Below are 72089 nucleotides of genomic sequence, written 5' to 3'. Positions count from 1 at the left end.
TTGGCTTGAATCTTTGCTTGAAGAATTGGGTGTGAAGCAACACCGTATTTCATGCCTATGGTGTGATAATTTGGGTGCCACTTATTTAAGTGCTAATCATGTCTTTCATGCCAGAACCAAGAATATTGAGATAGACTTTTACTTTGTACGAGAAAGGGTTGCAGAAAAGAAGCTGGAGATCCGCTTCATTCCTTCCAGAGATCAAGTGGCCGACGGATTCACTAAAGCTCTACCGTACAAGCCATTTGAAGCATTCAAGAACAATCTTAATTTAGGATAGGTAGTTCAGATTAAAGGAGGGTGTTAGACTTAAGAGATATTCACGTCATGTAATCTCAACTACCATCTCTATCTTTCCTCTCCCGTTTAACCTCCTATCTTTATCCCGTTGGATCCTTGCGATCGGTGGGCTTCTTGTATGCCAAGGCAGAGGTTGTTTCTGCCCATAATCAATATATACCCGCGGCTCCTCTACGGAGGAGTAGGAACGCTTACATCGATCCAATCTAACATACACATGCATGTGCATATTCTAGAAAAAATGGTATTGTTTAGAGATGAACTGAACGCACCTGTTCACTAGTATGTTGTTGCCTAAATCTCTAGTTCGAAAGAAAATATAATGTACTTTTGAACCTATGAAAATGCTTCTCTCTACTCTAGCAGGTTTGTGATATTTGTACACAGCTTACCTCCACCCTCCGCGTGCTCTGGTCCATACACCATCTTTATCACCAGTAATGTTCATTAACTTCCACTTTGGCTATGTGTAAGTTTCCTAATTTTTAAATTTGAAAATGTTAACTTTCTGACTGTTAATTCTTTTGTCAAAATTAATGTATTTTTCCTTGTGTCGTTTCATGACTTCTTAGACTGTTTATTTAACTGGACACTAGAGGATCATGATTTCTTAAAAAAGAAGAATAGAGTTGCTTGATTAATTTGCGGAAAACCGGGTGAAAACCGTCACAACACGCCCAAAAAGAAGGGCATGCCGGCCGACCCGACACCTACAAGATCCACACACACACACACCGTCGAGGAGAGGACATCGTCGAAGTTGCGTGCAATGTCATCGTCGTCACCTCTCCTCGAGCAAGCGACTCCGACTTCACCACTAACGACCCATCAAGAACCCTCCGAACGAATGAGACATGGGAGACCCTATTGGTAGAAGACAAACAATCGTCCACCGGCGTCGAAGACCGGGTAGCTCCGACTTTGATGACGAGCCTCACACGAGAAAAGGAACATGCCTAGCGCTAACAGTGCCCAAACTATCTGTCGACTGGCATCGTTGCCGCCCCGCAACACCGCAGCTCCGACTTCACGCTCAGGAACAAGCCCAACTGTTGAGGAGAAAGGCAAGCGACAACCATGTACACCTTGCCACCGTCATCGTTGCCACACAAGCTGCAACGCGACCACCACACCGCCAGTTGGGCACTTGCCAACCGCGGTGATGAACACGTCCAACACCCTAGGAAGCACAAAGGAAACCATGACCTTCTTAGACTGATTTTTGGCATGCCTCTCCTTAGGGTAAGTCGATTTTCTCTTAGGATGAATTGTTGACTTGCCCCTTTGGGGTAATTCTATTTTTCTATTGGGCTTGGAGCCCACACATTACCTATTTTTCTTGTATACCTTTCTTTTGCTTTTATTTTTCCGTTTCTTTAGGGTTTTTTCTATGGGTACTTTTGGCATGTTGGATGGGTGGAAACGTATACACACAGCCCCGCAAAAAGGAGGAAATGTATACACGAAAGTACTATACACTATGTGTGTAAATTACTGTAGAGTGTGAAAATTACAATTATATGCTTATTTTATGCATATTAAAATAGTGCAATTTCAATGCAAAGTTGTGTGCAAGTATTTGTAATTTCTTTCTTCTTAAAGGGGTAATACCAATGTAAGTAATTCATTCATTCTTAGAAATTTTTTTATTATTTGATAATACTAATGCCACTAATTCATTCCTTCTTAGGAAACTTTTTTTTTGCAAAATTCCAGTATTATATGTTTATTATCGCGTATTGTAAAAATCGTAATTTATGCGCAATTTTTTCATTTTTCCATATTAATTCTTCCTATGGGCAATACCCATGCTATTAATTCATTCTTCCTTAGAAAATTTATTATTTATTATTTTGTTTTTTACTTTTTATTCCATTTTCATTCTTCTTTAAGGGTAACACCAATGCCACTAATTAATTCCTTCCTACAAAACTTCTTTTTGCGAAAATTCTACTATTAAATGTTTGTTCTTGTACATGATAAAACACAATTTTCTGTGTAATCCATGTGCAAATTTTATCATATTATTATTATTATTATTATTATTATTATTATTATTATTATTATTATTATTATTATTATTATTTTCTTCCTTATTAAAGGGTAATATCGATGGGAAGAGGATTTGGAGCTCTTGGGTGCCCGGGAACCCTATTGGATAGTAAAATAAAAAATAGGGAAATAAAAAACTGAATTTTTGGGTGTTAAACCTGGGTGCCTAGTCTACCCGTGTGAAGTTTTGTGAAAAATTGACATCTGTGGTATTCTCAGTAAAAATGTGCAAAAAAATCTATGTAAGAAAAAACGGTTGGAACAAATCATAGGTTAGACTGTAATTTATTTGCCATGGATACCACATATGCCATTTCTTAACGAAACTAAACACGGGAGCAGAATGGGCACCCAGATTTGATAACCAAAATTTCACTTTTTTAAAATGGCACTTTTTTATTTTAGTATTATAATAGGGTTCCCAGGCACCTGAGAGCTCCTATGTATTCACCTATACCGATGCCAATAATTCATTTCTTTCTTAGAAAACTTTATTCTTTTATTTTTATTTCATTTTCTTGGTCTACATACTAGTGGAGGAGCTACGGCTGGGCCAAAGCAGACCATGGCCCGCCCAACCCAACAAAAATTTAGTGAAGACTGATGTCGAATTTGGGCCCTAAGAGCAAAACTTCAGATGTATTTTTTAAGCTGGCCCGTTTTGACCCGCCCCAAGAAGTGGATGTAGCTCCGCCACTGCTGCCTATGCCTTTGATCTCCATCCTCATGTGAAGATTAGTTGAACTCTAAATTCGTATATATACACAGACCACATACCGTAATTAAGTTCCATTAGATCGATCGATCGGAATTTACACATAGATATATCTATGAACTCGAACGCTCCTGTGCATTTTCCATGATTTACTCAACAAAATATAATACTGTATCTCGCTAGATTGTGTTGTGAGGCCAGAAAGACGTAGGTCTCAAGCATGCACCACTCAGGCTGGTCGCCGCCGGCTAGAACGTATGTGTGCTCTCTTGCCAAAGAAAAAAGTGACTAGCAGCAATTTTAAATTCAATATTTATTAGAAAGTTTCTTTTTTTTTGGTTCATTTTCTTTTGTCTTGTGTTTCAAACCAAACACAAGTTCTGGTGGTTTGTGGTTGTAAAGAGTGCTCCTCTAAAAAAATCGGGTTACCCAAATTGGTGAAAGTCAATTTTTGGTTTTGCAATTTTCTTTAGTGACCTGTCCCAAGCTCGTTCCCATAATTTTATTTTATTTTTTTAAAATACAGTATCGACGCAGATGCTCATATAAATGCATATATACTCCCATGTATGAATGTACACTCATACCCCTATGAACACTAAAAAAGACCGTATCTTTTTTTTTGCGGAAAAAAAGATTGTATCCTATGAGCGCCTTAGAAAGACTGAGCTAACATCACATCTTAAAATTAACGAAGTAATCACAGATGTCTCGTAGTCGGGGAACAAAGTTGATCAAAGATGTCATGTGGAAACTCAGTCTTTACAGTGGTTAAGAAAAGATTTGGCACTGTTCAAAAGAAAAACAAAAGATTTTGCAATTCACTTGCCAACTTTATCATCCAACCCCATGCTGTCTTGTGGTATACTCCATCGTTTTGTGTAGTTGAAATTCTTCTAGCCCGTGGACTTTTGCTCATACCCCATCGTTTTGTGTAGATGCAGGGGTAGGGGTACTGCTGCCTAGTAGCAGTAGAGCGTAGCGTTGAAACGCGCATTATTTTACTCGGTAATCAGCCCGCAATGATGCGGAAATAACACGGGCGCGCGACAAGATGGCTGCATGTCAGCTGGAACCCCGGTACGACGTGCAGCAGCCCCATACCTAGGAGTAATACCCCTCCCCGGTCAAACCAGGACCACGCCGGCCGGCCGGCCGGCCACCCCCTCTCTCTCTCTGCGTCCCTGCAGCTGCAGCGTCCTCCAAGCCTACCGCGGCCAGCCCCTAGCCTTCTACAGTGAGCCACTGCCGCTCTGAAAAGAGGCCTTCCATGCTGCCCCGCCACGCCCCCTCTCTCCCTCTCTCTCTCTCTCCCTCTCGACATTGCCGGCCCCAGAGCTCGGCCTCTTCAATGCTTTCCGGCCGCTACTGCCGCGCGAGCTGCCCCCTCCCGTTCCCGCTATAAAACACGCGCGTCCAGGCCATTGGAGGCTCCACCCCATTCTGTTTAGCCGCTAGCTGGTGGCTAGTACCGCTCGCCCCACTGACCCCAGCTCGCTTCTCCTTCTTCCCCACCCCATTCTGTCTGCCCCTGTGTCGTGTGCTGCCGGCGTGAACCGGATGGAGGTAAGCGTTCATGCGCCCATGCAAGGATCGGCACTTCCCCGTGGTCTGTACTTTGTAGCTCACCTGGTTTTGCCTTTGCTTTGCTTCTGCAGAAGGCGAGGCGGCGGCAGGTGCCGGCGTTCGGGGAGTGGAACTACTGCTACTACTACGACGAGCCGCCGGCCGCGGCGGCGGTGGCCGTGGCGGCCGAGTGCTACGCGCCGGAGCCGGAGGCCTGCAGCGACGTGTGGTTCAGGTACTCGCCGCCTCCGCGCAAGCCCACGCCCAAGAAGACGCGGAGGCCGGACAAGGGCGACGTGGCCCGTCGGGAGAAGGGGGAGAGACGCGGTGCCAGGGCGCTGGACGCTGCCGGCGGCGTGCCGCGCGCCACGGCCAAGGCCGGCTCCAGGGTGGTGCGCCCGGTCGACGAGGACCTGTACCAGGTGCCTCCGCCGGAGTTCACCTCCCGCCGGCCGAGGCGGAAGAGGAGCCTGCTGATGGGATGCCTGGGCCTCAACTCATGCGTCGCCTGAACCTGTGTGCCAATGGGATGCTAGCTGCGCGTTCTATTCTACTAGAGTGGTAGTGGTAGTGTTCACTAGATTGAGTGAGTGCTGGTTCTTTCTTGTTGTGTGTTATGTAGTTTTGATCTCTTGGGCAGTTGGCTAGTGAGTGATCACTTGTAATGCTCTCGAGCTGTTTATTCCACCTTGAGTTTGTGTACGCAGGTCTCATGTGTTAGGTTGGGTCAGTCAGTGAGTTGATGGTGTAGATCTAGGCATGTTTGGATCGTGTCCAAAATGTACCCCACTTCAATATTTTGGCCAGGATCCAAAAATAGGTACCAGTGTTGCCTTACTCATGTCGTCATGTGCAACCAGCACCTCAGCCAAAAAATTAGCTAGCTGATATTTTGGCGGGGCAATCTAGGGCATAAACCAAACACGCATCGAATCCAATGCTTCTCCCTTCCTTCTCTTCCCTCGTCACAATCTCGGTGGACGTACATGCTTTTCGGGCTGTTCTGTTCATCACAAGCAACCTGGAACTAAAGAAAGGGGCAGCAATCCATTATTGAGAGGAAATAACCCACCAATTTCAATTTGAACGTCATACTACCTGCAAACAACTACAGCTACAATGCCTTACTGACGGCCTAGCACAGCTCTATGAGATTCTCATCTTATAAACATAGCCAAGTTCGTCTGCACAGTTTTGTTTCTCTTCTTGTATGTTGGACATTGTAATTCATGCCCCGGCCCGTTGATTGTTCTGTCAATCCAAACTCGAGTCCGTATTCGGCCTTCTTCAGCCTGGTTGTAAAAAAGTTCTTATGTGCTCTTGGCGCCACTTTGCTCCGAAAGATAAAGATGAGATGCACGCACAATCTTCACTTGAACTGGCCAAACTGATCTTAGGGGAATTTAACCAAGGTACGATGGCAGAGCTGAAACAACATGGCTCCACTCCAAAGCGGAAGCATCTCTTAATTCTGGGCTCCGCAGCATTGCAGCTCGCTATAAGTACAGTAGTAGTACCACACCGGTGTACTGATCCATCTATCGCACAGCATGCAACGGACGCAGAGGAGAGATGGAAGCCTAGTAAGTAGTGCAATAACCAAAGCCAGAATGCACGGGCATTGGCAGCACGGTACGCTGGCGCATGGCGGGCAGGGAGGCGCGAGAAGCCACGACCAATAGTCCCTATTAAAAAGGGCCGCAGCCTTAACTGGGCCCCCTCAACTGCGGTGCTGCTGCGGCATTTACACAGCCCGCGTCAGGAGGCTCGGTCTTTACTGTTGGCTGGCCATCAGTCCGCGTCCCGTCCGGCGGCCCAGCCTAATATCTCTGAGGTAAAGAGGGCCGTCGATCGGATTCAGCCATCGGTTTCTGGATGGGTTCGGCAGCGCGATGCTCTGAGCAGCGGACGTTGGTGTGGCGCGGTCACGGAGGGAGCAGAAGCGGCCGTTGGTGGAGCGGATGAAGGTGGAACAGCGGCGGCTCGGGTGGTCAGCGGGGCGGCGTGGCGCGCGTAGGGCGTAGCCGATCGGGCGTCGTGGGAGGGGGCAGGGCCATGTCAATTCTCGCACAGCGCCGATCACGATGGAGCTGAGCCTTGAACAGTGCCGCTACGGTGCTACCTGCCGATACGTCGAGTCTGCGCCTGCTCGGGCTGGCGTCAGCTCATTCGGTGCACCGAGATGTCCGGCGGGGGATGCGCACTGGGACGACGAGTGGACGGCAGTCGGAGGGAGCGTGCCCGCACGGTGACCGTAGAGCCCGTCTTTCGATCCGTGGGTGTTTTTTTCTTTTTTTTTTTTTGCAGTGAAGAAGGAGGGAGAAGCCACGCGATGGAAAGGCGCGTTGATGGTGCGTTTGATGATCCTTGGAGATAGCCAGCGGGCCATACATGATCTTCTCTGTCTGTCGCTGGCTGCTCCCCTCCGTGATCCACTTCCGCTGAGCACTCTGCTTGTGTGGATTGACGGGACCAGTTGGAGATCCTGGCCACTAGAAAGGGTGTGTGGGTTGATCTCAGGATATACTGTAGTATTGACTGAGACTTAGCAAGACTTCACTAGAAACCGTCCATGAGGTTACCAAATGGAGGTGGCCAGCCATCATAGATAGCCAGGTTTGGTGGCTTGAAAGGAACAACGGCAAGTTTCGTTGGGGTCTGGTCCAGTACAAATCCTTGATCTCTTCCCACGAGATTGTATGTCGACATCGAGTTCGATTAGAATTTCAAGATGATTTTACAAAATGAATTTGAAGAAGGGTTACAATTACGATTTGAACAGCCTTAATACTACTCCTACTAAGATTCTCTACTAACTGGACTACAAGCTCTTCCTCTTCTTCAGAGTGACCTCACAGGCGGGGGGGAGCCTTCGACTGCGGGTAGGCGGGAGTGGCCACTAGCTGATTCAACCTTACGACGTGTGTCGTCGTCAACCCACTCCGAGTAGTCCCGCGCCCTCTCCCAAAACTCTTTCTCCCTCTCTTGGCATGACACTCTTCGGTCTTGCTTGCAAAAGGTCCGCGAAGACGGCACGACCACACCGACATGGTAATTGGGGAAGAAAGGGTGCGGGGTGGCACCGGATGAACAAGGCCGATGAAGGCAAGTGTGCTGGCGACAGGAATGGGTGAATAGAAGGCAAGTGTGGTGGCACCGTGGAAGGGAAGCGATGAGGATTATATACCTGCAAACACACTCCGACGAAAAACATGGGCAGATTTACCGTGTGCAGTTGACGGCAACAAATAATCAACGCTCTTCCCAGTGGATAAGCTGCTGCACCGTTGTCATGGGGAGAAGAACGACAACACCATTGAGCAGGCTGCGTGCAGGAGGAAGAGGCCATGCTGAAACTTCCTTCCCACGCAAAGGCAGAGTTGTGCATGACGGCTGTGGCCTTTTCGGCCAAAACCATCATATTGGCGGTTAAAACACCGATCAGGCTGATATGGCAACTACTGACAAAAAAGGAATAGTATATCCATGTTCAATGCCGCAACTGAAAGAAAGACAAGAGTCAAAATAGCCGTAGCAATACAAAGACACGTTACATCAACAAAAGAAGATGGTTCATATAAAGACCAAAGCCGGCTTGCTCTGTCCAATTATTAGCCATTCAAATTCCGTCAACAGAAGAAACACACGACGAGTGCTCAAGTATGTATTCCTCGTAGCAAATTTCGGGGTATCCAGGTCTGAAAGCCTTATTCATGCCATCAAGGCACGACGCCATCCTCGATGGGCTGAAGCAAGACCTTGGACCTTACCAAACCTCTGGACGCAGCTCACCGGTTGCAGGAGGCATCCATTTCCCAGAATTGTACACGCTCTCACCGACTTTCCATCCAGGAACATTTTTCATGATCCTCGCTTCCTCCTCAAGATACTTCTTCCATTCTTTGACAAATCTGCACGAGAATCAAAGACCTCATGTCTTCGGTAGATGATAGGGATGAATGAAAATGGCATACATTGTCGATCAAGTACCTTTCATCCTCTTCAGCTTGGAGCATCGGCAGTATAGCACTACGGGCAGCGATTTTCTCCTCCTTCAGTGCACTGCGCACACAAAATTCCACACCATGAAGGCTAACATACAAATAACACATGGATGGGAAAACAACCCGTACTAACAAGCATTCAAGACTCTGAAGCTAACAGAAAGTCAGAAACATAAAGTTGGACGTGACGGTAACTAATGACTACCAAGAATTGCAGAAGCAATAACAGAAACATATAAAATGGAGTGACAGTAACTAATAACTACCAATAATTGCAGAGCAATAACAGAAACAAATAAAATGGATCTAACAGTAACTAATAACTACCAATAATTGCAAAGCAATAACAGAAACAAATAAAAGGATCTGACGTAACCAATAACTACCATGAATTGAAGAGCAATGAAGCATGACCAGAAGATAAGGATCCCAGGTGATTTCAGCATAAATAAAATAGAGAAAATCAGCACAATTTCGTAACAAAATAAAATGAAGCACGGATATAGACTTCACATGTTTAACGGCAAATACAGAGCAAGGACACATAACAGGAATGCACATCCGGTTGTTACGCTTGTGTTTCTTAAAAGTTTATCCATCAGGAAAAACTGATGTTTACTTGTTTAGATAGACTGGATGATTGTCATAAATTGCTGCAATGACTACATAATCTATTTTCTTAACTGAACCTAGCAGCCCATTAGTAACCATGTGAATAATCAACCAGTTTAAATTCCAGAGATGCTGAATGAAGGAAACAATACCCTGGACCTTGAATTTTTGCCTGAGCATGAGCTCATTAATCAATCTCGAAGCCCAAAACTGTCAAAAACGCACCTCAAACTCTCCAAACTAGCAGTTGAAAGCCTCACCCAACAGGCGCGAACTAGAGCAACAAATAGGTAGGAAGAGGCTTACGTTGAACTTGGTTTGCACAGATATGCACTGTGACGCGCTCACCATCATGCAGCTGTAAGGTATGGCAGCGGTGGATGACGGCAACACGTCTTCACTAAAGAAACTTCGGGGAGAGGAATCGTAAGGGTTCACTGAGTAGCGTTGATGTGCAGTAGGGAGAGGACAATTTGAGGTTTTTGTCTAAGGCTGCTTGCCCAATAGCGAAGATGAAGGGATTGCAAGCTGATGTACAGCATTACATGTGACTATGTGAGACCCATCCGACCCACTGCAATGTCATGTAAAAACCACGATTGGAATGAGGCAAAGGTGGCAAAAGGATTAGTTTAGGATTTTTAAGGTTTCCTTTTAGGCGGTTTTGGAGTTCCATTGCTGGAAGAGGGTCCAACTACATTGCACTGGCAATAAACTTATTGATATGATCATGACTTCGCAATTGTACTGTGATTCTTGCCTATCTCGATGTAATCTCAGTCTGGTTGATGTTTAAGGCTGCTCTAATGAGACCTTTAGGCATGTCTCTCCTGGATGATGGCATCTGAACCACATTCCCAGACTATTATTCTTGTACTACCTCTGCTGGCACGGTTGATTCTATTAATGAATATCCAAGGGCAATCTCCTCTTTCTGGAAAATCGACTCACATGGTACTATGGTAGTAGTTCAAGGTTGAGGCATGGAATTTTTATTTTTTATAAAATGAACGAGACAAACCTACAAAATTAATAAGCTATAGTTTCCACAAAACCACATCAGTTTAATCTAAATATTGAGCGGCATTGCTACAGCATAGGCAAGCTGATTTGTCAACTGTGGGATTCCCTGAGACCCATGTTCCGGTGGTGGAGTGCTACGCAGGCTGGAGTAGCCGTGGAGCAAAGCTGAAGGCAGAGCCAGCATCAGTGACTTAACTGACTTCATCGGACCAGTGGTGGAGACGATGCGTGAGGGCACCGCAGATCGCAATGAGGGCTATTGAGATGGTGCTAAAGGGTGGATATATGATGTCAAGGCGAGTGGATGCCATGGAGGCCAGGAGGGAGGAGTGGTGGCGAATGATGCAAGTCGGCTGTTAAAAAAATGCAGTCGCTTTTGTATTAGGCACAACCATGTTACTACATTAGTGAAAACTGTCAGCTCAAATTAATGTTCACATTAGGTTTCTGACACTCTAATTCATTATCTGAGTTATGCTACAAGTCTAGAACCCATCGTTCATAGTTCTTTATAAAGGAATCAACAGGCAGACTGGGCCTGGCTCCTCATCAATAAAATCTTCTAAATTCATGTTCTCCATAAATTAGCTAATTAGATGTTAAAGTATGTTGAATAGCATCAACTTAGAGCAGCTGCAAAGGGATGAAGTGGCATATCAATCGGAATGTGACGCATCCATTTGCATATGAACATAAAGTTATTTCTTAGAAACATGCCATCTTCTAATAATGCAGGTCCTTGCTAGTTGCTACTAGTACAAGTACTAATACCATATATCAGTGCATCATTGTCCAGATATGATCTACAATTATCTAAATACATTTCAAACGAAACCAGCCGCAGCAATTCAATTGAACTAACGCGAGAATGTATCCGACGGAGGCAAGGGAAGCAGCCATGCGAGACCGATCTGCGACCGGCGCCCGCTTCGATTGAAATGGTGACTGGCACACGCACGGAAGAGACAGATCGACGTGCAGGGCAGGCAGGCGGGCACTTACCGGCGGACCTTGTTCCCCTGCCCGACCTGGTACATGCCCCAGGAGAAGGCGCCGAAGGTGGTGAGGAAGAGGGCGATGGCGCTGGGGCCCTTGTTGGGGATGCGGCGCGCGTAGCGCACGGGCGCGAACCCGCCGGGCGGCGGCCCGTCCTGCAGCACCGGCATGTCCTTGACGCTCGCCATCCCCGGCTTGTTCCGCACCATCGACTCCGTCATCTTGGCTCCGATCCGGGAAGGTCGCCACCGGCGCGGGAGGAAGCGGCCGCGGATCTGGGGCTCCGGCGGGAGGCCGAGCGATTGGGAGCGCGGATGTCGCTAGGGTTAGTGGCGGGTGCGAGCGATTTGGGGGAGCCTGGTGGTGGTGGGAGGAATCGCCTCGTCCCAGTGACTCTGTCAGCGAGTGTGGGTAGTGGGTAAATTCGTCACTCTCCAGGGTCTCTTCCGGAAGAGTTTGCATGGGCCTGTGGAGACGCGCTGGTGGGCTTTGGGTAACAAGCTTATTACTGGGGCCTGACGAGCACTTCGATTTTGCGACTGAGTTGCTCTCAAAAAAGAAATGCAGACGGCGGTTTCTCAAAAAAAAAGTTGCAGACGGCTAACATCTAAAAAAACAAAAACAAAAAAAGGCGGCTGCAGCCGGTTGATCTTGCCGTCAGATCTACTGCACGTAGCCGTTCATTCTCATGCTCGCAGCAACGCAACACCCGTGTCTTCCTTCTGTCGCGGTACCCCCATGACCCGATGGCGCTGCATTGAAACACCCCCGTGACAAGGCGATGCACCATTCAAACATCGGCGGCTCGGTGATGCTTCATTGTAACTCCGGTGCCCCCCCCCCCCCCCCCCCCCGCCCGGCTGATGCTCCATTGAAGCACCGGTGGCTCCTGATGATGCTTCATCGCAACACCGGTGCCCCGGTGATGCTCCATTGAGGCACCGGCGTCGCGCAAGCAGCTCGTGAATGTTGCGTTGAGCACCATCACCAATCCCCCCCCCCCCCAATCTCAGCCATGGATGTTGTGTTGCGATGCAGCGTCTCGGCAACGTCGATGGCTGAGTCGACCTCTGGCGGGGCATTCTGGTGTGCGACGTGCTCAACGAGGTGGATCCGGTGTTGCGTCTCATCAAGCTGCCGGAGCCGATGCCCCGCAACGAGCGGTGGTTTGGGGGAACCGTCGGTCGGTCATGCCGGGACGTCATCTGCGTTGGAGACCTCATCAGTTTCGTCGAGGTAGAGTATCACCAGGAAGACAACGACGAAGACTGCTGCTACATTGGCGGTGAGGTCGATAAGGGTTGGAAGGCCACGGGGTGGAACATGCTCGTTTCTTCCAACGATTGCTCCGGGTGGCAACAGGGCTTCGTCGTGGACACCGACGACGTTGTGGTGGCCGACGAAGCATGCCATGATATCTTGCCTAAGATGTGGGATGTCAAGGCCGAGAAGATGTCCTTGAACAAGCTCGTTTGCACTGCTCCCACCCTGAGCATGGATGATGGTGTGTTTTTCATGAAGCCGCCGTATAACCCTAACCCTGTGAAATGGCACGCTGCTATCAACGCGATGGGGGATTCAGTGTAGTTTGTGTTTTACATTGCTGATGGGAAACATTGTGAGCATAGTCCCTGTGCCGTCTCCAAATACCTCAAAAACATTCAGTAGCTGTAAAGATTGGAAGAGGTGGCGGATCGTTTTGTGAGAAGATTCAGCAGCCGGATGGCAACCATTTGCTTATGGTGGGTGGCGAGTTGTGTACCAGCATTGTGTTGTGAGAAAAGTATGTTTTTGTCCCTCAAATTCCTCAAAAATATACACTTGGTCCCTTAAGAATTTTTAGGAGACATTTGGTCCTTCAAGTCCTCAAAACCAGGTAAGTTTCGTCATACTCCTGGTTTATGTGGAAAGTGTTGGGGAACGTAGCAGAATTTAAAATTTTCTACGCATCACCAAGATCAATCTATGGAGTTATCTAGCAATGAGGGAAAGGGGAGTGCATCTACATACCCTTGTAGATCGCGAGCGGAAGCGTTCAAGAGAACGGGATTGATGGAGTCGTACTCGTCGTGATCCAAATCACCGATGACCTAGCGCCGAACGGACGACACCTCCGCGTTCAACACACGTACGGTTGGGAAGACGTCTCCTCCTTCTTGATCCAGCAAGGGTGAAGGAGAGATTGATGGAGATCCAGCAGCACGACGGCGTGGTGGTGGAAACAGCGGTGATCTCGGCAGGGCTTCGCCAAGCTTAGCGAGAGGGAGAGGTGTCACGGGAGGGAGAGGGAGGCGCCAGGGGCTAGGGTGTTGCTGCCCTCCCTCCCCCACTATATATAGGGCCCCTAAGGGGGGGCGCCGGCCCTAGAGATTGGATCTCAAGGGGGGGCGGCGGCCAAGGGGGTGGCTTGCCCCCCAAGCCAAGTGGGGCGCCCCCCACCCGTAGGGTTTCCAACCCTAGGCGCAGGGGGAGGCCCAAGGGGGGCGCACCAGCCCACCAGGGGCTGGTTACCTTCCCCACTTCAGCCCATGGGGCCCTCCGGGATAGGTGGCCCCACCCCGTGGACCCCCGGGACCCTTCCGGTGGTCCCGGTACAATACCGGTGACCCCTGAAACTTTCTCGGTGGACGAAACTGGACTTCCTATATACAATTCTTCACCTCGGGACCATTCCGGAACTCCTCGTGACGTCCGGGATCTCATCCGGGACTCCGAACAACTTTCGGGTTACCGCATACTAATATCTCAACAACCCTAGCGTCACCGAACCTTAAGTGTGTAGACCCTACGGGTTCGGGAGACACGCAGACATGACCGAGACGACTCTCCGATCAATAACCAACAGCGGGATCTGAATACCCATGTTGGCTCCCACATGCTCCTCGATGATCTCTTCGGATGAACCACGATGTCGAGGATTCAATCAATCCCGTATACAATTCCCTTTGTCAATCGGTACGTTACTCGCCCGAGACTCGATCGTCGGTATCCCAATACCTCGTTCAATCTCGTTACCGGCAAGTCACTTTACTCGTACCATAATGCATGATCCCGTAATCAACCACTTGGTCATATTGAGCTCATTATGATGATGCATTACCGAGTGGTCCCAAGAGATACCTCTCCGTCATACGGAGTGACAAATCCCAATCTCGATTCGTGCCAACCCAACAGACACTTTCGGAGATACCCATAGTGCACCTTTATAGTCACCCAGTTACGTTGTGACGTTTGGCACACCCAAAGCACTCCTACGGTATCCGGGAGTTGCACGATCTCATGGTCTAAGGAAATGATACTTGACATTCGGAAAAGCTCTAGCAAACGAACTACACGATCTTTGAGCTATGCTTAGGATTGGGTCTTGTCCATCACATCATTCTCCTAATGAGGTGATCCCGTTATCAATGACATCTAATGTCCATAGTCAAGAAATCATGACTATCTTTTGATCAACGAGCTAGTCAACTAGAGGCTCACCAGGGACGTGTTGTGGTCTATGTATTCACACATGTATTACGATTTCCGGATAACACAATTATAGCATGAACAATAGACAATTATCATGAACAAGGAAATATAATAATAACCATTTTATTATTGCCTCTAGGGCATATTTCCAATAGTCTCCCACTTGCACTAGAGTCAATAATCTAGTTACATTGTGATGAATCGAACACCCATAGAGTTCTGGTGTTAATCATGTTTTGCTCTAGGAAGAGGTTTAGTCAACGGATCTGCCACATTCAGGTCCGTATGTACTTTACAAATATCTATGTCTCCATTTTGAACACTTTCACGAATGGAGTTGAAGCGACGCTTGATATGCCTGGTCTTCCTGTGAAACCTGGGCTCCTTGGCAAGGGCAATAGCTCCAGTGTTGTCACAGAAGAGAGTCATCGGGCCCGACGCATTGGGAATGACTCCTAGGTCGGTAATGAACTCCTTCATCCAGATTGCTTCTTGTGTTGCCTCCGAGGCTGCCATGTACTCTGCTTCACATGTAGATCCCGCCACAACGCTTTGCTTGTAACTGCACCAGCTTACTGCCCCACCATTCAAAATATACACGTATCCGGTTTGTGAATTAGAGTCATCCAGATCTGTGTCGAAGCTAGCTTCGACGTAACCCTTTACGACGAGCTCTTCGTCACGTCCATAAACGATAAACATATCTTTAGTCCTCTTCAGGTACCTCAGGATATTCTTGATCGTTGTCCAGTGTTCCATGCCGGGATTACTTTGGTACCTTCCTACCAAACTTACGGCAAGGTTTATATCAGGTCTGGTACACAGCATAGCATATATGATAGACCCTATGGCCGACGCATAGGGGACGGCACTCATCTTTTCTTTATCTTCTACCGTGGTCAGGCATTGAACCGTGCTCAATCTCGTACCTTGCAACACAGGCAAGAACCCCTTCTTTGACTGATCCATATTGAACTTCTTCAATATCTTGTCAAGGTATGTACTCTGTGAAAGACCAATGAGGCGTCTCGATCTATCTCTATAGATCTTGATACCTAATATGTAAGCAGCTTCTCCAAGATCCTTCATTGAAAAACACTTGTTCAAGTAGGCCTTTATGCTTTCCAAGAATTCTATATCATTTCCCATCAACAGTATGTCATCCACATACAATATGAGAAATGCTACAGAGCTCCCACTCACTTTCTTGTAAATGCAGACTTCTCCATAAGTCTGCGTAAACCCAAACGCTTTGATCATCTCATCAAAACGAATGTTCCAACTCCGAGATGCTTGCACCAGCCCATAGATCGAGCGTTGGAGCTTGCACACCTTGTCAGCATTCTTAGGATCGACAAAACCTTCCGGCTGCATCATATACAATTCTTCCTTAAGGAAACCATTAAGGAATGCCGTTTTGACGTCCATTTGCCATATCTCATAATCATAGAATGCGGCAATTGCTAACATGATTCGGACGGACTTTAGCTTCGCTACGGGTGAGGAAGTCTCATCGTAGTCAACCCCTTGAACTTGTCGATAACCCTTAGCGACAAGCCGAGCTTTATAGATAGTTACATTACCATCCGCGTCTGTCTTCTTCTTAAAGATCCATTTATTTTCTATGGCTCGCCGATCATCGGGCAAGTCAGTCAAAGTCCATACTTCGTTTTCATACATGGATCCTATCTCGGATTTCATGGCTTCCAGCCATTTGTCGGAATCTGGGCCCGCCATCGCTTCCTCATAGTTCGAAGGTTCACCGTTGTCTAACAACATGATTTCCAAGACAGGGTTGCCATACCACTTTGGTGCGGAACGTGTCCTTGTGGACCTACGAAGTTCAGTAGCAACTTGATCTGAAGTTTCATGATCATCATCATTAACTTCCTCTCTAGTCGGTGCAGGCACCTCAGGAACATTTTCTTGAGTTGCGCCACTTTCTGATTCAAGAGGTAATACTTCATCAAGTTCTACTTTCCTCCCACTTACTTCTTTCGAGAGAAACTCTTTCTCTAGAAAGGATCCATTCTTGGAAACAAAGATCTTGCCTTCGAATCTGAGGTAGAAGGTATACCCAATAGTTTCTTTAGGGTATCCTATGAAGACGCATTTTTCCAACTTGGGTTCGAGCTTTTCAGGTTGAAGTTTCTTGACATAAGCATCGCATCCCAAAACTTTTAGAAACGACAGCTTAGGTTTCTTCCCAAACCATAATTCATACGGTGTCTTCTCAACGGATTTCGACGGAGCCCTATTTAAAATGAATGCGACAGTCTCTAAAGTATAGCCCCAAAATGACAGCGGTAGATCGGTAAGAGACATCATAGATCACACCATATCCAATAGAGTGCGATTACGACGTTCGGACACACCATTACGCTGAGGTGTTCCAGGCGGCGTGAGTTATGAAACTATTCCACATTTCCTTAAGTGCGTGCCAAATTCGTGACTCAAGTATTCTCCCCCACGATCTGATCGCAAGAACTTTATTTTCCTGTCACGTTGATTCTCAACCTCACTCTGAAATTCCTTGAACTTTTCAAAGGTCTCAGGCTTGTGTTTCATTAAGTAGACATACCCATATCTACTCAAGTCATCAGTGAGGGTGAGAACATAATGATAGCCATCGCGAGCCTCAACACTCATTGGACCGCACACATCAGTATGTATGATTTCCAATAAGTTGGTTGCTCGCTCCATTGTTTCTGAGAACGGAGTCTTGGTCATTTTACCCATGAGGCATGGTTCGCACGTGTCAAATGATTCGTAATCAAGAGACTCCAAAAGTCCATCTGCATGGAGCTTCTTCATGCGTTTGACACCTATGTGACCAAGGCGGCAGTGCCACAAGTATGTGGGACTATCATTATCAACCTTACATCTTTTGGTATTCACACTATGAATTTGTGTAACATTACGCCCGAGATTCATTAAGAATAAACCATTGACCAGCGGGGCATGACCATAAAACATATCTCTCATATAAATAGAACAACCATTATTCTCGGATTTAAATGAGTAGCCATCTTAAATTAAGCGAGATCCTGATACAATGTTCATGTTCAAAGCTGGCACTAAATAACAATTATTGAGGTTTAAAACTAATCCCGTAGGTAAATGTAGAGGTAGCGTGCCGACGGCGATCACATCGACCTTGGAACCATTCCCGACGCGCATCGTCACCTCGTCCTTCGCCAGTCTCCGCTTATTCCGCAGCTCCTGCTTTGAGTCACAAATGTGAGCAACCGCACCAGTATCAAATACCCAGGAGCTACTACGAGTACTGGTAAGGTACACAACAATTACATGTATATCACATATACCTTTAGTGTTGCCGGCCTTCTTGTCCGCTAAGTATTTGGGGCAGTTCCGCTTCCAGTGACCACTTCCCTTGCAATAAAAACACTCAGTCTTGGGCTTGGGTCCATTCTTTGGCTTCTTCCCGGCAGCTTGCTTACCGGGCGCGGCAACCCCCTTGCCGTCCTTCTTGAAGTTCTTCTTACCCTTGCCTTTCTTAAACTTAGTGGTTTTATTAACCATCAACACTTGATGTTCCTTTTTGATCTCCACCTCCGCTGATTTCAGCATTGAATATACCTCAGGAATGGTCTTTTCCATCCCCTGCATATTGAAGTTCATCACAAAGCTCTTGTAGCTCGGTGGAAGCGACTGAAGGATTCTGTCAATGACCGCGTCATCCGGGAGATTAACTCCCAGCTGAGTCAAGCGGTTATGCAACCCAGACATTTTGAGTATGTGCTCACTGACAGAACTATTTTCCTCCATCTTACAACTGAAGAACTTGTCGGAGACTTCATATCTCTCGACCCGGGCATGAGCTTGGAAAACCATTTTCAGCTCTTCGAACATCTCATATACTCCGTGTTGCTCAAAACGCTTTTGGAGCCCCGGTTCTAAGCTGTAAAGCATGCCGCACTGAACGAGGGAGTAATCATCAGCACGTGACTGCCAGGCGTTCATAACATCTTGGTTATCTGGGATGGGTGCGTCACCTAGCGGTGCTTCTAGGACATAATCTTTCTTCGCAGCTATGAGGATGATCCTCAGGTTCCGGACCCAGTCCGTATAGTTGCTGCCATCATCTTTCAGCTTGGTTTTCTCTAGGAACGCATTGAAGTTGAGGGAAACATTAGCGTGGGCCATTTGATCTACAAGACATAATGTAAAGATTTTAGACTAAGTTCATGATAATTAAGTTCATCTAATCAAATTATTCAATGAACTCCCACTCAGATAGACATCCCTCTAGTCATCTAAGTGAAACATGATCCGAGTCAACTAGGCCGTGTCCGATCATCACGTGAGACAGACTAGTCAACATCGGTGAACATCTTCATGTTGATCATATCTTCTATACGACTCATGCTCGACCTTTCAGTCTTCCGTGTTCCGAGGCCATGTGTGTACATGCTAGGCTCGTCAAGTCAACCTAAGTGTATTGCGTGTGTAAATCTGGCTTACACCCGTTGTATTCGTGTTGGAAATATGCCCTAGAGGCAATAATAAAAGCATTATTACTATATTTCCTTGTTCATGATAATTGTCTTTGTTCATGCTATAATTGTGTTATCCGGAAATCATAATACATGTGTGAATAACAGACACCAACATGTCCCTAGTAAGCCTCTAGTTGACTAGCTCGTTGATCAACAGATAGCCATGGTTTCCTGACTATGGACATTGGATGTCATTGATAACGAGATCACATCATTAGGAGAATGATGTGATGGACAAGACCCAATCCTAAACATAGCACAAAGATCGTATAGTTCGTTTGCTAGAGTTTTCCAATGTCAAAGTATCTTTTCCTTAGACCATGAGATCGTGTAACTCCCGGATACCGTAGGAGTGCTTTGGGCATACCAAACGTCACAACGTAACTAGGTGACTATAAAGGTAGACTACGGGTATCTCCGAAAGTGTCTGTTGGGTTGACATGGATCAAGACTGGGAATTGTCACTCCGTATGACGGAGAGGTATCACTGGGCCCACTCGGTAATGCATCATCATAATGAGCTCAAAGTGACCAAGTGTCTGGTCACGGGATCATGCATTACGGTACGAGTAAAGTGACTTTCCGGTAACGAGATTGAACGAGGTATTGGGATACCGACGATCGAATCTCGGGCAAGTAACATATCGATTGACAAAGGGAATTGCATACGGGGTTGATTGAATCCTCGACATCGTGGTTCATCCGATGATATCATCGTGGAGCATGTGGGAGCCAACATGGGTATCCAGATCCCGCTGTTGGTTATTGACCGGAGAGTCGTCTCGGTCATGTCTGCTTGTCTCCCGAACCCGTAGGGTCTACACACTTAAGGTTCGGTGACGCTAGGGTTGTGAAGATATGTATGTGCAGTAACCCGAATGTTGTTCGGAGTCCCGGATGAGATCTCGGACGTCACGAGGAGTTCCGGAATGGTCCGGAGGTAAAGAATTACATATAGGAAGTGCTGTTTTGGCCATCGGGACAAGTTTCGGGGTCACCGGTATTGTACCGGGACCACCGGAAGGGTCCCGGGGGTCCACCGGGTGGGGCCACCTATCCCGGGGGGCCCCATGGGCTGAAGTGGGAGGGAACCCAGCCCATAGTGGGCTGGGGCGCCACCCCCCAAGGGCCCATGCGGCTAGGGTTGGAGGGGAAACCCTAGAGGGGGCGCCCCCTTGCTTGGGGGGCAAGCCCCCCACCCTAGGCCGCCGCCCCCCTAGTAGATCCATCTACTAGGGCCGGCGCCCCCCCCTTGGCACCCCTATATATAGTGGGGGAGAGGAGGGACTTCATACCCCAGCCCCTGGCGCCTCCCTCTCTCCCCGTTACGTCTCTCTCTCGCAGTATAGGCGAAGCCCTGCTACTGTGACGCCCTGCATCCACCACCACGCCGTCGTGCTGCTGGATCTTCATCAACCTCTCCTCTTCCCTTGCTGGATCAAGAAGGAGGAGACGTCTCCCATCCCGTACGTGTGTTGAACGCGGAGGTGCCGTCCATTCGGCGCTTGGTCATCGGTGATTTGGATCACGTCGTGTACGACTACATCATCACCGTTCTTTTGAACGCTTCCGCACGCGATCTACAAAGGTATGTAGATGCATCCGATGGCTCGTTGCTAGATGAACTCCTAGATGATCTTGGTGAAACGAGTAGGAAAATTTTTGTTTTCTGCAACGTTCCCCAACAATTCGAACGTTAGAATCTATCACACCCGATCATCACGTGGTGCTTCGAAACAACGAACCTTCACAACGGTGCACAGTTAGGGGGAACACTTTCTTGAAATTATTACGAGGGATTATCTTATTTAAGCTACCATCGTTCTAAGCAAATAAGATGTAAAATATGATAAACATCACATGCAATCAAATAGTGACATGATATGGCCAATATCATTTGCTCCTTTTGATCTCCATCTTCGGGGCGCCATGATCATCGTCGTCACCGGCATGACACCATGATCTCCATCATCGTGTCTTCATGAAGTTGTCTCGTCATCTATTACTTCTACTACTATGGCTAACGGTTTAGCAATAAAGTAAAGTAATTACATGACGTTTATGTTGACACGCAGGTCATAAATAAATTAAGACAACTCCTATGGCTCCTGCCGGTTGTCATACTCATCGACATACAAGTCGTGATTCCTATTACAAGAACATGATCAATCTCATACATCACATATATCATTCATCACATCCTTTTGGCCATATCACATCACATGGCACATGCTACAAAAACAAGTTAGACGTCCTCTAATTGTTGTTGCAAGTTTTTACGTGGCTGCTATAGGTTTCTAGCAAGAACGTTTCTTACCTACGCCAAAACCACAACGTGATATGCCAATTTCTATTTACCCTTCATAAGGACCCTTTTCATCGAATCCGATCCTACTAAAGTGGGAGAGACAGACACCCGCTAGCCACCTTATGCAACTAGTGCATGTCAGTCGGTGGAACTAGTCTCACGTAAGCGTACGTGTAAGGTCGGTCCGGGCCGCTTCATCCCACGATGCCGCCGAATCAAGATAAGACTAGTAACGGCAAGTAAATTGACAATATCGACACCCACAACTGCTTTGTGTTCTACTCGTGCATAGAAACTACGCATAGACCTAGCTCATGATGCCACCGTTGGGGAACGTAGCGGAATTTAAAATTTTCTACGCATCACCAAGATCAATCTATGGAGTTATCTAGCAACGAGGGAAAGGGGAGTGCATCTACATACTCTTGTAGATCGTGAGCGGAAGCGTTCAAGAGAACGGGGTTGATGGAGTCGTGCTCGTCGTGATCCAAATCACCGATGACCTAGCGCCGAACGGACGGCACCACCGCATTCAACACACGTATGGTTGGGAAGACGTCTCCTCCTTCTTGATCCAGCAAGGGGGAAGGAGGGGTTGATGGAGATCCAGCAGCACGATGGCGTGGTGGTGGAAACAGCGGTGATCTCGGCAGGGCTTCGCCAAGCTCAGCGAGAGGGAGAGGTGTCACGGGAGGGAGAGGGAGGCGCCAGGGGCTAGGGTGTTGCTGCCCTCCCTCCCCCCCACTATATATAGGGCCCCTAAGGGTGGGGGGCGCCGACCCTAGAGATTGGATCTCAAGGGGGGCGGCGGCCAAGGGGGGTGGCTTGCCCCCCAAGCCAAGTGGGGCGCCCCCCACCCCTAGGGTTTCCAACCCTAGGCGCAGGGGGAGGCCCAAGGGGGGCGCACCAGCCCACCAGGGGCTGGTTACCTTCCCCACTTCAGCCCATGGGGCCCTCCAGGATAGGTGGCCCCACCCGATGGACCCCCGGGACCCTTCCGGTAGTCCCAGTACAATACCGGTGACCCCCGAAACTTTCCCGGTGGCCGAAACTGGACTTCCTATATACAATTCTTCACCTCCGGACCATTCCGGAACTCCTCGTGACATCCGGGATCTCATCCGGGACTCCGAACAACTTTCGTGTTACCGCATACTAATATCTCAACAACCCTAGCGTCACCGAACCAAGTGTGTAGACCCTACGGGTTCGGGAGACACGCAGACATGACCGAGACGACTCTCCGGTCAATAACCAACAACGGGATTTGGATACCCATGTTGGCTCCCACATGCTCGTCGATGATCTCATCGGATGAACCACGATGTCGAGGATTCAATCAATCCCGTATACAATTCCCTTTGTCAATCGGTACGTTACTCGCCCGAGACTCGATCGTCGGTATCCCAATACCTCGTTCAATCTCGTTACCGGCAAGTCACTTTACTCGTACCGTAATGCATGATCCCGTGATCAACCACTTGGTCACATTGAGCTCATTATGATGATACATTACCGAGTGGTCCCAAGAGATACCTCTCCGTCATACGGAGTGACAAATCCCAATCTCGATTCGTGCCAACCCAACAGACACTTTCGGAGATACCCGTAGTGCACCTTTATAGTCACCCAGTTACGTTGTGACGTTTGGCACACCCAAAGCACTCCTACGGTATCCGGGAGTTGCACAATCTCATGGTCTAAGGAAATGATACTTGACATTCGGAAAAGCTCTAGCAAACAAACTACACGATCTTTGAGCTATGCTTAGGATTGGGTCCTGTCCATCACATCATTCTCCTAATGAGGTGATCCCGTTATCAATGACATCTAATGTCCATGTCAGGAAATCATGACTATCTTTTGATCAACGAGCTAGTCAACTAGAGGCTCACTAGGGACGTGTTGTGGTCTATGTATTCACACATGTATTATGATTTCCGGATAACACAATTATAGCATGAACAATAGACAATTATCATGATAAGGAAATATAATAATAACCATTTTATTATTGCCTCTAGGGCATATTTCCAACAGAAAGTTGTCCACGTGTCACCGTTTTTCTCTCTCATCATTTTCCAGGTCAGATGGGTCTTTCTTTTTGCCTGTTATCTCTTGCCTCCCTCCCTCCCCCCCCCCGCGTCAATCCACCACCACCACATGACGGCCCTCGCCCCTCGACGCCATGCCGCGCGCCTCCCTTCCTTCCCAAGCTAGGCGTGCCGCGCACCTTGGCCGACAGAATTTGACGGAGGAGGGGATGGCAAGACCCACTCCATCCATTGTGATCCACGGGCCACTTACCGCAGCTAGCTATGCCCATGGATCCACGTCTTGTTGTTTCACTCGTCGTCACGCCCCCATGTAGCCCAATACAACTTTGTTTATAGTTTAGGATGAAATGTGACCAGTTTTGAAACATGAAGGATGAAATGTCGCCTGAAAAATGTTGAGGGATTGTATGTATACTTTCGGCGAATTTGAGGGACCAAAAACATACTTTTCTTTTACGTTGTTTAAGTTATCATTTTTATACATGTACTAGAAAAAGTTGATACATGTGGCCTTGGATTTTTATCACACCAGATTTTATTTAAATTGGTGATTAATCACAAAAGGAAGCATGGATTCACTAATTGGGGCTTAATACGTTAGACCCTGGGTCAAGGTGGTGAATTTTGCCACATCGATTAAAGTATGATCAATATGTTCATGCATTATCTATTTTTAAGCCAACTCTAATATGTGCAACCTTGTCACCTAGAAAAAAATGTAATCTGTCTAGAAACAAAAATTGTCTCTAGTTGGTAAAGATCACTTTTTATTGACTGATAATATCGCATCAAGTGGATACAAATACAATGAGTGCACACTTGTCTCTGCACGACTAGAATGTGAAGGAAATATGCCCTAGAGGCAATAATTAAGTTATTATTTATTTCCTTATTTCATGATAAATGTTTATTATTCATGCTAGAATTGTATTAATCGGAAACATAATACATGTGTGAATACATAAACAAACAGAGTGTCACTAGTATGCCTCTACTTGACTAGCTCGTTAATCAAAGATGGTTATGTTTCCTAACCATAGACAAAGAGTTGTTATTTGATTAACGAGGTCACATCATTAGTTGAATGATCTGATTGACATGACCCATTCCATTAGCTTAGCACCCGATCGTTTAGTATGTTGCTATTGCTTCCTTCATGACTTATACATGTTCCTATGACTATGAGATTATGCAACTCCCGTTTGCCGGAGGAACACTTTGGGTGCTACCAAACGTCACAACGTAACTGGGTGATTATAAAGGAGCATTACAGGTGTCTCCAAAGGTAGATGTTGGGTTAGCGTATTTCGAGATTAGGATTTGTCACTGATTGTCGGAGAGGTATCTCTGGGCCCTCTCGGTAATGCACATCACATAAGCCTTGCAAGCATTGCAACTAATGAGTTAGTTGCGAGATGATGTATTACGGAACGAGTAAAGAGACTTGCCGGTAACGAGATTGAACTAGGTATTGGATACCGACGATCGAATCTCGGGCAAGTAACATACCGATGACAAAGGGAACAACGTATGTTGTTATGCGGTCTGACCGATAAAGATCTTCGTAGAATATGTAGGAGCCAATATGGGCATCCAGGTCCCGCTATTGGTTATTGACCGGAGACGTGTGTCGGTCATGTCTACATTGTTCTCGAACCCGTAGGGTCCGCACGCTTAAGGTTTCGATGACAGTTATATTATGAGTTTATGAGTTTTGATGTACCGAAGGAGTTCGGAGTCCCAGATGAGACCGGGGACATGACGAGGAGTCTCGAAATGGTCGAGACGTAAAGATTGATATATTGGAAGCCTATGTTTGGATATCGGAAGTGTTCCGGGTGAAATCGGGATTTTACCGGAGTACCGGGAGGTTACCGGAACCCCCCGGGAGCTATATGGGCCTTAGTGGGCTTTAGTGGAAAGGAGAAAGGGGCAGCCCAAGGTGGCTGTGCGCCTCCCCCCTTTCCCCTAGTCCTATTAGGACTAGGAGAGGTGGCCAGCCCCCTCTCTCTCTTTCCCCCCTCAAGGAGTCTTATTCCAACTAGGATTGGGGGGGGGGGGATCCTACTCCCAGAGGAAGTAGGACTCTCCTGGCGCGCCACACCTTGGCCGGCCAGCCTCTCCCCTCTAATCCTTTATATACTGAGGCAGAGGCACCCTAGAACACACAAGTTGATCCACGTGATCTATTCCTTAGCCGTGTGCGGTGCCCCCAGCCACCATATTCCTCGATAATACTGTAGCGGAGTTTAGGCGAAGCCCTGCTGCTGTAGTGCATCAAGATCGTCACCACGCCGTCGTGCTGACGGAACTCTTCCCCGACACTTTGCTGGATCGGAGTCCGGGGATCGTCATCGAGCTGAACGTGTGCTCGAACTCGGAGGTGCCGTAGTTTCGGTGCTTGATCGGTTGGATCGTGAAGACGTACGACTACTTCCTCTACGTTGTGTCAACGCTTTCGCAGTCGGTCTACGAGGGTACGTAGACAACACTCTCCCCTCTCATTGCTATGCATCACCATGATCTTGTGTGTGCGTAGGAAATTTTTGAAATTACTACGAAACCCAACAGTGGCATCCGAGCCTAGGTTTTATGGTTTGATGTTATTTGCACGAGTAGAACACAAGTGATTTGTGGGCGATATAAGTCATACTGCCTACCAGCATGTCATACTTGGTTCGGCGGTATTGTTGGACGAGACGACCCGTACCAACATTACGCGTACGCTTACGCGAGACCGGTTCCCCCGACGTGCTTTGCACACAGGTGACTTGCGGGCGACTGTCTCTCCAACTTTAGTTGAACCAAGTGTGGCTACGCCCGGTCCTTGCGAAGGTTAAAACGGAGTCTATTTGACAAACTATCGTTGTGGTTTTGATGCGTAGGTGAGATTGGTTCTTGCTTAAGCCCGTAGCAGCCACGTAAAACTTGCAACAACAAAGTAGAGGACGTCTAACTTGTTTTTGCAGGGCATGTTGTGATGTGATATGGTCAAGGCATGATGCTGAATTTTATTGTATGAGATGATCATGTTTTGTAACCGAGTTATCGGCAACTGGCAGGAGCCATATGGTTGTCGCTTTATTGTATGCAATGCAATCGTGATGTAATGCTTTACTTTATTACTAAACGGTAGTGATAGTCGTGGAAGCATAAGATTGACGAGACGACAACGATGCTACGATGGAAATCAAGGTGTCGCACCGGTGACGATGGTGATCATAACGGTGCTTCGGAGATGGAGATCACAAGCACAAGATGATGATGGCCATATCATATCACTTATATTGATTGCATGAGATGTTTATCCTTTTATGCATCTTATCTTGCTTTGATTGACGGTAGCATTATAAGATGATCTCTCACTAAATTATCAAGAAGTGTTCTCCCTGAGTATGCACCGTTGCCAAAGTTCGTCGTGCCCAAACACCACGTGATGATCGGGTGTGATAAGCTCTACGTCCATCTACAACGGGTGCAAGCCAGTTTTGCACACGCAGAATACTCAGGTTAAACTTGACGAGCCTAGCATATGCAGATATGGCCTCGGAACACGGAGACCGAAAGGTCGAGCGTGAATCATATAGTAGATATGATCAACATAAACGATGTTCACCATTGAAAACTACTCCATCTCACGTGATGATCGGTCATGGATTAGTTGATTTGGATCACGTGATCACTTAGAGGATTAGAGGGATGTCTATCTAAGTGGGAGTTCTTAAGTAATATGATTAAATTGAACTTAAATTTATCATGAACTTAGTCCTGGTAGTATTTTGCAAATCATGTTGTAGATCAATAGCTCGCTTTGTTGCTTCCCTGTGTTTATTTTGATACGTTCCTAGAGAAAATTGTGTTGAAAGATGTTAGTAGCAAAGATGCGGATTGGATCCATGATCTGAGGTTTATCCTCATTGCTGCACAGAAGAATTATGTCCTTGATGCACCGCTAGGTGACGGACCTATTGCAGGAGCAGATGCAGACGTTATGAACGTTTGGCTAGCTCAATATGATGACTACTTGATAGTTTAGTGCACCATGCTTAATGGCTTAGAATCGGGCCTTCAAAGACGTTTTGAACGTCATGGAGCATATGAGATGTTCCAGGAGTTGAAGTTAATATTTCAAGCAAATACCCGAGTTGAGAGATATGAAGTCTCCAACAAGTTCTATAGCTAAAAGATGGAGGAGAATCGCTCAACTAGTGAGCATGTGCCCAGATTGTCTGAGTACTACAATCGCTTGAATCAAGTGGGAGTTAATCTTCCAGATAAGATAGTGATTGACAGAATTCTCTAGTCACAATCACCAAGTTAGTAGAACTTCGTGATGAACTATGATATGCAAGGGATAACGGAAACGATTCCCAAGCTCTTCGTAATGCGGAAATTGACGAAGGTAGAAATCGAGAAAAACGTGTTGATGGTAGACAAGACCACTAGTTTCAAGAAAAGGGCAGAGGGAAGAAGGGGAACTTCAAGAAGAACAGCAAGCAAGTTGCTGCTCAAGTGAAGAAGCCCAAGTCTGGTCCTAAGCCTGAGACTAAGTGTTTCTACTGCAAAGGGACTGGTCACTGGAAGCGGAACTACCCCAAGTAATTGGCAGATAAGAAGAATGGCAAAGTGAACATAAGTATATTTGATATACATGTTATTGATGTGTACTTTACTAGTGTTTATAGCAACCCCTCAGTATTTGATACTAGTTCAGTTGCTAAGATTAGTAACTCGAAACGGGAGTTGCAGAATAAACAGAGACTAGTTAAGGGCGAAGTGACGATGTGTGTTGGAAGTGGTTCCAAGATTGATATGATCATCATCGCACACTCCCTATACTTTTGGGATTAGTGTTGAACCTGAATAAGTGTTATTTGGTGTTTGCGTTAAGCATGAATATGATTTGATCATGTTTATTGTAATACGGTTATTCATTTAAGTAAAAGAATAAATTGTTGTTCTGTTTACATGAATAAAACCTTATATGGTTACACACCCAATGAAAATAGTTCATTGGATCTCGATCGTAGTGATACACATAATCATAATATTGAAACCAAAAGATGCAAAGTTAATAATGATAAGTGCAACTTATTTGTAGCACTGCCGTTTAGGTCATATTGGTGTAAAGCGCATGAAGAAACTCCATACTGATGGGATTTTGGAATCACTTGATTATGAATCACTTGATGCTTGCGAACCATGCCTTTTGGGCAAGATGACTAAAACGCCGTTCTCCGGAACAATGAAGCAAGCAACAGATTTGTTGGAGATCATACATACTGATGTATGTGGTCCGATGAATATTAAGGCTTGCAGCAGGTATCATTATTTTCTGACCTTCACAGATGATTTGAGCAGATATGGGGATATCTACTTGATGAAACATAAGTCTGAAACATTTTGAACAGTTCAAAGAATTTCAGAGTGAAGTGGAAAATCATCGTGACAAGAAAATAAAAGTTTCTACGATATGATCGCAGAGGTAAAATATTTGAGTTACGAGTTTGGTCTTCAATTAAAACAATGTGGAATAATTTCACAAACTCATGCCACATGGAACACCACAGCATAATGGTGTGTCCGAACGTCATAACCGTACTTTATTGGATATAGTGCGATCTATGATGTCTCTTACCGATCTACCACTATCGTTTTGGAGTTATGCATTAGAGACAGCTGCATTCACGTTAAATAGGGCACCATCTAAATCCGTTGAGACGACATCATATGAACTATGGTTTGGCAAGAAACCTAAGCTGTCGTTTCTTAAAGTTTGGGACTGCGATGCTTATGTGAAAAAGTTTCAACATGATAAGCTCGAACCCAAATCGGAGAAATATGTCTTCATAGGATACCCAAAGGAGACTGTTGGGTACACCTTCTATCACAAATCCGAAGGCAAGACTTTTGTTGCTAAATTCGGAGTTTTTCTAGAGAAGGAGTTTCTCTCGAAAGAAGTGAGTGGGAGGAAAGTAGAACTTGATAAGGTAATTGTACCTTATCCCTTATTGGAAAGTAGTTCATCACAGAAATCTGTTCCTGTGGCTACTACACCAATTAGTGAGGAAGCTAATGATGATGATCATGTAACTCCAGATCAAGTTACTACCAAATCTCGTAGGTAAACCAGAGTGAGATCCGCACCAGAGTGGTACGGTAATCCTGTTCTGGAAGTCATGTTACTAGACCATGACGAACTTGCGAACTATGAGGAAGCGATGATGAGCCCAGATTCCGCGAAATGGTTTGAGGCCATGAAATCTGAGATATGATCCATGTATGAGAATAAAGTATGGACTTTGATGGATTTGCCCAATGATCGGCAAGCCATAGAAAATAAATGGATCTTCAAGAGGAAGACGGGCGCTGATAGTAGTGTTACTATCTACAAAGCTAGAATTGTCGCAAAAGGTTTTCGACAAGTTCAAGGTGTTGACTACGATGAGATTTTCTCACTCGTATATATGCTTAAGTCCGTCTGAATCATGTTAGCAATTGCCGCATTTTATGAAATATGGCAAATGGATAAACAAAACTGCATTCCTTAATGGATTTCTTAAAGAAGAGTTGTATATGATGCAACCAGAAGGTTTTGTCAATCCTAAAGGTGCTAACAAAATATGCAAGCTCCAGCGATCCATCTATGGACTGGTGCAAACATCTCGGAGTTGGAATATACGCTTTGATAAGTTGATCAAAGCATATAGTTTTATACAGACTCGCGATGAAGCCTGTATTTACAAGAAAGTGAGTGGGAGCACTACAACATTTCTGATAAGTATATGTGAATGACATATTGTTGATCGGAAATAATGTAGAATTATTCTGCAAAGCATAAAGGAGTGCTTGAAAGGAATTTTTCAAAGAAAGACCTCGGTAAAGCTGCTTACATATTGAGTATCAAGATCTATAGAGATAGATCAAGACGCTTGATAAGTTTTTCAATGAGTACATACCTTGACAAGATTTTGAAGTAGTTCAAAATGGAACAGTCAAAGAAAAAGTTTCTTGCCTGTGTTACAAGGTGTGAAATTGAGTAAGACTCGAAGCCCGACCACGGCAGAAGATAGAAATAGAATGAAAGTCATTCCCTATGCCTCAGCCATAGATTCTATAAAGTATGCCATGCTGTGTACCAGATCTATTGTATACCCTACACTGTGTTAAGCAAGGGAGTACAATAGTGATCTAAGAGTAGATCACTGGACAGTGGTCAAAATTATCCTTAGTGGAATAAGGAAATATTTCTCAATTATGGAGGTGACAAAAAGGTTCGTCGTAAAAAGTTACGTCGATGCAAGTTTTGACACAGATCTGGATGACTCTAAGTCTCGATCTAGATACATATTGAAAGTGGGAGCAATTAGCTAGAGTAGCTCCGTGCAGAGCATTGTAGACATAGAATTTTGCAAAATACATACGGATCTGAATTTGGCAGGCCCGTTGACTAAATTTCTCTCACAAGCAAAACATGATCACTCTTTGGGTGTTAATCACATAGCGATGTGAACTAGATTATTGAATCTAGTAAACCCTTTGGGTGTTAGTCACATGAAGATGTGAACCAATCACATAAAGATGTGAACTATTGGTGTTAATTACATAGCGATGTGAACTAGATTATTGACTCTAGTGCAAGTGGGAGACTGAAGGAAATATGCCCTAGAGGCAATAATGAAGTTATTATTTATTTCCTTATTTCATGATAAATGTTTATTATTCATGCTAGAATTGTATTAACCGGAAACATAATATATGTGTGAATACATAAACAAACAGAGTGTCACTAGTATGCCTCTACTTGACTAGCTCGTTAATCAAAGATGGTTATGTTTCCTAACCATAGACAAAGAGTTGTTATTTGATTAACGAGGTCACATCATTAGTTGAATGATCTGATTGACATGACCCATTCCATTAGCTTAGCACCCGATCGTTTAGTATGTTGCTATTGCTTCCTTCATGACTTATACATGTTCCTATGACTATGAGATTATGCAACTCCCGTTTACCGGAGGGACACTTTGTGTGCTACCAAACGTCACAACGTAACTGGGTGATTATAAAGGAGTTCTACAGGTGTCTCCAAAGGTACATGTTGGGTTGGCGTATTTTGAAATTAGGATTTGTCACTCCGATTGTCGGAGAGGTATCTCTGGGCCCTCTCGGTAATGCACATCACATAAGCCTTGCAAGCATTGCAACTAATGAGTTAGTTGCGAGATGATGTGTTATGGAACGAGTAAAGAGACTTGCCGGTAACGAGATTGAACTAGGTATTGGATACCGACGATCGAATCTCGGGCAAGTAACATACCGATGACAAAGGGAACAACGTATGTTGTTATGCGGTCTGACCGATAAAGATCTTCGTAGAATATGTAGGAGCCAATATGGGCATCCAGGTCCCGCTATTGGTTATTGACCGGAGACGTGTGTCGGTCATGTCTACATTGTTCTCGAACCCGTAGGGTCCGCACGCTTAAGGTTTCGATGACAGTTATATTATGAGTTTATGAGTTTTGATGTACCGAAGGAGTTCGGAGTCCCGGATGAGATCGGGGACATGACGAGGAGTCTCGAAATGGTCGAGACGTAAAGATTGATATATTGGAAGCCTATGTTTGGATATCGGAAGTGTTCCGGGTGAAATCGGGATTTTACCGGAGTACTGGGAGGTTACCGGAACCCCCGGGAGCTATATGGGCCTTAGTGGGCTTTAGTGGAAAGGAGAAAGGGGCAGCCCAAGGTGGCTGTGCGCCTCCCCCCTTTCCCCTAGTCCTATTAGGACTAGGAGAGGTGGCCGGCCCCCTCTCTCTCTTTCCCCCCTCAAGGAGTCTTATTCCAACTAGGATTGGGGGGGGGGAATCCTACTTCCAGAGGAAGTAGGACTCTCCTGGCGCGCCACACCTTGGCCGGCCAGCCTCCCCCCTCTAGTCCTTTATATACTGAGGCAGAGGCACCCTAGAACACACAAGTTGATCCACGTGATCTATTCCTTAGCCGTGTGCGGTGCCCCCAGCCACCATATTCCTTGATAATACTGTTGCGGAGTTTAGCGAAGCCCTGCTGCTGTAGTGCATCAAGATCGTCACCACGCCGTCGTGCTGACGGAACTCTTCCCCGACACTTTGCTGGATCGGAGTCCGGGGATCGTCATCGAGCTGAACGTGTGCTCGAACTCGGAGGTGTCGTAGTTTCGGTGCTTGATCGGTTGGATCATGAAGACGTACGACTACTTCCTCTACGTTGTGTCAACGCTTTCGCAGTCGGTCTACGAGGGTACGTAGACAACACTCTCCCCTCTCGTTACTATGCATCACCATGATCTTGCGCGTGCGTAGGAAATTTTTGAAATTACTACGAAACCCAACAGAATGTGCATCGTCAACAAGAAAAAGAAAACAAAGCAAGGAGAAAAAGACCCATGGATTCAAGCGGTCAAGGCAAGGAGAACAGTCCATTGCAGGAATGTGTTCCGCAACAATGACACCTTCAATAAATAAATGATGCATGAACGTCTGCATCGTCGGATCGAACCATATAGATCATATCGTGGGTTTGCACCCAAAAAAGAAGGGCTGGGTAAGCTCCACATCGCCAAGTACAAGCAATGAAGACCGGACATAGAATTTTCACCCTCGTGTCTCTAGTTATTTAACTATATATATAACATATATATATTCATGTTTCTTCAACCAAACATAAAAAATGGACTCGTCTCACCCATCTGGCCAAACATGCAACTTTGATTATTTAAATAGCCAATCATATGGTGGCGCCAATCCCCTACCCACCTATTCTCATCCCTCTGGCCAAACATACCCTAGCAGTGGCATTAGTACTCGATGTTGTCAAAATGTTAACTATGAGTGTGTTTGGTTCAAGAACCAAGTAGAATGGAATGTCATGGTTTCATCGTCGATAAAGGAAATTCCATTCAATAATCACATCGATGTCAAGTACTACACGTCAACCAGGGCTAACAAATCATACTCTATTTTCCCTTTTTATAATATAAATTAATTATTTAAAGTTATTTTAAACGGAGGAAGTTAAGCTATTATATCTTTAACTAAGTTTATATCAATACTGAATAACAATGCGAAAATGCATTTTCTGATGTATCTAATAATTGGTATTGTAAATCTTGAATTTTTTTCATAAACTTAGTCGAAGGTGCAAAAATTTAACTTTTGACTAAAAAAACAGTACACCTTATAAAAGAAACAGAGTATGTAACAATCTGATAATCAATTGGTTGGGTGGTTAGGACTTAGGAGAATGGTTGTACATCTAGCCCAGCAGAGATAAGAACCCATGTCTGCCTCATTTGTGTGTCTCGTTATGATAGAATATTCCGATAAAGCCTGAGTATATGCCTGTGGTGGTGTTTGTGTGTGCATGAGTGCTTTTATGTTGCACTCTAAAAAGCCGTTTACTCCTTTTCCGGAGAACTCGAGTACAATTCATGGTAAGTTTAATTACAAAAAATTTAGATTTCCCTACTAAAATAACACTAATTATATGTGTTATTGTTTTGTTGTTGTTTGTTTCTACAAATCAGGCCGGCATGGAGGAAGACGATGTACAGTTCTACAATCTATTTTGAATCATTGAATCAAGATCTAACGGTTTTATGTGAAAGCGACCGATGGATGAAAAAATTTCAGGCACTGAGGTATAGTCGTCAGTCCCCAAATCTTATGTTGGTCGTGGATGTGTTTTCCCGTCCGTGTTCGCGCCGATTTCACCATAGAATATACTATAACCCGTATGTGCTCGATTGTGTTATGGTATATTCCGTGATGCGCGACCTCGCATCTGTGGAGCGGCGCCAGACCAAGAAGGCGTCCATGGCGAGCGGGGCCGACCGCATCAGCGCCCTCTACGACAAGCTTCTCCACCATGTGCTCTCCTTCCTCCCCTCTAGTGCGGACCACCGTCCTCGCGCGACGCTGGCGCCACCTCTGGAAATCCGCCCCGGCGCTGTGCGTCACCGGCGTCAAGCGGTGCGCCAACCCGGCGTGGTTCGTCAACTTCGTCCACAAGCTGCTCCTCGGCCGCGACCCCATCGCGCGCCTCGACTCGTTCGAGCTCGACCTCGACGACCGTGACTTCGGCTTCGAGGCGTTCCTGCCGGCCCACGAGGCGCACGTGAACATGTGGTTCCGGCACGCCGCCATGCGCGGGCCTCGTGCGCTGCTGGCGATGCGCACCACCCGTGGCATCTACAGGCACCGGACGACCCCCAGCGGCTCCCCAACGTCCCTCTCGCATCCCTGCACCTCACAAGGCTGGAGCTTGAGACGGTGTATGTGTAAGCCATTAAGCCAACACGGTCGATTTCTCGGGCTATCCAACCCTAATTCATCTCAGGATGGAGGACTGCGAGATCGAGGGGAACATCTCTTCTCCCTTCTTGAAACATCTCAGCATTACAAAGTGTTACTTCCACACAGACCCCTTCTGTGCTCGGATCTGCTTGCCGGGCCTTGTTACCTTCCGGTACTGGTCGAGAGCATGCCACTGTTAGTTTCAGCGGTTGTTAGAACTGGCTGGTGCCATGATTCTTACCGTAAGAATGATTATGGGCATTGCGATGAGAGTTCCGCTTCGGTACAACCCCCCTCAAGAAGTGCTGCCAGGGATTCAATCTTGCGACCAAAGCGTTGCGTAATAGTGCTGCTAGCCACTCGACCAGCAACCAACCTGATACGTGAACAAGCGCACACATTTTATAAACATCAAGAAGCGGCACATTTAATTCTTGAACGCTTCACTGAAAATTGTGAATTTTTTAATAACGAATACTTTTTAGATTCTGTGATTTTTCTAAAACATAAACATTTTCGAAATTCCAAAATAAAATTGAAAACACGAACATTTTTTGAAATCGATGAACTTTTTTTAATGCACAATTTTTTCTCTAAATCAGTGAAAAATATTTTAAAATGAGAACATTCTTTTGAAAATTTGGAGCACATTTTGAATACGAATACATTAAAAAATGAGAACAAAATTCTGAATTTTTTTAAATGTTCACATAAGCACATTCCAATGGAAACATAAAATCAGAAAAGAAACAAAAATGAAAAAAATAGAGACAAAACTATAGCTGAAAAATACGACAAATCAGTTTAGGAACCTTTTAGATAGTTCCCAAAACAAGCCAGGAACCTTCCAGAAGATTCACAATACTTATTATGATACAGCATAGCATTTATTATGATACAGCATTCACAAATCACAAAGCATCTAATCTTTTCCCCCCTCCATTTTAAGTGAGAAATGAAGGATGCTTTGTGATTTGTGAATGCCACGTGTCATCCATCAGGATGAGTCTCGCGTGAGACCTGGTCTTATAAAATTCTTTTCCCATAATATAATACTCTACGACAGAAAATTTTATAAGACCCGGTCATACGAAAGCAAACCGGAGACCCGGTTCCTTGCCTGACACGTGGCATACAAATCTTAAAGCCGTTCAGCCCGTTTCTAGTAGAGTACGTACGTACTCGTTCCGTTTTAAAATAAATGACTTAACTTTGTGCTAAAATTAGTATAAAGTTTGGTCATTTATTTTGTAACAGAGGGAGTATTAATTAATCTTATCCCGTCCGCCTGGTTAAAGCCCAACTCTCCAGTCTCGTCTCCACCGCCCCCAAATTCCTGCCGCCGCCGCCGGTATGACCTCGGCTGCTCGCCCCATCCGGTCAAGGGCATTCTACTCATTGCTGGGCGCAATTCCCATACTCGTGGCTACATGTCCGTTGCCGGCGACGAGGTCTTGCATCGGCCCAGCTGCTTGTTCTCACCGGCCACGGCGGATCTCGTCAGCCCCATCACTCGCGGCCATGCCGATGCATCTCGTCGATGACGGGCGCTACTCCGTTGCTCGTGACCCACGTCCCCGCCGGCAACAGTGATGCTTCTCGACGCCACCACTCGCGGCACCGCCGACGCACTGCGCATGCTGCATGGTTAAGCATCTCGCCGCCGTTGTGTTACTCCGATGCGTCTCCGCGCTGGGGTTCAGCTGGACGACTCAATCAGTTGCTCTGTGAATTATTGGTGTGTGGCTTGAGTTGTAAAACCGTGAACAAAGGCCACTTCATCTAGTTCTTCTGAATTTTATTCAGGAAGAAAATGTGTCCTGTTGTGTAGACAAATTTGATTTGCAAGTGAATGAATCTTGTGAAATTTTTAGTGTATACACTTGAGTTGTGCTGCCGCATCATCTTGCTGTGCTGCCGCCGGCGAGATGCAAAAGACTTAGATGATTTAGGAAGATGATTCAGATTAGAAGCTGAAAAGGCAGGGAGTGGAACGTGGGAAAAGGGTGGGCTGCTTTAAGATTTGTATTGCCAGGTGTCAGGCAAGGAACGGGGTCTCCAATTTCGTTTCGTACGACCGGGTCTTATAAGATTTTTTTTCGTACTCTACCATTTCTTTCTCCATTTAATGCTATGATACCTCATCAAAATTGCCTAATTGACATGTATGATACTAACTATAATACTACCATTACGACCAGCCGAAGACTAGCCATAATGGGATAACTTAGATATTAACTTAACACATCCCAAGACAATTTTACTTATGTGACAAGTATTTAACGAGGAAAGAGGTGCTTGTGATAACATAATAGTATGTTACTGTAACATAGTGCTTTCCGAGTCAAAATGAGTCTATGAGCTAATAAGTAAAGCAATTACTACTATATTACTCTGCATTATAAAAGTAGTAACTTAGACTAGTGCCATATGCATGACATTATTATAAGTTAGAGCAACTCCAAAGGGCCGACCCATTTGGTCCGCCTGCGTCCGTTTGGGTCGATGCAAACAAAAGTGGCGGTCCAACGCGCCGACCCAAACCTAAATCACGTCCGCGTCGCGTCCGCGTCGACGCATTTGCGGCCCAAATTTGCGCCCCAAATGCGTCGGCGCGGACGCCGAACGGACGCTTCACGCGCCTTCTCGCTATCCGCCGCGTTCCCACATGGCAGCCGTCCAACTACCCGTTGCCCACACGGTCAGCTTAATTTATGACGACGGGCCCACGCGTCGGCGACGACGCTCGTCCATTTTTAAGCCGACCGTGCGGCGGGGCCGTCCTCATCCATACTCACCGTCCACATCTGCCCACCTTTACTCTCTCGTCGCCAGCAAACCCTAGTCACCACAACCACAGCGAGATGGGCCTCTTCTCCGGCGCCAGCGGCAGCAAGGCCAAGGGCAAATCCCCCGCCACCCCTTTCCCCTCCGAATTCCTCCCACCTCCGCCGGCAGAGGCAGCGCGTCAGCGTGCCAGTGCACCAGGCGGAGTGGCACTAGCAGAACCGCCAGCCTCTGTCGTATCCGGACGTGACGCTGCCGCACGACTGGCATCTGGATCTAGATAGGATTCCCGTGCCGGCGGCGCCGCGGACGGCTCGTGCTCACGCGGAGGAGGTGCGGCGCCGGCGGGCGCTGCTGATGCCGGAGCAACGCCTCAACAAGGCCTACGCAAAACGACTCGCCCAACTGGGCGAGGTGGTTCGCCTTCAAGCACGAGGAGGCGAGGTGACGAGGTGTGCGCGAGGTCGACCGGAGGCCAACACCGCTCGTCGTCCGCGAGGAGGACCAGGCGGCGGAGGACGCCTACCAGGCGGCCCTTGCGGCCGTCTACCAGGAGAGCGAGGAGGACGAGCGGCGCAGAGCGGAGGCGGCGGAGGCGGAAGAGGAGGCCCGCTACGAGGCGGCAATGGCGCATGCCCTTGCCCTCTCCGCGGCGGGCGACAACGTGGTGCCGCCGGTGGCCCCGCCATCCCCCATCAAGCCGGAGCCGTAGCCGCAGCCGAAGCCGGAGCCCGAGCCCATCGCGCGCTACTCCTGGAATGGAGTGGTGCGCGGGTGGGTGTCCGCGCCACCGATTTGGCTGGGGGCGACGCGACGCAGGAGCAGGCGTAACTCGAGATGTGGCGCCAGCGCCGGCTGGCAGAGGAGCGCCGTCGCGGTGAGTACGAGGAGATGCTCGAGCACGACCTCGACGAGGAGCAGCGCGAGGCCGAGGAGGAGGCGCGCCAGGCCGCGGCTGCATAGGCGGCCGCACACCCCCCGCCCCGGCACTGTCTGCGCCGACACAACTCGACATGGCGGCGCTCTGAAACACGGCGTTCGCCTGGGCCGGGCCGGCGCCGATGCTCATCGACCTCATGAATCCCGAGGACGACGCCGCCGCCGCCTAGGGCAGTGCGCTGCCTCGTAGTTTAGGCTGTTTTTTTTAAAATGCAAATATGTGGACGCGTGGACTCTCACCGGCCTTCGTGGCCGGCTTTAATGTTTAATTAAAGCTGTTTCTTTTTTTTAATATGCATGCGTTCATTTTTTTAACGCCTGGGTATCGGCCAGCGTTGGGCGCAGGCGCCGACCCAAATGCCGAAGCGGACACCCGTGTCCCTCTGATCGACCCAAACGGACAAAAAGCGGACGAAATCGCCGTCCGTTTGGATCAGCCCGTTGGAGCTGCTCTTACTCCCCACTATGATCGGCCTAAGAGCAAACTCGCATACCAAGACGTGGGTTGCTGGTTGTTTTCTGGACGAGATTGCCCCTGTGGCCCTACGCGCATGAATGAGATCAGCTGGTACTAATAAATGTGCATGCAACCTTGATTGGCTCTCCTCCCTACTCGCTTCGTTCCCAGCGCTGCATGCGGACGCTCTATCTCTTTCTCCAGCGCAAAATTTCAGTTCCCTCCTAAACCAAGCAGGGCGCCATGGAGTAGCTTCAAAAATTAGCTGCAAAAATCAGCTTGCCGCCACGGATTTGGAATTCCCTCCGAAACTAAGGGAACCACTCTATAAATCAAGTCCTATGAAGAGACCAAACGGCACACTTCTCCTCGGTCTCGCGGCACTTCTCTTGCTCACCACGAGCATGCATGGATCACCGTCCTCCGTGAGCGCATCAGTCCTACACGAGCGTCGTCCTCCGTGAGTGCATGCCCTTACAACGCAAGCGTCAGAGGACGCTGTCCCTGTCCACTTCCTCTGCATGTTGTCCTTCGCGTCCAACTAGACGACGCCGTCTTTCTCCTCTTGGCCGCCCACCATGAGCACGCCGTCCTTCACAAGCTTGCCGTTCTCGGTGGGCACGCCGACTGCCGCGAGGACGCCACCGGCCGTGAGGACACCTTGGTCAGCAAGCTCACTGTCCTTTGCGTGCACGCCGCCACCGTGAGGATGCCACCGGCCACGAGGACGCCGTGGTCTGCAAGCTCGCCGTCCTCTGCGTGCACGCCGCCACCGTGAGGATGCCACCGGCCGTGAGGACTCTGTGGATCGCAAGCTCGTCGACCTCTGCGTGCACGCCGCCGCCGTGAGGATGCCACCGGCCGCGAGCACGCGGTGGTCCGCAAGCTCGTCGTCCTCTGCGTGCACGCCGCCGTCGTGAGGATGCCACCGACCGAGAGCACGCCGTGGTCCGCAAGCTCGTCGTCCTCTGCGTGCACGCCGCCGCCGTCAGGATGCCATCGGCCGAGAGCACGCTGTGGTCCGCAAGCTCGCCATCCTCTGTGTGCACAACGCCCAAAGAAGTGGATCCATTCCGATCTCGATCCATACAGAGATGAGAAGGTGAAGTGATAGGACGACGAAGCACAGCGCCTAACGAAGTTTTTTTTTGAGAAATGCGCCCAACGAAGTGGAGGGGCAAAGTTGGAAAGAAGCGGTGAAAAAGCCTCACGCGCAAAGCATTGCGGGAAAAACGGAAAAAAGTTAAACGCAAACTAAATAGGACCGGAGGGAGTACATGTTACTCCTCACTATGAAGTACTAACATAGACTTGTAACATATGCATGTTACTAGTCTAATTTACTCCCCACTATGACTAGCCTAATATAGGACATCATTTATACGGAAATTTGTTGATGCTCCCGGGAGTGCGTGCTTCTGCACGCAAATTTTTTTTTTTAAAGTGTGAAAAAATTTCAAACAAAAACTTGATACATACATTTTGACATTATATGTGTGCACGTCAAGTTTCTGAGAAAACCGACATTTTTGTTGCTTGGGTAAAAATTCAAAATGATGTCTTGTGAAAATTATTTTTTAACACCGGATTTTGTCTTTTTCACACACGACACACAAGCTGTCAGTTTTTCGCGAAACGACTTTGTGAGCATGTACAATATCGAGTTGTACGTCTCAGGTTTTTGTTTGGAATTTTTTTGATATTTCAAAATATGTTTAAATCACATTTTAAAACCAAGAGCGCGCTCCCATATGTCAAAAAGCCACTCTCGTCGCTTATATTACTTAATTAATTATAATCCAGCCATCGCTCCTGCATGCCGGCTCGTTGCAACGCCTCAGAGAGAAAGTCTCGTGTTTCAGGAGCAGTCTTCAAATAACGTACGCGCACTCATGCCTGACTGCCCTTGAAATCCTGGACGGTGGTAATAGTTCTTTAAGCGGCGCTGCAAATTAGCCAACAGAGAGCTTGCTTGATCAAGTGGTTAGGCTGTTTCTGTGAGAGTAGAAGGTTTGTGTTCAAATTCCACTACGTGCTGATTGTTTTTGGATTTTCCACTATTACTGTTTCACTACTACAGGGAGAGAATGTTCGCTGCTGGGCCGGCCCAGTTGACCTCTCAGGGTTATATAGAATTGTACTCCCTCTGTCCTAAAATATAAGAACGTTTTTCATACTAGTTATGGAGATCATGAGCTGGTATTGCCGCGGTTTGCAACAAGCTGCGGCGGTGCGTGCGCTTTTGAGCATTCAGAAGCGTAGGTGTCCTGATGTTATGTTTTTGATGGAGACTCACCTTGATGAATATCCTGCCGAGTGTCTTCGTCGTCGTGTGAAGATGGATCACAAGCTTGTTGTTCGGAGCGATGGCCGGAGCGGTGGCTTAATTTTGTTCTGGAAGAAGGAATTTGCTGTTTCTTTGCGTGATAAAACCGACAATTACATTGATGTGTTCGTTGGAAGTGGGTAGATAATTTTTGGAGGCTTACAGGGCTGTATGGAGAACCGAGATGGAATAATAAACACCTGACCTGGAGCCGGCTGAGGGACCTGAGAAAAATTGGTGACATGCCATGGATGGTAATCGGTGATTTAAATGAGATAATGTATTCTTTTGAAAAGGAAGGGGGCAATGAACGCCCAGATCAATTTATGAAGGCTTTTAGGGATGCAGTGGAAGAGTGTAACTTGTCTGACCATGGTTTCGTTGGTGATAAATTCACCTGGCATAGAGCTTTGATCAGGGAGAGGCTAGATCGTGCTCTCGCAAATGATGGCTGGAATCAAATGTTCCTATCGCGGTTCTGGAACATTTGGAATATAACAAGTCGGATCACAGACCAATAATTATGAGTTTGCATGAGGAAGTGGTCCAAGAACCCGTGGAAAGATCAGTCCTCCGGTTCGAGGCACGTTGGCTGAGAGAAGAAAAGTTCAGAGAGGTGGTAGAAGAACCTTGGCAGTCTTCAGGGCCGGAGCAGCAGAACATTGGGCTTGCAGGCCGTTTGGCGTATGTTCATGAACAACTTCATCGGTGGGACAAGACAGTGTTGCGTAAATCTTCAAAGAAAATTAAGAAGGTACAGAGAGAATTAGAGCAAGTTTCCAGGGATGTGCTTTCTCAGGAAAATGTTACAAAACAAAAGGAACTTGCGGAAGAGCTGGAACAGTTATTGCAAATGGAGGAGATTCACTGGGCTCAAAGGAGTCGTATAAACTGGCTCATGTTCGGTGACCGAAATACGTCATATTTCCAAAAGTTTGCGTCTGCTCGGAAACTAAGGAACCGGATAGGCAAGCTGAAGGATGATCAAGGCGTTTGGCGGGAGGGTACCGCATACTTAAACCCGCTAATTTCCCAATATTTTGCGGGCCTGTTCTCCACCGAGATTGATGAACCGGATCCTAGTTTGCTTGAAAAGGTGAATCGGAGGGTAACGACGCAGACGAATGAAGCTCTGCTAAAACCATATACTCTTGAAGAGGTACAAAAGCTCTTTTTTCCATTGGCGATTTGAAAGCTCCCGGTACGGACGGATTGCATGCTATCTTTTTTAAAAAATGTTGGCACATCCTTGGTGATGCTTTAACTACTGAAGTTCTTGATGCTATTAATTACAAGGCTATTCATGAAGGATGGAATGACACAGTCATTGTTCTTATCCCAAAAGTGGATAACCCAGACATGATCACCCAATATAGACCGATAAGTCTTTGCAATGTTCTTTATAAGGTGATCTCTAAAATGATAGCCTTCCGGTTTAAGCTCTGTCTTGATGATATTATTGCCCCAGTGCAAAGTGCTTTCGTTCCAGGCCGACTGATTACGGTTAATATTTTGCTAGCTTATGAATGCATTCATTCTATAAAAAATAAAAAGAAAGGAAAGGAGGGGTATTGTGCTGTAAAGCTTGATATGCACAAAGCCTATGATCGTGTGGAGTGGATATTCTTGGAGAGGATGATGGAAAGACTAGGATTTGATAAGGAGTTTGTGAAGCTTTTAATGGCTTGTGTTTCCTCGGTTAAATACAAAGTGAGGTATAATGATCAAGAAACAGAGGAATTTACCCCTACAAGGGGGCTCCGACAAGGGGACCCCTTATCACCTTATTTATTTCTTATGTGTGCAGAGGGTTTATCTAGTGCTTTGTCTCATAAAGAGGAGGTTCGTGGCATTGAAGGTGTTCGGGTGTGCAGAAATGCACCATCAGTCTCTCATTTACTATTTGCTGATGATTCCCTAATCCTTATGAAAGCGGATATGAATAATGCAACCTCATTGAGACAGGTATTGGATGAATACTGTGCAAGTTCTGGACAATTGGTGAGTGAAGGGAAGTGTAGTATCTTCTTTAGCCCAAATGTGAATGTGGTTATCAAAGCTCAGGTCTGTGCAGAACTGAACATAATGACGGAAGCAATCTCTGACACATATCTTGGTCTTCCATCTATGGTGGGTTTGGACCGGAGTGATAGTTTCTCTCATCTCGTTGAAAGAGTTGTGAATCGACTTAAAGGTTGGAAGGAAAAGTTGTTGTCCTTAGGAGGAAAGGAAATTATTTTGAAAGCAATTATCCAATCTATCCCAGTTTATGCCATGACTGTTTTTAAAATTCCAAAGAAAATATGTAAAGAAATCACGGATGCAATGGCGGCCTTTTGGTGGGGGGATACAGAGGAAGAGAAGAAAATGCACTGGCTAGCTTGGTGGAGGATGTGTCTTCCAAAAGATAAAGGAGGTATGGGGTTTCGGGACCTCCATGCTTTTAATTTAGCCATGCTAGCGAAACAAAGTTGGCGAATGATAACGCATCCGTACACTCTTTGTGCTACTGTCTTAAGAGAAAAATACTTTCCCGATGGAAATATTTTAAAGGCAGGGCCAAAAAAGGGATCATCTTTTACATGGCAGAGTATCGTCGCTGGTCTACAAACGTTCAAGAGAGGCCACATTTGGAGAGTTGGTTCCGGTGAGAAAATAAATATCTGATAGGACCATTGGGTACCTTCGAGTCCAACAAGGATGATCCACACAAGAAAAGGGAACGTGTTACTAAGAACGGTGAATGAGTTGATTGATCCTAATACAGGAGCCTGGGATGTGGAACTTATCAGGATTATTTTCCTTTCAATTGATGCAGAAATAATTTTGAGAATTCCTTTATCAGTGCATCTAAATGAGGATTTTGTAGCATGGCATAGGACCAAATCACACTCATTTTCTGTTCGGTCAGCCTACTACTCAGAATGGGAACACCAGTTTGGTTCAAAAATTATTAGTAGTGAAGGGACCTCAAATGTTAATCCTGTTTGGTCGGCTGTGTGGTGTTAAGAATGGTTTAAGCGTCCCAATCACCGTAACATGGTGACCCGCATGTATTTGTATTGATATGACTTGGAGTACAAGGGATCTGGTGGTTACAATCTAACCATACGGAAGAGATATACAAGGGAAGGAGATAGAGATAGAGTACAGAGGTAAGTTATCTGACTAACTACCTCCTAACAATACCCTTGATGCGCTGACAACAATATTGGTTAACACCCTCCCTTAATCTGAACGCCTCAAGTTCAGATTACGCTTGAACTCCTCAAACTGTTTTGTAGCCAAGGCCTTTGTAAAGCCATCAACAATTTGGTCTCTAGAAGGAACAAACCTAATTTCCAGTTCCTTGCTAGCAACCCTTTCTCTGACAAAGTGATAATCAATTTCAATGTGCTTGGTTCTTGCATGGAAAACAGGGTTAGCAGAAAGATATGTTGCTCCAATATTGTCACACCAAAGACATGGAGTTTGTGTATGGCGTATCCCAAGCTCCTTGAGCATAGCCTTAACCCATATAATTTCTGCTGTAGCATTTGCCAATGCCTTATATTCTGCCTCAGTGCTGGAACGTGACACAGTTGCATGTTTCTTTGCACACCAAGAAATCAAGTTAGGACCAAAGAAAATAGCAAAGCCTCCTGTGGACCTCCTGTCATCCAAGCAACCTGCCCAGTCAGAGTCAGAGAACGCACTGACAAGAGTAGATGATGACTTGGTAAATGTTAGTCCAACATTCAAAGTATGTTTCACATATCTCAGTATACGTTTGGCAGCAGTCCAGTGAGCTCAGGTAGGTGCATGGATAAATTGACATACTTTATTAACTGCAAATGAAATATCAGGCCTGGTGAGTGTGAGATACTCACCCACCAAACTCCTATACTTAGTGCCATCTTCCTGACTCAAGGGCACACCTTCTGTAAGAGAAAGTTTTTCTGAACTGGACAAAGGTGTCAGTGATGGTTTACAACTCTGCATCCCTGCCTTTCTCAAAAGATCAGTGGTATACTTTTCCCGAGAAAGATGAAGACCACCCTCTTTGTTCGGCCTGACCTCAATTCCAAGAAAATAATGCAAATCACCAAGATCTTTAAGAGCAAATTCAGAATTTAAATCTTTCAAAAGAGCCATGACTGCGGCATGAGAGGAGCTTGTGACAATGATGTCATCAACATAGACAAGAACAAAGATAACTGTGGCATGCTGATTGTAAATGAACAAGGAAGTGACAGACTTTGATGGAACAAAGCCAAGAGCCTGAAGCTTAAAACTCAAGCTAGAATACCATGCTCGTGGAGCCTGTTTGAGTCCATACAGAGATTTGTCCAGTCGACAAATATGAGATGGCTTGTGGGGATCTACAAACCCAGGAGGTTGTTTCATATAGACTTCCTCTTCCAGAACGCCATGAAGAAACGCATTCTTTACGTCTAGTTGACGAAGGGTCCAGCCTATGGATACATCAATGGAGAGAACAAGGCGAATAGTGGCAGCTTTAACAACCGGACTAAAAGTGTCCTCATAATCAAGCTCATACCTCTGTTTGAAACCTTTTGCAACCAAGCGTGCTTTATAGCGGTCAATAGTGTCATCTGACTTTTTCTTGATGCGAAACACCCATTTGCAGTCAATCACATTAAGACCTGGACGAGAAGGAACAAGATGCCAGGTATGGTTTGTCTGGAGAGCAAAAAATTCATCATCCATGGCTTGTTTCCACTTGGGATCTGCAAGAGCCTCATGAACAGTGCGGGGTTCACCTGTAGGAACAGCAGCAACCAGCCCATATTTTGTTTTATAATTACCAGGTTGTAGTGTACCACTTTGTAGACGTGTATGCGGAAGAACGGAGTGAGCTGGAACGGGCACAGAAGATCCCATAGGGGGAGCCTCCATCGAAGCAGCAGATCTCGGCAATCCCGAGGGGGAGACAACGATGTCATGGGGATCATCTGTGGTGCGCGACTCATCAGGAGGAGAAGAGCCGGGCGCAGACAATCCAGGGGAGCCGGGCGCAGTCGACTAGAGAGGCGCAGCATGCACGGGATCGGTGTCGTGGATCTAAGACTGACAGTAGAATGGGGGTAAGTATGAGGAGGCAAGATCCTAGCTATGGAGTAGTTGTACACACGAGTTTTACGAGTTCAGGCCCTTCTCGGAGGAAGTAACAGCCCTACGTCTCGGTGCCCTGAGGCAGTCGACTGGATTATATATATGTGTGTGTGTGTGTGTTTACCAAAAAGTGCGAACCCCTGTCCCAGAGGAGGGGGGTGGCTTATATAGAGTGCGCCAGGACCCGAGCTCCCCTCCGTTACACAGGATTCAATGTTCATAAAGGAAAGGTGTTACTGCTAACGTCTATAGTAAAATGTCATAAATGCTCATAATGCTATGGTTTAAGTCCTAACCGTTGCAGAGTGGAGGATTCCTCATCTTCTGGTGGTCGAGTGTCTTCAAGGTGGTCGAGTGAGCGCATCTCCGCGGTCGAGTGGATGATGATTTCTCTTCGACTGCTTCTAATTCTTTGTAAAGATGTCCTTGGGGAGGGTATGCTGGACAGGTCCATGACCCTACCCTAGGTACATAGCTTCATCATTAGCCCCCGAATGGATCAGGGTTTGAGTGAGGAAGGGGTTGAGAATACTTCCGACCCACTCTTTGTGCTATGAATATGCCTTGTCCCGAAACAATGAGTTGAGGAGATGACGTTGACTCCTTTCTCAATCGCCTTGGTCCATTCTTGGTTGTTGTCGAGTGAACTTTCATGGTGGAATTCCGAATGATGATGTAGAGGGTGTTTGTCTTCAGTCTGACAGGTTGTTCTGCTCTCCGCAGATCTCGCGGGATTCAAATTTTGGGAAGTGCGCCAGACGGGAGGAACCGAGGTTATCGGGACGGATTAGGCAAGTCTCCTCGATCCTCGCGCCACCTTTTTCGCCACGTACTGCGCGCGCGACTGTTGCGGGATTTGTTTAGATCGCTTGGGTCCACCAGTCAGCCACTCGGTGGAAGGCCTTATAAAAGGTCTCGGGCCAGGCCTCTGCTCCGCACGCTCCCATTCTCTCTTCTCTTTCTCCCGATCTCTCCGCCACTCTCGCTCCCGCCTCGTCGCCGGACCTCCGCTCGAGCTCGATCCGCCACCATGGGGAAGGATAAGACGGCGGCGCTGGAACGCGCGAAGAAGGCGACCGCGAAGGCGAAGGGCAAGCAGACCAGCCGGGGCGGATCCTCGTCGAGGTCCGGCCTGCCGGCGGGCTGGATCCAGGGCGACTGGATCCGCTCGGCAATCACACAGGACGACCTCGACGACCTGGTGGAGGGGGGATTGATCCCCCACAAGTCGGCCCGGCTCCTGGGGGACGAAACCGAGCCGCAACCCAGAGAGGGTGAGTGTGTCCTCCTAGCAACCCATGTAGATCGCGGATTCTCACTGCCTCCCCACCCTTTCTTCCGAGGTTTTTTGAACTTCTTTGGGGCTTAGCTCCACCATTTCACTCCGAACACCATAGTCTATCTGGCCGCTTTTGTGTCCATGTGCGAAAACTTCTTGGGCTGCCGACCGCACTGGGGGCTTTTCAAACACATCTTCACTTGCCATTCCGAGTCGGTCAAAAAGGCCAAGTCGAGTGACGAGAGGACGCGGGTGATCCAGATGTGCGATGGTCTGGGGATCCAGATGAGGAGCAAAAGTACTTTCCCAGCGATGATCCTTCCTTACTCGGTCCGGGGCTGGCAGTCGACTTGGTTTTACTGCAAGGATCAGCCAACCCCTGGCCAGTCGACTGGACTTCCTCCTTTTTTCTTGGCTCGAGTGGAGAAGCCTGCTCCCTTTAAGGTAGTTCCAGAAGAGAAGGCGCGGGTCAAGGAGCTGGTTGAACGGGTCGTCCAGCTTGTCCGCGATGGAGTGACCGGGATCGATCTGCTGGAGGTCTTTCTCGGTCGACGCATCCAACCTCTTCAGGCGCGCGATCATCCGATGTGGATGTACTCTGGGCTCGAGGATACCACTCGGATCCACCCGGAGGAGGTTAGCGAGGATATCTTGAAGAACTGGTTGAGGGGAATCACTGGCAACAAAGACAACCCTCGGGGATCCAGGAGGGTGATTCCATTCGACAACTCGCGCCAGCCGGAGCAGGTATATTTCTGTTTTATCAAGTATCTTTCCGATTCACCACGTGATGTCCCGTTTGTGGTCGACTGAATGTCTTTTGATTGTTATCCTTTCAGGACCTCATTGAAATGTACTCGATGCCCAACGGTGTGCAGGACCCCGGCACTGAAGAAGAAGGGAGCGGGGCGAGAGCGGCGAGGAGCATTCGGAAGCCGAGGAGGACGAGGAGAGCGATGAGTCGACCGATGAGGAAGAAGTCGACTCGCCTCCTCGCAGGGAGAGGAGGTCCAAGCACACTCATGACTCGGCACGCGCTCCGGACTTGGTGGCTGCGCCGATCGGGCAATCCTCGAAGCGCCCCAGGACGTCTTCCCCGACGCCGACTGAGAAGCCTCCAAAGCACTCCAAGGTCGCGCTGCTTCCAGCGTCGAAAGTGCCGAAAGCCGTCTCTTCCAAACCGCCCAAAGCTTTGCCTCGGATCAAAGTGACCGTTCCTACTATCTCCGGGTAACCATCTGACTTGTCCTTTATGTGGATTCGATTAACTGGGTGTAACCGATTGAATGCGGGCCTTTGCAGTGCTGCTACGTCAGGGACCTCTTCATACCAGTACCGGGACGAGGAAATGGAGGATGCGGTAACCTCTAACCCATGTATGAACTCTTGCGATTTCGATTCTTGATCCTTTTAGGGTCGAGTGGTTCACTTGGGGTCAAATGTTCTGCCTTGCAGCTCCACCCAACATCATTGACCTTCCGGACGACGACGAAGATGTGGCTCCTAAGCCTAGGAAGAGCAAGAAGGTAACAGCTGGTAGGGTGGCTTGGCAAGAACCAACTACAACGCCTCCCGTCTGTCAAGCTGAAGATACGGGCAGGGCCACTATGACGTTCGCTGCACCCTTGCCGAGTGGGCATCCCACGCGGTCGACCACGCCTGTGGTTCCTTCAACTATCCAACTCCACACCACGGAGCCTCAAGCAGCCGCACCCGGATCGTCTGCACATTTTTTCACCAGCTACCCCGTGCCAGACAACCAGTCGGAAGCGGCTGCGGAAGCCATCCGACAGGCTGATATGATGATGGAGCGGGTGAAGATAGTACACGAGAGCAGTCAGGCTACCTACGACGCTAGTGCCGCCCTTCGGGCCAACGTCCAGGTGAGTAGACTTTCCGACTGTTTTTGTTCTTGAAAAATCTTCTTCTGCATAATCTCTTGTTGTTCGCGTTGAATTAGAGCACCCACTGGGTGTTGCTGTCGTTTTTGGTAGTTTCGCTCTTCCACTTGGTCTGGGCGAGTGGGATCAGAACCGGTGGGGGCATGCCAAGTGAACCCACTAGGTGTAGTCCCCGAGACCGCGGTCAACTGCTGGCAGTCAACTGTGGTATGAGTTCTTCTTTCTTGACGGCGCAATTGTTCTTTCTCTCTCTTTTTTTACTCCTTGCACTCGACTCCGGCGGCCCGGTCGAGTGGGATCAGAACCGGTGGGGGCACGCCAAGTGCACCCACTGGGTGTAGTCCCCGAGACTGTGGTCGACTGCTGGCAGTCGACTGGGGTTTGAACAACTTGTTGTCCACTTCTTTAGGTTTTATTCACTCGAAAATGAACTGCCTTCGAACCTATCGATTGATCTGTCTCTTGCCTCCTGCAGAAGTCTTGTACTCTTATCTCCAAGTTTGCCGAACTCGAAGAGAAGCAGAGACAACTCAACTTAGACTTGGAATTGGCTCAGCAAAATCTGAAAAAAGCTCAAGACGAGGCCGCTGGTATGGAAGGTAACTGATTACCGACTGAACTTCAATATATCTCTTTGATCTCTTTTTTGATTCGATTATTTATTTTGCAGAGAAAATGAAGTTGGCTCTGGACAAGAAGGACTCGGACCTCGCCGCTGCGCAAAAAGCAGCCCAAGACAAAACCGTTCTCGCAGACAAGAAGCTTGCTTCAGTCGGAACGCTTGAAGGAGAGGTGACTAGACTGACATCTTGTCTTAATGAAGCTAACCGCGAAGTGACCAGCCTGAAGAAGGATAAGGTCGCCCTGAACCAAAAATTGGAGTCTGCGATCCGCAAGAGGAACGACATAGAAGCTTATCTGAGGACCCTCGCCAAGAAGCCTTATCTCGTGCTGGGAGGTATTTCTTTTAATCCGACTGTGTTGATGCTTGCCATCGGATTTTGCTCGGTTGATTGAACTGACTTTTGGCTGCAGAACTTTGTCAAGACTTTGACGAAGAAACTGGAAGGGTCGAGACGGGTCTGGACCCTATCGCTTCCCCGATCTGCGACGAAACTGCGATGAACGTGCTCCGACTGGAGTCCCGTATCGCCAGCGCCACAAGCTACCTCGCACGCCTGAAGGAGGTTGTCTCTCGAATCGACTCGACGCTTTGGCCGGGGGCAACGCTTTAGAATGATCTGGAATCTCTGATGACTCGACTGAACGAGATCCCTGACCGAGTGTAAGAATGGAAGAAATCCTCCGCCCGGTGTGGTGCTGATGTGGCGCTGTCCCTGATGCTAGTCCATTGCAAGGAGACTCGTGAAGACAAGCTGGCTGCGATCAAAGTCGCTAACACCAAAAAGCACGACTTCCAGTCCTTCATGGAGACTTTCATTGCTGCCGCTACTCGGATCGCTGATGGGATCGATCTGGACTCGTTTGTGGAGCCTGCCAGCCCTCCTCCGGCCGAGTGAACAATCTTATGAAACTTGGATACGCTTTAAATTTGCCTCGGAATGCTGAGTGGTTTCTGTAACCGTTAAACACCGTCGGGCTTGGTGCCCGAGTACCTTTGATTCGCTGCTTGGAACCTTTTAGTATTTATCTGAATTTGGTTTATCTCCGAATGTGCTTGTGTTTACCTTCGGATGGACTTTGCTTGCTGCCCCTCTTCGTCCTTGCGGATAGGGATGGAGCGGACGTTGTATTTGTGCCGCAACTCCGAAGGAGAAGGTGGCAGTCGACCTGCACCTCGTCGTTCTTGCGGATAAGGATGGAGCGGACGTTGTATTTGTGCCGCAGCTCCGAAGGAGAAGGTTGCAGTCGACCTGCACCTCGTCGTCCTTGCGGATAAGGATGGAGCGGACGTTGTATTTGTGCCGCAGCTCCGAAGGAGAAGGTTGCAGTCGACCTGCACCTCGTCATCCTTGCGGATGGGGATGGAGTAGACGTTGTATTTGTGCCGCAGCTCCGAAGGAGAAGGTTGCAGTCGTCTCGCACCTCGTCGTCCTTGCGGATGGGGATGGAGTAGACGTTGTATTTGTGCCGCAGCTCCGAAGGAGAAGGTTGCAGTCGACCTGCACCTCGTCGTCCTTGCGAATAGGAATGGGTCTTAAACTTAGGTGAGTACTGGACTGCGGCTAAGCCCCCGAGTGAGAGGATTGCTCTCCACTCGGTAGGATTTTTCCAAACTTAGGCGAGTGCTGGACTGCCGTTGAGCCTCTTAGTGAGAGAACTTAGGCGAGTGCTCGACTGCAGCTAAGCCTCTGAGTGGGAGGACTGCTCTCCACTCGGTAGGGTTTTTTCAAACTTAGGCGAGTGCTGGACTGCCGTTAAGCCCCTTAGTGAGAGAACTTAGGCGAGTGCTCGACTGCAGCTAAGCCCCCGAGTGGGAGGACTGCTCTCCACTCGGTAGGGTTTTTTTCAAACTTAGGCGAGTGTTGGACTGCCGTTAAGCCCCTTAGTGAGAGAACTTAGGCGAGTGCTCTACTACAGCTAAGCCCCCGAGTGGGAGGACTGCTCTCCACTCGGTAGGGTTTTTTTTCAAACTTAGGCGAGTGCTGGACTGCCGTTAAGCCCCTTAGTGAGAGAACTTAGGCGAGTGCTCAACTGCAGCTAAGCCCCCGAGTGGGAGGACTGCTCTCCACTCGGTAGAATTTTTTCAAACTTAGGCGAGTGCTGGACTGCCGTTAAGTTTCTTAGTGAGAGAACTTAGGCAAGTGCTCGACTGCAGCTAAGCCCCCCCCCCCCCCCCGAGTGGGAGGATTGCTCTCCACTCGGTAGGATTTTTTCAAACTTAGGCGAGTGCTGGACTGCCGTTAGGTCTCTTAGTGAGAGAACTTAGGCGAGTGCTCGACTGCAGCTAAGCCCCCGAGTGGGAGGATTGCTCTCCACTCGGTAGGATTTTTTCAAACTTAGGCGAGTGCTAGACTGCCGTTAAGCCTCTTATTGAGAGAACTTAGGCGAGTGCTCGACTGCAGCTAAGCCCCCGAGTGGGAGGATTGCTCTCCACTCGGTATGATTTTTTCAAACTTAGGCGAGTGCTGGACTGCCGTTAAGCCTCTTATTGAGAGAACTTAGGCGAGTGCTCGACTGCAGCTAAGCCCCCGAGTGAGAGGATTGCTCTCCACTCGGTAGGATTTTTTTCAAACTTAGGCGAGTGCTGGACCGCCGTTAAGCCTCTTAGTGAGAGAACTTAGGCGAGTGCTTGACTGCAGCTAAGCCCCCGAGTGGGAGGATTGCTCTCCACTCGGTAGGATTTTTTCGAACTTAGGCGGAACGGATTCACGACTAAGCCCACCCACTGGGGGATTTCAGGAGTAAATAAGAACAACACAATTGAATGAGAGAACCGTAAGCTCTTGTCTTTGATAAACGAATTACAAAAGGTGTTTCTTATTACATTTTATTCAAACGAGTGTTTAAGTATAAAAGGGGCGGAGCAGCTCCGCGTTCCAAGCCCGTGGCTCGTCTTTCTGATGCTCGATACTTTAAGATGGTATGCTCCGTTGTGGAGAACTTTGGTGACGATGAAGGGGCCTTCCCAAGTTGGAGCGAGCTTGTGTGGTTTCTGCTGATCCACTCGAAGAACCAAGTCTCCTTCTTGAAAGGCCCGACCCCTCACATTCCTGGCGTGGAATCGACGCAAATCTTGCTGATAAATGGTCGAGCGGATCAAGGCCATCTCTCTTTCCTCCTCTAAGAGATCGACTGAATCTTGCCGGACCTGCTCTGCTTCTGCTTCGGAGAAGAGTTCAACTCGGGGTGCGTTGTGGAGCAAGTCACTTGGCAGAACAGCTTCGGCTCCATAGACTAAGAAGAAATGAGTTCTTCCGGTCGACCGATTAGGAGTTGTCCTTAAACCCCACAGAACTGACGAAAGTTCATCAACCCAAGCACCTGCTGTGTGTTTGAGATCACGCATCAGTCGGGGCTTCAGTCCTTTGAGAATTAGGCCATTGGCTCTTTCTGCTTGTCCGTTCGACTGCAGGTGAGCAACAGAAGCATAGTCGACTCGAGTGCCCTGAGAGGCGCAGAAAATTCTGAACTCATCGGAATCGAAGTTCGACCCGTTGTCCGTGATGATGCTGTGCGGGACTCCATATCTGAATGCCAATTCTCTGATAAAACTGACAGCGGTGCTAGCGTCAAGGTTCTTGATAGGTTTGGCTTCGATCCATTTGGTAAACTTGTCGACTGCAATGAGCACGTGAGTGAAGCCGCTTTTGCCGGTCCTCAACGGTCCAACCATATCCAGTCCCCAAACAGCGAAGGGCTAGACGAGGGGAATGGTCTTCAGGGCTGACGCTGGCTTGTGAGACATATCGGAGTAAAATTGACAACCTTCACATCTGTCGACTATATCTTTCGCCATCTCATTTGCTCGTGGCCAATAGAATCTAGCTCGGTATGCTTTAGCCACGATGGCCCGAGAGGACGCATGGTGACCACAGGTCCCCGAGTGGATGTCATTGAGGATCATTCGACCTTCTTCTGGTGTTATGCACTTCTGACCGACTCCAGTCACACTTTCTCTGAACAGCTGCCCTCTTATCATAGTAAAAGCTTTAGATCGGCGGACGATCTGTCGAGCTTCTTCTTCATCCTCTGGGAGCTCTTTCCTGAGGATGTACGCAATGTAGGGCACTGTCCAGTCGGGAGTAATGGTCAGAACCTCCATGATTAGGTCGACCACAGTTGGGACCTCGACTTCAGTCTGATCCGTGGCGCTCTTGGGTTGTGGGGGATCTTTAGTGAAAGGGTCTTCCTGAACTGTCGGCGTGTGAATATGCTCCAAGAACACATTGCTGGGAATGGCTTCTCTCTTGGAACCTATCTTTGCCAATTCATCGGCTGCTTGATTTTTCAATCGGGGAATGTGGTGGAGTTCTAACCCCTCGAATTTCTTCTCAAGCTTTCTCACCGCGTTGCAGTAACCAGTCATGGCTGGGCTTCTGACGTCCCACTCCTTCATCACTTGATTAACTACCAAATCTGAGTCGCCATAGACCATGGGGCGACGGACGCCGAGTGAGATGGCCATGCGCAACCCATACAGGAGTGCTTCATACTCTGCTTCATTGTTGGAGGAATCAAAGTGAATCTGGAGGACATATCTGAGCTTGTCTCCTCGGGAGGATACCAGAACTACTCCAGCACCAGAACCGTTCAACATCTTGGATCCGTCAAAGAACATGGTCCAGTGCTCCGAGTGAACTTGAGTCGGCAGTTGCTGTTCGATCCACTCAGCGAGGAAATATGCTATTGCTTGGGACTTGATAGCTTTCTTTGCCTCAAACTTGATATCAAAGGGAAGGAGTTCAATCGCCCATTTTGCCACTCGACCAGTTGCATCCCTGTTGTGCAGAATCTCTGACAATGGAGCGTCGCTGACGACTGTAACAGAGTGATCTGAGAAGTAGTGTGCAACCTTCTTCGTGGTCATGTAAATTCCATAGGCAAGCTTCTGATAGTGAGGATATCTCTGCTTTGAAGGGGTCAGGACTTCGGAAATATAATAAACTGGGCGTTGAACTTTGTACGCTTTTCCTTCTTCTTCCCGCTCGACCGTAAGTACTGTACTGACGACTTGTCCAGTGGCTGCTATATAAAGCAAAAGAGGCTCTTTGCTGATTGGAGCACCAAGCACCGGCTGGGTGGAAAGCAGGGCTTTTAGCTCTGCAAATGCTGTATCAGCTTCTGGAGTCCACTCGAACTTATCTGATTTCTTCATCAGTCGGTAAAGAGGCAGCGCCTTTTCACCGAGGCAAGAAATGAATCGACTTAGGGCAGCCAAGCAACCAGTAAGCTTCTGGACATCATGCACACGCATAGGGCGTTTCATTCGGAGTATAGCGCCTACTTTCTCTGGGTTAGCATCGACTCCTCGTTCGGAAACAAGAAAACCGAGCAACTTTCCGCCTGGAACTCCAAACGTGCACTTTGATGGATTGAGCTTGATATCATACCTTCTGAGGTTGGCAAAGATTTCAGCGAGGTCGGTCAGCAGGTCGGAACCTTTACGTGACTTGACCACAATGTCATCCATGTATGCCTCCACATTCCGACTGATCTGAGTGAGCAGGCACTTCTGAATCATTCGCATAAATGTGGCTCCAGCGTTCTTCAAGCCGAATGGCATTGTGACATAACAGAAGCACCCGAACGGGGTGATAAAGGCTGTCTTTATTTCGTCGGGTCCGTACAGACGGATCTGGTGGTATCCGGAGTAGGCATCCAAAAAGGACAAACGCTCGCACCTAGCAGTCGAGTCGACTATCTGATCGATGCGAGGGAGAGGGAAGTGATCTTTCAGGCAGGCCCGATTGATATGCTTGAAACCGATGCACATGCGGAGTGAGTCATCTTTCTTTGGGACCATGACAACATTGGCTAACCACTCGGAGTGGTAAATCTCTCGGATAAACTCAGCTGCCAAAAGCCGAGCCACCTCTTCGCCAATTGCCTTTCTTTTCTGGATGGCGGACCGTCGAAGATGCTCTTTGACTGGTTTCACTTTCGGGTCGACTCGCAAACGATGCTCAGCCAGTCCCCTGGGAACACCTGGCATGTCAGAAGGCTTCCATGCAAAGATGTCCCAGTTCTCACGGAGGAACTGGATGAGCGCTTCTTCCTATTTGGAGTCGAGTGTGGTCGAAATGTGGGTCGGAGCTGCAGTGGGGTCCGTCAGGTGGATGTGAACAGACTTCGTCTCGCCAGACGACTGGAATGCTGAATCCGTGGCTGGCTTCTTGGCTCGCAACAAGGCACTCGGGTCTGCATTTTTCTGGTATTCTTGCAATTCTGCTACGGCCATCTGGGCATCGGCGATCTTTGAGCCCTTTTGAAAACACTCTTCCGCCTTTTTCCGATTACCAGAGATAATGATCACTCCTCTGGGACCAGGCATCTTCAGTTTGAGATACACGTAACAAGGTTGAGCCATGAATCGTGCATAAGCCGGCCTGCCTAGAATTGCACGATACGCACTCTGGAAATCCATGACTTCAAACGTCAACTTTTCTTTGCGGTAATTTTTGGCATCACCGAAAACCACGTCGAGTGCAATCTGACCGAGGGACGCAACCTTCTTGCCCCGGATGACCCCATGGAAACTCATATGGCTTTCACTGAGTCTGGACATCGGAATGCCCATTCCTTTCAACGTTTCTGCATACAGAATGTTCAGGCCACTGCCACCGTCCATCAGGACCTTTGTTAGTCGAGTGCCTTCGACCATCGGGTCGACCACCAGCGCTTACCTCCTAGGGGTGGCGATGTGCGCTGGATGATCAGACTGGTCGAATGTAATGGCAGTCTGTGACCATTTCAAGTAACTGGGTGTCGCCGGAGTGACCATGTTCACTTCTCTGTTGATGACTTTCAATCGACTCTTGTTTTCAACATCAACAAAAATCATCAGAGTGGAATTCACGTGACGATAACCATCATCATCTTCTCCTTCACTCTCAGCCTTGTCTGCCTCCTTCTCTTTTTCCTTGGGCTGTTTCTCTCGGAACTGCTAGATCAGGAGCCGACATTGTCGAGTGGTATGCTTCGAATAAATGAAATTACCTTCTTCGTCTTTTTTGGTGTGGATATGGCACGGCAGATCCAACACGTCATTTCCATCCTGATCTTTTACTTTCTTGGGGTTCCACGGCCCTTTGGGCTTCCCCTTGAACTTTCCTTGAACCACAACCAAGGCCTCACCCGGAGCAGCTGGTTCGGCCTTGCGTTTTTGTTTCCGACTGGAGTTTCCTCCTCCGGCTTCGTGGGCGACTGCTTTGTGCTTGCCACTCTGCAGTCGCTCCTCCTCTTCACCATTGGCATACTTGGTGGCGATTTCCATCATCCGAGTCAGAGTCATGTTTCCTGTCCGACCGAATTTCAGATTCAACTCCCGGTACCTGACGCCTTCCTTGAAAGCACAAATTGCCTGATGATCAGACACATCTTCCACCGTGTGGTGCAGGGTGATCCACCTCTGGATATAATCTCTCAAAGTTTCATTCGGTTTCTGGACGCAACACTGTAATTCTGTCAAACCTGCTGGCCGCTTGCAAGTACCCTCAAACGTTCTGACAAACACTCGGGCGAGATCTTCCCAAGTATAGATGCTGCCAGGTGCCAACTGATTCAGCCACGCCCTAGCCGAGTCCTCCAACATCAGAGGAAGGTGTTTCATGGGCACCTCATCATTGCCGCCACCAATCTGGACAGCCACTCGGTAGTCTTCGAGCCAGGTGTCAGGTTTGGACTCTCCGGTGAACTTACTGACTCCAGTCACCAACCTGAAGTTGGGGGGAATCACTGCAGCTCTGATAGCTTTGCTGAAGAACTCTAGGCCAGAGACATGCACCCTATTGCTGGTTTGCGGGCCTCTGTCATGGCCATCTCGGTGAGCTCTATTTCTGTCGACCAAGCCTTGTACGAGAATAGATCTCGCATCAAAGCCTGGCTCTCTGGGGTCGACTGGAATACCTCTTCCGATGCTGTTAGGGCACCTGTCTTCATGTGGCCGCGGCACGTACGACCCACTCCTTGGAGGAGGCGTGAGCACTCGACGGCGACCATCGCGATCGGCTCGACGATCATACTGCTTCTGGTTTCTGTACTGATCACGCCGCTCTCCACGTCCCTCACGCCTCGGGGGCGATCTCGGGCTATGGGCCGACTGGACCGTATCTGCGACCACATATCTGCTATGGATTCTATCCCGCGACTGAGACACGGTCGTATTCTGCTCTCCTGCTGCCCGGAGCAAGGCCCTGATCTGCGCCAGACCTCGGCCAGTTTCTGACTGGGAAGTGATGCGGCATACCCTACCACAAACATGCGCGATACACAAGTCATGGTGAATACACTGGTCAATGACAAGGGGTTGCAAGCGACTGCGGCGGTCGTCAACAAAGGGGTGCAAACGGAGGACATAATGGATGAGATGACTACGGTGCAGGTCGGAGGCGGATGCCAGAAAGTTAGTTAACCAAGACAAGGACCATAAAATTACAGAAGAGATGACACATCTTAGCAAAGGAAAAGATGGGCACTTGCGTATATTATGTGGTCCAGACTTTCTGCCCATAATACACAAAGGAGTTAATGTTAATCATGAGAGAGCTGCTAGATTAGATGGGTCCATACAAGTGCATGCACGCACAAAGCCAGAAAGGAATTGTTTGTTTACTAACCGATTTGGAAAACAATACCGTGCGTGCGTTTGGAGAAATAACAGGACGTGGAGAACATGGAGAATTAAAAGAAAAGAGACTACAACATGCGCCAGATTTGTTAGCTGTGTTTCACGGGATATACAAACCACCGATCTGCATGTCCTAGAAAATAGGAAGGGAAGGAGTCTACGTGTACATGCAGATATCAATCGGTCAGCTGTGTACGTTTGGAAAAAGAAAACAAAAATAGAAAATCATAACAATTACAGCAAGGAAATCGGCTGCGCCACAAGTCGAGCAAGGGTAGGTAAATCATGCACGTAATACGGCCTGCGTGCCTTGTTTAGGCCGAACTCATCAGAATCGGTTTGTATCTAGCTATATATAGTTTTGGCCGTGCAGACTTTATAGTTTTTTTTAGATTAGTTTCTTTAGAGTTTGGGTAGACTATGAAGCGGTCCTCTGGCCGTTCATCTTGTTTATTATTGTGAGATTTTCTATCAAGAAAATTACACTTTGGCAAGAGGATTCTCGTGATCGAGAGTTTGCTAGCTTTTGGCTTGAGGTCCGTCGGCGATGACGGATTGCGTGCTGGTGACGTCTACACCGACGAGAGGTGCCTTGTTTGCCGACGTATTGCTAGTCAGTTGTTGTTACCATAGTTTCAGGTTGCGTGTATCTCGCGTAATTGGAAACTTTATCAATGAAATTTAGTCACGGTTGTTGCATCGTGAAAGATCGGGCAAAATTAGCGGCGCGTCCGAGGTCGTGCTTTCATCAGGTGGTATCAGATTACTGGGTTTCTCACGGTGCATTTGTTCTTCTTAGTTGAGGATGTACGGTGACTCTGACTATTATGGATACAAGTCCCACAATGACAAGATGGAGACGCCAAAAATCACAGCCTGGTTGGACAGTGATGCTACACCGACAGAGTACAAATCATGGGAAAATAGGATGGAAAGTACGTTTGACAAGTGTGCTTCACAGGATTCTAATTTCGATGAGTTTATTGCTTTGGATCTTGCACTGGAGTGTGTGGATGATGAGTTGTATGAGTTGTGGCGTAAGGAGAAACGTGACAAAAAGTTACATTACTCGGCGACTATTTGGAAGGATTTCCGAAACTTTTTAATGGCAGAATTTTTACCTTCTCGTCGTGACAGTATTGTGGTGCCCCTTGTGACGACCATGGTCGCAGCTCCAGTGGAGGCACGTAATCAGAAAGTCAAAGTCTTGGAGCACAATGCTAAAATTAATAAGGTGGTGGTGAAGAGGGTCAACAAGTCAACTGCGATGGTGATTACTCCAGATGAAAAGAAACAAACAGTACCTATTGTTCACAAGGTTTCAGAGGCGCATGTGGACACGGCAATAAAAGAGGAAGCGACATCACCAATGAGTGGGCTGAATGTACAACTCAAGAGGGTACATGATGGTAGCAGTAATAAGGTGGATAAAGGGCAGCGTTGGAGTTTGTTTCAGACTCAGTGTGAAATCAAGGGAACAACGTGTAAATTGATGATTGACGGAGGTAGTTGCACCAATGGAATCAGCAAGATGTTGGTGGAGAAACTTGGCTTGTCCACATGGCGATATGATGAACCACATCATTTGGAATGGTTGAATAATTGTGGGCAGCTCAAAATTACACATAAGGTGCATGTGCCGTTTAAAGTTGGACAGTATATGGATGAGGTGGAATGCGACGTTTTGCCATTAGAGGTATGTGGTTTATTACTTGGACGACCATGGCAACACGACCGCAATGCAACACATGCCGGGAGGATGAATACATATACTTTTGTTCATGATGGGAAGCAAATGACACTAAAACCAATGGAAGAGAAATCGATTTGCTCAGATATGGTGCTGAAAGTACGGAAAGAGAGATCTTTGAAGGACAACTCGAAACCGAGGACGGTTTGCCTTCAAGAGAGGGAGGATGATGCAGCATACCCTACCACAAACATGCGCGATACACAAGTCATGGTGAATACACTGGTCAATGACAAGGGGTTGCAAGCGACTGCGGCGGTCGTCGACAAAGAGGTGCAAACGGAGGACATAATGGATGAGACGACTACGGTGCAGGTCGAGGAGGCGGATGCCAGAAAGTTCGTTAACCAAGACAAGGACCATAAAATTACAGAAGAGATGACACATCTTAGCAAAGGAAAAGATGGGCACTTGCGTATATTATGTGGTCCAGAAGGATCTCTTTGCGAAGGAGAGCACCGGCATTAGGATGGAGTGAGGCAAAAGGAAATTGTGTTTCATCAAATACCACATCACGAGAAATATAGACGCGACCAATCGCAACATCAAGACATTTAACACCCTTATGTTGAGCACTGTATCCAAGAAACACACATTGCTTGGAACAAAACATAAGTTTACGAGTGTTATAAGGATGAAGATTGGGCCAACATGCGCAACCAAAGACTCGAAGAGTGGTGTAGTCCGGTGTGATATGCAAAAGACGCTCAGTGGGGGTCTCGTTAGAGATGACACGACTAGGCCACATGTTGATGAGATGCACAATGATAAGAAACGCTTCATCCCAAAATTTTAGTGGCATGGAGGCGGAAGCAAGGAGATCTAGTCCTACTTCAATGATGTGGCGGTGTTTGCGTTCGGCTGACCCATTTTGCTGGTGCGCGTGGGGGCATGAGACATGATGAGAAATGCCAATCTTTTGAAAAAAAGAATTGAGATTCTCGTATTCCCCACCCCAATCAGATTGCATAGCAATGATTTTACTATCAAACTTGCGTTCTACAAGAGCTTGAAAGTTGTGAAACACTTGAAAGACATCAGAACGCTTTTTGAGCAAATAGATCCGTGCGTACTTACTAAAATCATCAATAAAGCTTACATAGTAAGAATGTCGACCAACAGAAGTAGGGGCTGGACCCCATACATCAGAAAAGATAAGCTGCAAGGGCTTGGTTGACACACTAGTGGATACAGGATATGGCAGTTGATGACTTTTTGCTCGCTGACATGAATCACAAACAGTCTCTAAATTTCTCTCACCAACAACTGGGAGCTTATTTCTACTAAGGATTTGATGAACAGTAGCAAATGATGGATGACCTAAGCGACTGTGCCACCTTTCAGCGGAAAGCTTGATGGCACCATAAACTCTTTTATTGTATGAGCAATACTTAGGAAGTAATGCATAGAGTCCTTCCACACAGACACCCCTATGGAGAATTTCCTTCGTGACCTGATCCTTGATCAAAAAGAAGAAAGGGTGAAATTCTAGAAAGACATTGTTATCAAGGGCAATGCAATGAACAGATAAGAGAGTTTTGGAAGCATTAGGCACATGCAAGATATCTTTTATTTCAAGGTTTTTGTATGGGGTTTTGATATGTGATTGACCAATATGACTTATCTCCATACCTGCACCGTTTGCCGCAGTGTAGACTTGATCATTGCCACGATACTTCTCATGCATTGTTAGCTTCTCCAATTCACCCGTGATATGATTTGTTGCACCGGTATCCATATACCAGTTGGTATCGACACCGTATGACGTATCAGCTGCAGCAACAATTTTTTTCTTTTGGGACGTATCATCAGCATAACGCCAATCACAGTACTTAGCAATATGATTAGTTTTTTTTGTAGATTTGACATTTACCCTCGTAGCCTTCGTAGCCTTGGAAGTTTCGGCCCCTGTTGCCGTTGGAGGGGGGGGGGCGCTGACCGTTGTTGTTGCTGGGATTCCCCTGGTGATAGTAGCCTCCGCCACCACCACTATGATAGGACCCTCTACCGCCGGCGTAGTTCTTCTGGTGGTAGCCTCCAGCGCCACCGTTCGGGCAGTCGCTGCTGCCACCACCACCATAGCCACCTCCACCGTAGCCGCCAGAGCCGCCACTCCCGGCCACCGTTAGGGTGGCCACCGCCGCCATAGCCAGGGCCACCACGAGGGCCGCCACCGTTGCCCTTCTGGTTTGTGTTGCCGCGGTAGCCGCCCTTGTTGCCTCCTTGTCGCCCGCCGCCGCGGGAGATGGAGTTTACAGAAGATTTGAAGCCACCGGATCCGTTTCCATGGAACATCTCGACCCTCTGGTCGAAGTTGGCCACAAGAGAGAAGAGGGCGTCGACGGTGGTAGGCTCCGTGCGCACATCCAGCGCAGAGACAATCGGTTGGTACTCCATGTCGAGTCCAGCAACGATGAAGGAGATGAGTTCTCCCTCCCCGATCGGTCTGCCCGCCGCCGTGAGCTCGTCGGAGAGAGACCTCATGTACCCGAAGTAGGCAGAAGCCGACTGGTATCCCTTCTACGCATTGGTGAGAGAGGCTCGGATGTTGTTGACGCGAGATAGGGACACAGCAGCAAACATGTTCGCCAGCGCGTCCCAGATTGCATGTGATGTCTCAAGGGAGGCGACTTGGATGAGAACTTCTTTGGATAGATTTCGGAGGAGATAGGCAACTATTTGCTGATCTTGAATAAGCCATGGGGAGTAGTCAGGATTTGGGAAAACCTGATCCTTCCCATCGGCGCCTTTGGAGGTGATGGTTTTGGAGGGTTCTTTGGTAGTTTGATCGAGATAGCCAAAAAGGCCAGCGCCCATGATCTGTGATCTGGCCTGGGCGCGCCATAGGACATAGTTGGTACGGGAAAGTGGTTCGGATATGTTGTTGTTCAGGCCGGAGAAGATGGCCGAGCTAGAGGAGGACATGGTTCCTGGGGTGATCGGTGGAAGGTAGGATCTGTCGATGGAGGATGGGTGGAGACGAGCTAGGGACAGGTTTCTGTCGATGGAGGGTAGATGGGAATGAGCTAGACAAGGTGGAAGAGTCCTGCTCTGATACCATGTTAAGAATGGTTTAAGCGTCTCAATCACCGTAACATGGTGACCCGCATGTATTTGTATTGATATGACTTGGAGTACAAGGGATCCGGTGGTTACAATCTAACCATACGGAAGAGATATACAAGGGAAGGAGATAGAGATAGAGTACAGAGATACATTATCTGACTAACTACCTCCTAACAATACCCTTGATGCGCTGACAACAATATTGGTTAACATGTGGAAGTTGGAAGTCCCTAGTAAAATAAAAATCTTCATCTGGCGAGCTCTTAAAGGTGTTGTTCCTGGTATGGCAGCTCTTGCTTCTAGGCATATTAAAGTCTCAGCAGAATGTCCTATTTGTCGTTCTGGGCCTGAAGATATTCGCCATTTGCTGTTTAGTTGTACACGTGCTCGGCAAGTTTGGAAGGCACTTGGCCTTAATACATTTATTCATCAAGCTTTGGCAGTGGATCTTTCGGGCTCTGTAGTTTTGGAAGAAATCCTACGATGGCCACACAGGAAGTCTCCGGTGTTAGGACAGCTAGGCTTGCAAGAAACAGTGGTTGTGGCCTCATGGTACATATGGTGGGAAAGGAGAGAAGCAAGGAAAGGCGAGAACGTCAAACGACCTCTTAGCTCAGCTTTCGCTATCCAAGCACTAATGGCAGACTATGCAGAGAAGTCTCCTCAAGAGCAGGCGAGAAGAGTAGGTTGGGAGAAACCACTTATTGGTACTTACAAGTTAAATACTGATGCATCTTTCTTTGAAGATGGTACATGATCAATGGCTGCTATTGTGCGTAACAGTCGTGGGGAAGCAGTTGCCGGTGCTGCAGAGATTTTCAGTTATGCCTAAAGTGTTGCGTCTACAGAAGCAATGTCACTTTACCTTGGTCTTCGACTAGTACGTGATATTGGATGCTCAAAAATCCCCGTGGAGTCAGACTGTTTAGAGCTCGTTACCGCTTGCAATGGAGGTTCAGAGGTACTGGCATCATATACTGCTATTTAATACGATGCTTTCCAACTTGCACATGAGATATCGTCGATTTAATTCCGTCATTGCCCCAGGGAAGCAAATAAGTTGGCCCATGTTTTAGCGAGACATGCTTATGACTCAAAAGAAATGATTTGGTGGGATGATGTTCCGCCTAATTTTCTGTTACCTCATGTTCTGAATGATGTAACACTCTCAAATTTGCAATAAAGTGCCAAGAGGCTTCCTTAAAAAAACGCTCTTATATTATGGGACGGAGGGAGTATTTCGCAAAAAGACTATCATTTCTTAAAAAAAGTAAAAGGATCATCCTACCCTTTATTATGAAGAGGTATGGAGAGATTTCATCCGTTGATGTGTTTAGGGGGGTTGTACCGAAGCAGAAGTGTTGAGAGTAGAAGGTCTTCGTGTTCAAATTCCACTACGTGCTGATTGTTTTTGGATTTTCCACTATTACTGTTTCACTACTACAGGGAGAGAATGTTTGCTGCTGGGCCGGCCCAGTTGACCTCCCAGGGTTATACAGAATTGTATTTTGCAAAAGGACTATCCTTTCTCAAAAAAAGTAAAAGGATCATCCTACCCTTTATTATGAAGAGGTATGGAGAGATCTCATCCTTTGATGTGTTTAGGAGGGTTGTACCGAAGTAGAAGTGTTGCGATGATCGATGTGATGGCTGTTATGATTCTGAAGGTTGTGCTGATGATAGGCCTGACCGGTCTGGGCTTTTGAAAGGATTATTGCACGTTGTAGAGTTGGAGTTGTCAGTTCATTCCGAAGTGGTATGCATTCTTGCTTGCTTGCACTTGCTTCAGTTAGGTTCAGTTTTGGGACCTTATGACCATAGGAGTAGTATTATGTTGCTCAAATAGGCTGCGATGCAATTTACACTACCTGATTCTAAGCTTCTCACCTCACGCAATTTTAAAAATAGGTATTAGCAATAATAAATAGTGAGTCTAGGAAATAAATGTGTGTGTTTTAAACTTCTTGCGTTACTTTACTCCTGTACAGCATCTCGAGCCAAAGAAATCATTCCCCACTGCATCACATGGTGTAGTCGCATCTTCTACTGTAATTTCTTTAGCAAACTACTTATATGATCTTGTTCCTTTCCACAGTTTATTGTCAAACAGGGATTTAAAAATCTGCCCTACATTTGGCAAGTTAAGGACTTTATTGCTCAGCGAATGGTGTCCTGGCATTGCTGGTGACCTCAATATCTTCAGTTGTTTCCTCAAACATTCACCAATTCTGGAGAAGCTCACTCTCCAGCTTTGTGAGGTAATATATTTTGTACATGACCAACCGTGTGTTACTGAAGTTGATTACCATCCATGATCAATTGATGTAGTAAAATATTTGAGTGTTTTAGGTACCTAAAGTTCCAGTGAAAACACAAAGAAGTTACACTCCGTCAGAGCAACCATTTTTAGGCAGCCATCTGTGTGGAGGATGATAGAAGCGTCTCAACCCTCATACATGAGAGCTCACATGTATATATTGATGGAGCGATCGTAGTAGATCGAGGGGATTACAAGGTTCGGTGGAGATGGCCAACCGAAGGGAGATACATGAGAAGATAGAGAAGAAGAGATAAAGTAGTTTAAACAGATAACAAAAAACCTATCTCTATCTCCTATATTTGAGGCACAAGATATGTTTAACACCCTCCCTTAATCTGAACTTCTCAAGTTTAGATTACGCTTGAATTCTTCAAACTGTCTTGTGGCCAAAGCTTTTGTGAACCCATCTGCAACTTGATCTTTTGAAGGAATGAATCTAATGTCCAACTCCTTGCTTGCAACTCTTTCTCTTACAAAATGATAATCAATTTCAATGTGCTTTGTCCTTGCATGAAACACGGGATTGGCAGAAAGATATGTGGCACCAAGGTTAGCACACCAAAGACACGGTGTTTGAGCATATATTCCAAGTTCCTTTAGCATGGCCTTAACCTAGATGATCTCAGCTGTTGCATTGGCCAGTGCTTTGTACTCTGCCTCAGTACTTGACCGTGACACTGTTGCTTGCTTCTTGGCACACCAAGAGATAAGATTAGGTCCAAAGAAAACTGCAACCCCCCCAGTGGACCGTCTGTCATCCAAGCAACATGCCCAGTCAGAATCAGAAAAAGCACTAACAAGAGTGGAGGAGGACTTGCTGAAGGTGAGTCCAACACTCAATGTATTCTTCACATATCGTAGAATCCTCTTAGCAGCAGTCCAGTGAGCTGAGGTGGGTGCATGCAGAAACTGACACACTTTATTAACTGCAAAAGAAATGTCAGGTCGTGTAAGTGTTAAGTACTGAAGTGCTCCAACCAAACTTCTGTACTTGGTGCTATCAGCTTGATCCAAGAGTGTACCCTCGGTAAGAGATAATCTTTCTGCACTGGAAAGTGGAGTTGGAGATGGTTTACAATCTCTCATCCCAGCCTTGGTCAGAAGATCAGTCGCATACTTTTCCTGAGAAAGATGAAGACCACCATCACTGTTCCGCTTCACTTCAATACCAAGGAAGAAGTGAAGATCTCCCATATCCTTTAGTGCAAAATCTGAATGCAATCTTGCAACAAAGCTGTTATGGCCTTATCAGAGGAACTTGTGACAATAATATCATCAACATAAATGAGCACAAAAATAACAGTCTGTGACTTCTTGTAAATGAACAATGATGTATCTGACTTGGAGGGAATAAACCCAAGAGCTATCAGTTTGGAACTCAGACGTGAATACCATGCTCTAGGAGCTTGCTTGAGACCATAGAGGGACTTATCAAGTTTGCAAGCATGAGACGGTTTGTGTTTATTTTCATACCCAGGAGGTTGTTTCATGTAAACTTCCTCTTCCAGAACACCATGGAGAAACGCGTTCTGAACATCAAGCTGATGGAGGCTCCAACCTCTAGACACAGCAACAAACAGTACAAGGAGAATGGTGGCAGCTTTAACAACGGGACTAAAAGTATCCTCATAATCAAGTCCATACCTCTGTTTAAAACCCTTAGCAACAAGTCTGGCTTTGTAGCGATCGATGGTGCCATCTGATCGACGTTTGATGCGATAGACCCACTTACAATCAATAATGTTGTAACGTGGATGATAAGGAACAAGATGCCATGTGTTGTTATTCTGCAGGGCACGAAATTCTTCATCCATAGCGTGTTTCCAGCGGGGATCAACAAGAGCATCAGTGACAGTGCGAGGTTCACCTGCGGAGTCACTGGAGGCAGCTAAACCATACTTAGTTTTATAATTGATAGGAGGAATAGTGCCTGCCTGTAGACGCGTACGAGGCAGCGACGGAGGAGCCGCAGAAGATTCGGGCGACAGCGACGGACGTGGTTCTGGTGATCCCGAGGCAGATCCGTTCAACAGCGCGGGATCTTCTGTGGCAGCTGTAGTGGAAGGAGCATCAAAAGTGGCCGCAGAAGATCCGGGCGGATCGGGCACGGGAACCGCGTCACGTCCAGCCGAGCCTGTCGCAGGGGCCCGCCTGGAGTAGACCTGCGGGACCGGCGGGTACCGCCTGGTCGGGCTGGCCTCATCAGGTGATTGGCGCGCCTCGCATGGGGGGTCCAGCGCAGGCCGCCTGGTCGGGCTGCCCCCTGCAGTCGATTGGTGCGGCGCACGTGGGGAGGCTGGTGCGGTGGGGGAGCGTGACGCGACCAGGCGGGACTGGCCCAACAGCGATCCCGAGGAGGATACGGTCGGGGCTGACGTAGTCAGGGGCACCGATCCCGATGTAGATTCCCTTGGATCGCCTGTTTCCTCCTCTGTTGCTGCTGAAACAGTGTTTTTTTTCACCATTTTCTGCTGAAATACAAAACTCAGGTGCAACAGGTGATGGATTAGTCAAAGTTGGGTCAGTACAAATATCATCACCCTCACACGGAACGCCGGATAGATGCGAAGGAAGGAGAAGAATTTCCTTGCGGAGAAGGGCGCCGGCGTTTGGATGGAGTTTTGTAAAAGGGAATTGAGTTTCATCAAACACAACGTCACGTGAGATATACACACGTCCGGTGGAAACATCTAAGCACTTGACCCCCTTATGCTGAGCGCTATACCCAAGGAAAACACATTGCTTAGACCAAAAACTAAGCTTACGGGTGTTGTAGGGACGAAGATTTGGCCAGCAGGCACACCCAAAAACACGAAGTGTGGTGTAATCTGGTGTGACATGAAAGAGGCGTTTAGTGGGAGTTTCATTGGAAATAGTGCGACTAGGCCACATGTTGATGAGATGCACGGCAGTGAGAAAGGCTTCGTCCCAAAATTTTAGTGGCATTGAAGCAGAAGCTAAAAGAGCAAGACCTACTTCAACGATGTGCCTATGCTTGCGTTCAGCAGAGCCATTCTGTTGGTGCGCATGTGGGCAAGAGACGTGATGCGAGATACCTATCTTTTGAAAAAAAAGAATTCAGTTTCTCATACTCACCCCCCCAGTCCGACTGTACGGAAATAATTTTGCCATCAAGTTTGCATTCAACGAGAGCTTGAAAGTTGTGGAAAACTTGGAACACATCAGCACGTTTCTTAAGGAGATATATCCATGTGTACTTGGTGTAATCATCAATAAAACTAACATAGTAGGAGTGTCTACCAACAGAGGTGGGGGCAGGACCCCACACATCAGAAAAAATAAGCTGCAGAGGTTTAGTGGAAACACTAGTAGACACAGGATATGGCAATTGATGACTTTTTGCTCGTTGACATGAATCACAAATGGTTTCTAAGTTCCTCTCACCAACAACTGGGAGTTTATTTCTACTAAAGATCTGATGAACAGTAGAAAAAGAAGGATGACCTAAGCGATTGTGCCACCTCTCAGCAGAAAGCTTGATGGCACCATACACTTGTTTATTGTTCTGGCAATACTTGGGAAGCAAAGCATAGAGGCCTTCGACACAGACACCCCTATGGAGAATTTTCTTCGTGACCTGATCCTTGATCAAAAAGAAGAATGGGTGAAACTCTAGAAACACATTATTGTCAAGAGCAACACGATGAACAGATAACAAAGTTTTGGAGGCATTAGGAACATATAGGATGTCATTGATGTTAAGATTTTTGTGTGGGGTTTTGATAAAGGACTGACCAACATGACTTATCTCCATACCTGCACCATTTGCCGCAGTGTAGACTTGATCATGGCCACAATATTTCTCATGCATAGTCAGCCTGTCCAACTCGCCTGTGATGTGGTTGGTGGCACCCATGTCCATATACCAGTTGGTATCAACGCCATAAGACACGTCGGCTGCAGCTGCAACTTTATTTTTTTAGGAGTTTTTATCATCGGCGTAGCGCCAATCACAGTCTTTTGCAATATGGTTTGTTTTTTTTTTGCAAATTTGACACTTGTTTTCATACCCTTGAAAGGGGCGCCGATTGTTGTTGTTGTTGCGCCGATTGTAGCCGCCACCACCAGAAGGGTTCTGGTTCTGGTGAAAGTAGCCGCCGCCTCCACCAGAACCCCCCTGATGACCCCCGCCGTTCTGGTGGGCGCCATAGCCGCCACCAGAGTTAGGGTTTGGGTGGCCGCCGCCACCGCCCGCCATGTAGTAGCCGCCAGGAGCGCCGCCGCCGGAGCCACCAGCAGCAGCGTTATAGCCGCCGCCGCCGCGAGAGCCACCACCCCTCCTTTGCGGTAGCAGCCGTTTCCACCACCAGAACAGCCCCGCGAGGCGATGTTGGCGGAGGACTTGAAACCGCCATTGCCAGCACCGTGAAACATCTTCATGCGCTGATCGAAGTTTGACACGAGGGAGAAGAGGCCGTCGACGGTGATGGGCTCGGTGCGGACGTCGAGAGCGGAGATGATGGGTTGATAGTCCATGTCAAGTCTGGCGACAATGAAAGAGATGAGTTCCCCGTCTCCAAGGGGTTTGCCCGCCGCGGTGAGCTCATCGGAGAGAGAGCGCATCTGGCCAAAGTAGGCAGAGGCGGACAGGGAGCCCTTCTGAGCATTGCTGAGTGCAGCGCGAAGATTGTTGGCACGAGACAACGAGACAACGGAGAACATGGTGGCCAAGGCAGTCCAGATGGCGTGGGAGGACTCAAGGGAGGCAACTTGGATGAGAACTTCCTTGGACAGATTGCGCAAGAGGTATGCAACGATCTGTTGATCCTGAACGAGCCAGGTGTTATGGGCAGGGTTGGGGATGACCTGATCTTTGCCGTCTTTGTCTTTGGTGGTGAGGGTTTTGGGAGGCTCGACGGTGGTGCCGTCGATGTAGCCATAGAGGCCAGCGCCCAGTATCTGGGACCGGGCTTGAGCTTTCCAGAGAACGTAGTTCGTCCTGGTAAGGGGTTCAGAGGTGTTGTAATTGAGGGTGGAGGAGACGGCAGCACTGGAGGAAGACATGGTGGAGGGGATGGGTGGCGGCGAGGAAAGAAGCGTAGGTTGGGGACGAAGGAGATAGGTAGGTGTCGAGAGGTAGGAGGCACGAGCTAGATGCAATCGGAAGAGCCTGCTCTGTATACCATGTGGAGGATGATAGAAGCGTCTCAACCCTCATACATGAGAGCCCACATGTATATATTGATGGAGCGATCGTAGTAGATCGAGGGGATTACAAGGTTCGGTGGAGATGGCCAACCGAAGGGAGATACATGAGGAGATAGAGAAGAAGAGATAAAGTAGTTTAAACAGATAACAAAAAAACCTATCTCTATCTCCTATATTTGAGGCGCAAGATATGTTTAACAATCTGAAGATCGTTGAGATCAAATGTGACGAAGATGATGGCAGGGCCCACAAGGTTTTGGACATCTTGAGTACCTACAACATACCACTTGAGAACATTAAGATCCAGAAGTACAACATAGAACATGCCACTTCAGAAAGTTGACATCCAGCAAACTGATTAAACTTTTGGATCTTATTGTGAGTTCAGCTGTTGATACTTCTGCTTCTTTTGTTTCTGTATTCACGGATGCGTGTGTAAATTCTGAACCAAGATATGAAGGAAGTGCCAAAACTAATTAGAAAAATAAGTGTTACAAAATTGCATGTATGTTTTTTTTTGGAAATGGAGGTATACCCCCGGCCTCTGCATCATGATGATGCATGCGGCTCTCTTATTAAAAATCCAGAAAGTATCAAAAGGTACATATTCCCTAATCCCTATATATCTCGTAAAAGGAAAGCAAGACTTTAAAACTACATTTAGCGTACTAGTTAAGATATTGTGTATACTATGTTTAGAACTAATTGTTTCTTCTGAAGCTGGTCCCTGGAGGTAGCTCAGCCCTCCAATTCTTTACTTCTGTAAA

General features: G+C 47.4%; 2 protein-coding genes and 1 pseudogene across 2 annotated transcripts; 2 read left to right on the top strand and 1 right to left on the bottom strand.

Annotated features, from left to right (window-relative positions):
• The first annotated feature begins 4343 nt into the window (after nucleotides 1–4343).
• LOC125554148 (uncharacterized) lies at nucleotides 4344–5335 on the top strand. Its single transcript, XM_048717746.2, has 2 exons — nucleotides 4344–4633; nucleotides 4726–5335. The coding sequence occupies exons 1-2, from the start codon at nucleotides 4628–4630 to the stop codon at nucleotides 5143–5145; spliced, it is 426 nt and encodes a 141-aa protein (XP_048573703.2). The 5' UTR covers nucleotides 4344–4627; the 3' UTR covers nucleotides 5146–5335.
• A 2760-nt stretch (nucleotides 5336–8095) lies between these two features.
• Nucleotides 8096–11692, bottom strand: LOC125552674 (NADH dehydrogenase [ubiquinone] 1 alpha subcomplex subunit 13-B). Its single transcript, XM_048716305.2, has 3 exons — nucleotides 11275–11692; nucleotides 8624–8695; nucleotides 8096–8544 (listed from the first exon to the last, which is right to left on the bottom strand). Exons 1-3 carry the CDS (start codon nucleotides 11487–11489, stop codon nucleotides 8400–8402), a joined length of 432 nt encoding a protein of 143 aa, XP_048572262.1. The 5' UTR covers nucleotides 11490–11692; the 3' UTR covers nucleotides 8096–8399.
• A 22743-nt stretch (nucleotides 11693–34435) lies between these two features.
• Nucleotides 34436–71665, top strand: LOC147976510 (uncharacterized; annotated as a pseudogene).
• The last annotated feature ends 424 nt before the right edge of the window (nucleotides 71666–72089 follow it).

Source organism: Triticum urartu, chromosome 4A (genome assembly GCF_056163025.1).
Source record: "Triticum urartu cultivar PI428250 chromosome 4A, HENAU_Tu73, whole genome shotgun sequence".
NCBI classification, from domain to species: Eukaryota; Viridiplantae; Streptophyta; class Magnoliopsida; order Poales; family Poaceae; genus Triticum; species Triticum urartu.
Note: the sequence above shows the minus strand (reverse complement) of the source record. Positions and strands in the feature narration are given on the sequence as shown.

Excerpts from the sequence above, each read along its gene's own strand:
- LOC125552674 (XM_048716305.2), bottom strand. The coding sequence starts at position 11,489 with ATGACGGAGTCGATGGTGCGGAACAAGCCGGGGATGGCGAGCGTCAAG. Across the intron at positions 8,696-11,274 it reads CAGGGGAACAAGGTCCGCCG|TGCACTGAAGGAGGAGAAAA; the intron begins GTAAGTGCCCGC and ends TTGTGTGCGCAG. Across the intron at positions 8,545-8,623 it reads CAAGCTGAAGAGGATGAAAG|ATTTGTCAAAGAATGGAAGA; the intron begins GTACTTGATCGA and ends ATTCTCGTGCAG.